Genomic DNA, 72,089 nt, shown 5'->3' on the forward strand with positions numbered 1-72,089 from the left:
TGCTTTGGTCACTAATGATAGTATGTGGTGTATCAAACCGAGACAATGCATCTTCTCTAATAAATTTGATTACTTTCTTATTATTATTGCTCCTACAAGCTGTTGCTTCAACTCATTTTAACACATAATCTACTATCATAATAACATATCGGTATCCAAAAGAAGGAGGGAACGGTCCCATGAAATCAATACCCTAGCAATAAAAAATTTCAATAACTAAGATTGGGTTTAAGGGCATCATATTACAACAGGACAAAACTCATAACTTTTGACACCTTTCGCATGACTGACAATTGATGTTTGCATTCTTAAATAAGGTGGGCCAATAAAATCCACACTGTAAAATTTTCATCGCGGTTTTTTTCATTGAAAAATGACCTTCACAAACTTGGGTATGACAAAATTTTAAGACGCTAGCAATCTCTCCATCAGAAATGCAACCCCTTATAATTTGGTCAGGATAATATTTGAAAATAAAAAGTTAATCCCAATAGAAATTGTGTACCTCAGCTATGAATTTCCTCTTGTCTTGCTTGCTCAATCTGTCTGTACCTTATTTGCAGTAAAATAATTCAAAATATGAGCAAACCATTGTAAAGAGGAAATAGAAAATTAATGTTCATTTAAAAAATCATCCCTAATTGGCATGTGGTTGATGGTATTCTCAAATGTGAGTCTTAAGAGATAGTCGGCCACTACATTTTCAACTCATTTCTTATCTTTAATGGTGATGTCAAATTCTTACAAAAGTAAAATCTACCATATTAATTGCTTTTAGTATCCTTCTTTGTGATAGGAGACTTGTCCAAAACAAAAACTATAGCTAGCAACTCTTTTTCAGTAGTTGAGTAATTCATTTGAGCATTATTTAGAATTCTATTAACATAGTAAATTACATGGGGCTTCCTTTTCCTTCGCTGTCCAATGACAATACCTAGAACATAATCACTAGCATTGTATATAATCTCAAAAAATAAAACTCAATCAGGTGGTTGCACTATGAGTGTTGAAGTAAGCTTACGAATCAGCGTTTTAAAAGCATTTTGGCAGGCTTTTATCCACTCAAATGAGACATCTTTAACTAGGAGATTGTATATCGGTTTAGATATGATAGAAAAATTCTATATGAACCTCCTATAAAAACCCACATGGTCTATAAATGATCTAACATCTTTTACTATCTTAGGTGTGAATAATTTAGAAATTAATTCAATCTTAGATTGATCAACCTCTATCCCCTTAAAAAAAATAATATGCCCTAAGACAATACTTAAAAGTACCTTAAAGTGGCATTTTCCCCAATTTAAAACTAGTTCCCTTTCTCACAGTGGGTCAACACTCTCTTTAAATTTAGCAAGCATGCATAAAAGAAAGTTCCAAAAATAGTTAAGTTATCCATACAAATTTCCATTCAATTTTCAGCCATATTACTAAAAGTTTTCATCATGCATAGTTGAATAGTAGTAAGTGCATTACACACTCCAAATGACATTTTATGGAAAGTCTAAGTACCAAAAGAGCAAGTGAAAATGATTTTATCCTAATCTTCTAATGCAATTTCAATTTGATAGTAACTAGAATAACTATCTAAAAAACACAAAATGGGTGGCAGCATTCAATTTTCTGCTCAAGGATTATCCAATAAAAAGGAGGAGAAAATGGTCTATTTAGGTGACAGCATTCAATTTTCTGTAAGTAATGCACATCCGCCACCTAATCACAAGTTTTGTAGGTATTAATGCTCTCAATTCATTCTTCACTATAGTAACACCTGACTTCTTGGGAACAACCTGCATAAAACTAACCCATTTACTATCAGCAATAGGATATATAATTCCTGCATCTAACATTTTTAATACTTTATTTTTTACCACTTCTTTCATGGTAGGATTAAGGCTGTATTGAGGGTCTCTATGAGGGCTAGTTCTTTCATCTAAATTAATTTTATGAGAACAGAATAAAGGGCTAACACTGTTGATATATGCAATCCTCTAACCTAAGGTTGACTTGTGCTCATTTAAGGTTTGAAGTAATTTCTTACCTTAAAATTTAGACAATTTAGACGAGATAATAATAGGAAAAGTATCACTTAGGTCAAGAAAAACATGTTTTAAATCTTTAGGCAAATGTTTCAATTCAATTCTTGGTGCTTCAATACTTGAATGAATATGTTTTTCACTTTTTTTTAGACAACTCCTAAAATTTCGATTGTCAAGCCCATGTGCTATAATCCTGAGTTTTATAAAAAAAAAAATACAAATATCAACAACTTCAGATGAATCACTAATAGTATCAAATTCAGAATTAACAAGAAAATATTCAAAAGGATCAGAATCATGAGTTGTGTGAACTCCCTTGTCTATGAGTGTGTTAATCATGTACGCTTGGTAGCACTCGTTATCCTCTTTTGGCTGTTTCCTAATATGAAAAATATTCACCTCGAGAGCCATATTTTCAAAAGTGAGTTTCATTAGACCATTCCTACAATTAATTAGAGTATTAGCAGTAGCAAGAAAATGTCTACCTAAAATTAAAGGAATTTTATAAATAGAGTCAATAATAGAACTAGTGTCAAGGATTAAGAAATCAACAGGATAATAAAACTTATCAATTTGAATCAAAACATCCTTAACCACATCCCATTATATTGACTGAATGATCAGCTAATTGCAATACCACAGTAGTTGGTTTAATTTCTCCCAACCTTAGCTACAAATAAATGGAATAAGACATCAAATTTACATTAGCTTCTAAACCTAGCAACGCTTGCCCAAACTCATGATTTTCAATATTACATGCAATGGTTGGACAATTAGGATCTCTGTACTTATGAAGAATTTACTGCTCAATTAGAGTACTAACTTGCTCTGTCAAGAATGATGTCTTCTTAACATAGTGTTTCTTTTAATTGTACAAAAATATTTGAGAACTTGTATAAGTAGAAACTTGTTTATTAACATGGAAAAGAATGAGGTTAATTTTTACCTGCTTGAGGTTCTCTAGGATTTTGTTGCTAGGATTCAAAGTCCATTTATTCAATTTTAAAACTTGAGGAAATTGTACCTTAAATTGACTTTTTATTACCTTAGCTTCCTTGGACAGCTTGGCATCCCTATTACTTTGATCGTCTTTAACATCCTCTAATTTATCAGTTGTTGGAATGTGTAAGGATTTGCTACTTCGTGTCACAATGGCATTGTCATCCTTCAAATTTCTTGTGCCAAATGTTGACCTTGGGATGTAGATTAAGATTGAGAAGGGAACTTGCCATGTTCATTCACACTCAAGGAGCTTATCATCTTGGATACATGGTTTTTTATCTCATTATTTTCTTCAACAACCTGTATAATCAATGACTCAACTTTTGATTAGATTTACCCTGTGCCTCAATAAAAACATGTAAAGTATCTTCTAAGGGGTTCTTAGAAGAAGATGATGCATGATACGGTGTAGGGTAAACTCTAGATGGTTGTGTAGGCTGCTGATTTGCATATTTCTAGCTAAATTTGGGGTGATTACGTCACCCACGATTGTAAGTATTGGAGAAAGGTGAAAAAATGTTTCTTGTACCTACCTAAAGCATTACATTGTTCCTCATACATTTATCTTATTTTAGTAAATGTGGGGCACTTTTGAGCTAGATGATCTATTTCACCACACATAAAACACAGTCCAAAGGACTCTACACCAGTAGTCATGAGTGTTGGCTTTAAATCCTTAACTTTTAACATTTATAGCTCCCTAGTAAGTATCTTAACTTTAGCGTTTAGGTTACCCTCTTTCCTAAGATGGTAAATTCTACTACAATTTAGATTTCCAGTAGGCCGTAACCTATTTGTACTCTCAGTAGCATTAGGTTCGGTCCAAGTGCGAGCTTTTTCAACAAGCTGATTGAGATATTCTATGGCTTCATCTGGATTTTTCTGCAAAAACTCACAATTACATATCATCTCTGTGAATTGACACTCTTTATGTGTAAGTCCCTCGTAGAAATAACTAACTACGCACTAATTCTTATACCCATGGTGAGGACACATACTCAATAACTTTTTAAATCTCTCCCAAACTTGATACAAAGTCTCACTATTCTTTTGTGCAAATATTGAGATCTGCCTCTTCAAAGTATTAGCCTTATGTTGAGGAAAATATTTGTTAAAGAAGACTTGCGTCATCTCATTTCATGATTCTATATATCGTGGTCTTAGAAAGTACAGCTAGTTTTTTGGTCTATTCTTCAAAGAGAAAGGAAAGAACTTAAGTCTCACAACATCATATGTAATATTATGACTATGGAAAGTTGCAACTACTTCCTCAAACTTTTGATGTGTAAATAAAGATTTTCATTCTCTAAACCATGAAAGGTGGGAAGTAACTGTATCATCTTTGTTTTAAAATCAAGCTAATGGGTGTTGGCTGAAAACTTAATGTATGATGGTGTGGTTGTGTGTGTAGGTGGAGGTAATCCTGAAGAGTTTTAATGGGTTGATTTTCGTGTTTGCTCATTTTTTCGAATTAGATGGATTGTCAACTAAAATATTTAAGAAATTTGATTATGAATCTAACACAGGCCTATGAGTAAACTTACCCAAGGCATCTTTATATCTGTGCATGCAAGATAAAAACTAAAAATTAAAAAAAAAAATACTACAAAAATAAAAAGAAAAGAAAATAATGCAACAAGTTAAAAGAAGTAACAAAGTTACTGTCTTTACACTCTGCTGGAGTAAATTATGCCTTGTATCTATTCTTGCATTGATTGGCAACGATGTCAAAATTTGATTATACCTAAACTATTACGCGGTGATATAGTATATAGTTCAGGGTATTGATCCATAGGGAGTCGGAAGAAAAGCTACAAAATGCAAATTTAAGGAAAAATACAAAATGATAATATGACAAGAATATGAAAATTATACCTAAAGCACGTAATTAAATTCGAGCATGGATAAAAAGGTAAGTATAGCTTTGGGTTTCAATAAACTATATCAAATACTCTTGACTTTTTCAATCTAAACTATATACACAATTAAGAATTATAATACCAAATTTGTAATTGGAAGATATGACGTTATGTTTATCTACTTTCTCAAATTTAATTCTATAATTTATTCCCCTCTTTACGAACCACAGTTTTCATAGATTAAATGACTATCATATCTAAAGACGACACTATATTTACAAACAATAGTACAATAAAAGATTATATTAATGACATGAAAAATAACTATTTAAGTCACAATTATATATTCATAATCCTATTGCTCACGAAAAACCACAGAAAAATTTAATATAATTGTCTCAAACTTATAAAAATTCAAAAAAAAAAAAAAATAGAGAATTCAATCATAGAGTCTTAAACAATAAAACTTAATCTATGAATTGAAATAAAGTTAAAATATTTTCACCAATCAATCTTTACCCTAAGCTTTACTCAAGATTTAGTTCTCCATTGGAGATCTCAAAAAGTAAAATGGTATTTTTTTTTTCAAATTTTCCCTTCTACGTCTAAAACTAGCCCGTTCAAAGTCTCCGCATTAAAAAACACTAGCATTCAAAAGAAAGATAAAGTGTCGTTCCATTCAAAATGAAGAAAAAGATAATCATGGGTCCCGTGTCCAAGAGCAGCTCTGTTTCATTTGCATCTCTTCCGTTCAAAATGAAAAGGCAAATATCACGATGAATCACTCTACATGAAACTCGCTCTTCTGTTTTATTTTTCAAAAAGCCAAGCTGCCCTTCTACCTCGTTCATCAAAACAGGAATCGAAATGCTTAGAAATCTGGTGGGTATTTTTAAAAGAACTAAAGTTGCTGCGTATTTTTCTCTTTTATGGACTATAAAATTAAACATAAAAATTGTGTTTAGAAATATCTCAAAATAAATAAAAACTAAATTCAGAAATATAAATTAATTCTTATGATTTCTATTCACATTTTAGCATTTTAGTCTAATTATAAAGTATTTAGAGTGCACTTTCGTATACTCATAAGTTTGATTGTAGTTTCATAACATTTTAATGATTATTTGTTGGATTATATATTATATTTGAATTTCAAGTTTACTGATTATTGTTCGAAAGGAACACATATTTATTCCAACAAGTACCCTGTTTTTATGTTTGGAATGTTGTAATTACTATCCAAACCCTATAGTGTTAACATATGATGTTCGAAAGTTTACAATGATAGTTTGAACTATAAGTCTTTACCCCATTTGAATGCATACCTTTTTTACAATGATACTCCCATTTGAATGAATACATTTTTCTATTAGAATGTAAGGATTTTGACCATAATACTGTTCAAATAGTGGCATAAATTTTTTGAACTATATAAGGTTTCAATATTTGAATAGATCGCATATATCTTCAAACACACATTTGAACGGGTATAACAAAGCATTCGAATGCTAAACATTGATATTCGAACATCATTAGTATTCCCCTATTATGATCGAATGAAAAGGTAAAACTTCCAAACTATTTATAGTCATATCATTCGAACTTTCCATTATAGTTATTCAAATGTCTTTCGAATTAGGAACTTTCTTATCTGAATAAATCGAATTACAATTTGAATGGTAACTACGGTCTCAACATTCAAATACAGACCAATTTTATTTGATTGAGCATGTTTTTAATATTTGAACAACCACCCATCCCATTCGAACGTGATTAAAATGTTTGAATACTACCCTCATATTGAAACCGTTCGAACTATACTTGATGTTTGATTTTCTTTTGCGTTTAATTGGGTTGGTCAAATTTCGTCCAAAAAGATATTTTTTTGGGAGGACACATTTTTCTTATCCTAAAATTTCTTTTGTGATATATTTTTACAAGAGAAATTTTGGAATGAGATTTTTTAGTCCCAAATTGTCTTTTGTGACAAAATTTCAATATTTCGAAATGAGAATTTTAACCTAAAAGAAGGATTATGTTGTGGTGATTGGGGTGGCCAATGAGACCTCAGACTTGAATTGGGGTAGCTACAGATACCTTAAATTCATTATAAGTTGGCAATTTGGGAGTACTACCACCCTTTTTATTGGTAGGAAATATCTTCTCTATTGACAATTTTTATTTTATTTTATTTTATTAATTAGTTACTTTTCTTCTAGTTTTTTATTTATTTATTTTACATATATATTATTTTTACTTACTACGAGATATGGATGTACACAAGTCTAAACACGACTCGTGGTGGCTAAATATGATAGGTAGCACATTATTATTTGAACGACCATGATCCATCCCATTCGATCATGACTAAAATATTTGAATACTACTCTCATATTGAAACCATTCGAACTATACTTGATGGTTGATTTTCTTTTACGTTTGATTAAGTCGGTCAAATTTCATTCAAAAAAATATTTTTTGGGAGGACATTTTTTTCTTATCCCAAAATTTATTTTGTGATAGAATTTCTTTTGTGATAGACTTTTACAAAAGAAATTTTATTGTCTTTTGGGACGAAATTATAATCTTTCGAAATGAGAAATTTTGACCTAAAAGAAGGGTTATGTTGTGGTGGTTGAAGTGGCCAATGAGACCTCAGACTTGAATTAGGGTAGCTACTGACACCCTAAATTCATTCTAGGTAGGTAATTTGGGAGTACCGCCACCATTTTTATTGGTAAGAAATATCTTTTCTATTAGCTTTTTTTATTTTATTTTATTAATTAATTACTTTTATTTTATTTTAATAATTAATTAATTATATTAATTATTTACTTGTCTTCTATTTTTTTTTATTTATTTTACATATTATTTTTATTTATTGTGACATATGGACGTACACAAGTCTAAACATAACTCGTGGTGGTTAAATATAACAAGTAGCTCATTATTATTGGCAGTGACGAGCCACGTCACAATATTTTCATTAGTGGGTTTAATAGATTTGTGACAGAAATATTAAAACAATCGAAGTTTGGGAGTTCATAGATTAAAAAAAAAAAAATCAATTTTTAAAATTTAGAGATCAGGGTAATCTATATAAAGGCCAAAACCATATATACTATTTTAATATTTATCCAAAACTTTTTAACTAATGACATTGGTTATATATCATTCCAATCATTCAAACACAAAACTTAACCCAATACTAAAAAGATATAGACTATTATTTTACAATTTTTACATAACTCTTTAATAAAATATTATTATTCGTTTTTTTTTTTAATTTTATTAAATTTAAACTAAGAGTAGCGTTACATGTACGTATTTTTACACACAATATTATACTGCGTATTGAGTATCCACTTCTTTTTATCAATTTCTTTTTTTAATTCAAATTTCAAAACTTTTACCATTTCAATGGCTTATACTATGTATGAGTATATGGTTGAAATTATAAATATAGATATCATTATCTTTTTAACTAAAATGATATTGTACCAGTTATATAAAAAATTATAAAGTAGTTGTATTCATTCAGGTACTTTAAATGCAGGAGGTGCAGCCCACATGAAACAAATAGTACAGCAAACCATGCAGAGGCAGGCCGCATGCCACAAGCAAAATTGCTTACCCACCCTAGGGAAACTAGATTTAATCCCCCGTACGTGCGTGTTTCACGCACATACTGAATTTAGCACCATGAAATATCTAAGAAAAGGACATGGTTTATATAACTGATTTGCTCATTGAAGGAGACATTTTTTCGGAATTTTGCAAGCAGGATTAGTACTTGTGTTTCTTTCTTAAATATGCAGGGACATAAAGCAATGAAATCGATAGCCGCGTTCTATATATGCCATTTAAGCATCAATCCATTGCTCTATCCGGCATAAAGTGTTTGCTTTTAGGAATTACTTCCCACTTGTTTGAACTTGGGAATTAGAGTTTTCACTGCAAAGTGTTCAAAACAGCGAAAACACTTATCATTTTCTGAATCCAAATTACCAACTTCATGAACACTAGATGCTAAAAATGTCTAGGCTGTTCATGAGAGGCAGCGTCACTCCATCTCAAAAGTAGGTTGTGTCGCACTCCTACAAGTACTATACTGTAGCCGCCATGGCTACATGGCATTTTTCTCACGCAATTCATGGTTTGAGCTGTTTTTCTCTTGACGATGACGGCCCCCCCCCCCCTCCTTCCCCCCCTTTAAGTTTATTTTTTAACTGATGTCAACCATATCTCCAATATCACATTGAATAAAGTCACAAAAAGTTTCATAAATTGTCTTGACAATTTTCCTTTAGGATTACGAAGAGGCATGAGAAAAGATCATCATCATCAAACAAGATGAGCATCCTGCATCGCCTCAACTAGCTTTAGCTTTAGCATGGAACCAAATTACAGTAGTTGAACTTATCTTTCAAGCACCCATCAGTAAGCTGTGTGGACCTGATCTCATGCATATCATGAAAAGGATCCTGCCATTACTGTCGCCCTTTTGCTACTTTAACAACGTTGTGCGATCACGATGAAGCCACGTGGCATGTTCGTCCACTCTTTTATGCATGGCCATAAAGGGCATGAAAGTTCCCCATTGCTTACTTTAGATGGTCCCTTTTAGAATTATAAGATGTCCAAATGATTCTGCGATCTCCGCCATCCATTTTTTACTAAAAAGTCATCATAAGCTCACTGAAAGTGAGGGGGGAGAGAGATGAAATGGTTGAATGTAAACTTTTGTTAAGATTCTAGACTTTTCATTAAAGAAGAAAAGCGATATGCTTACTATAAAGAGATTTTTTTATGATAAGTAACTCAATTAATATAACTTTATATGATATATTAGATTCATTTTATTATAAAAATAAATTTATAATTTAATGTAACACATCAATCTACGTTAATTATAAATATATTTATGGGTTCACTTTTATATGACCCATTTGTGACAAATATATATTTTTTTGTAAGGTATCTGAAATTATTTGTATTAATTAATTTCTTAGACACGTATAATACTTTTATCCTGCATTCATTCATCGATGATGCAATAACAAAGAAAACTATGTAATGAACTGTTTGACGGAAATAATTTTTTTTTAATAGTTAAGTGTAGAGAGAAAAAAAAAAGAGTCAACTAAAAACAAAACAACATAAGGGAGAAAATTAAGCAATAATATATATTGGCATAAAATAATAATAAAAAAAAAGAGTCAGTGTAAGTTAAGAAATGTTTTCAACAGAGGCATCATGGATCGACCAAAGTATATGCTTTAATTAATGTTGATGGGGGTATTACTGATATTTAAGTGCCGTATGGATTTGGTGTTGATTGGTAATGTTGAATTTACAAAATTGAATAAATTCATAATTAATAAATATAAAAGGAAGAGGTATATAAATTGAAATGGCATTTGACTTTGGGAAGGGGTGTTTTTATGGGGTCTCACTTTTCGAGGGGCCTAACAGCCTTTCAACATGAGCCTCTCAGCGCACCTTCGTGTCCTTTTTCTCTTATTTTATTTTATTTTTTATTTTTATTTTTATTATCTAAAAAGGAAAATGGAAATCGAGGGTGTTTCTTTTCCATGTTTGGTCCCGAGTCAAATGGCTTGGCTTGCTCTGTTGCTTATACACTTAGCCTGTTAGCCACACTTACATATACATACACACACACACACATATATATATATATATATAGTGTACAGATTTAAAGAAATTATCTCATAAATTAACTTGATTTTAAGTGACCTGTTATATCTATTTTATAATAAAATTAATTTTATAATTTGACAAAACATATCAAATAACTTAAATTTATAAAATTATTTTTGTGTAATCATTTTGCGGTTAAAATATTTTGATTTTTACTTTGAATTATTTTTTATTTTATTATTTTCTAATGAAGCTTAAAAAGGTATTTTAGTGAAGCTTCTACGATTATAAAGAACTAAAGGTGGGAGGGTGGTGTCCTCTTTTTGGCAACCAAAAACAAAAAAGAAACCAACCTTTGTTTTGTAAAGTATCAAAATGCCTCATGATCTGATTTGAGGTGGCATGTTAGTTTTTCATGTTGTCACATGTTTGAATAAGCACTTATGCATCATGGTAATTAAATTATGTGTTGCAACAATATAACTACTTTATTAACCAATATATAAAATATATATATAAAAAAATCTCCTTGAGAAAATGAAAGGGTGTGTTGTAAATAATACATGGTATGACCATTGGGATACAACTCGACATGTAACCAATTGAATTATTCAATTACAATTTTAAAACAATTTAAAAGCAAAAGCAAATGTCATGATTGATGAAATCTTAATTATTGCAAAGAACGTGAATTAAGTAAGATGTAGCATGTCAAATTCTAATAAAATAAATTATATATTAATTATTATAAATTGTAACCATGGCTATAAATAATGGAAATTATTTTATTTCATTGATTTTTTTGACAGAAGAACAAAGTTGCAAGCCACTTTTAGAGGGAGAAGAAAAAACATGCAACTATTTGAGTTATTATTATATAGGAAATAAATACTTTAGTTATAAAGGGACTACATATAAATAAATTCATAAATTGATGTGATTTGATATAATATATCAGATTATAAAATTATTTTTATTGTAAAGTAGATATAATGAGTTATATAAAATTAAGTCAATTTATAAATTTATTTGTATGTGCTCTTTTTATATATGGTACTTTCCTAAATGAGAAATACAGAGAAACCTGTTTATGTATTAGGGAGAAAGAACAAGACAGCAAACCTCTTTTAAAACAAGGTTTGGACACTTTGGAATAAAAGCCAAGCGGCTTGAAACATAGAGGCTCTCTCTCTCTCTCTCTCTCTCTCTCTCTCTCTCTCTCTCAGCTAGCTAGGCTTTTAATTGGTTTGTTATTTTGGAGGGTTGTCATTTATTAGTGGTTGATGAGGGTATCGTCCGCATGCGCGAACGAAACGCCTCTGTGGTTGCCACAACACAACACCCACCTTCCTTTCTTTTCCTTTACTTTCTTCTAATTAAAAGAGGACCCCACACACCTTCCCTTCTTCGTCTATGAGCCAACGATAGAGCCCTTTCCTGGGACCCCCCCAATCCCCTCAAAACATATAAACCCAATTCATTATTGGGGTGGGGGAATGGGGCATGGGGCATGGTCCTTACTTTAGTGGCCCCAGCTCACCTCACCTCACCTCACCTCCTCAGGCATCTCGTGCTCCACGCCACGTCATTCAATTTTACCTCCCCAAGTTGACATTCCCAATTCATAATGCTACCCTTTCAATTTTCTTCCTAAATTTTTATTAATTGGTTAAATTGAAAAAATCATTTCAATTTCTCCTAAGAAATATGAGAAACTTTAATAAATGAAAGCCAAATCCACGTGAATTGAATTTTATAATATTTATTATTTATTTAATATTATCCAATATAATTATACTGCGTGTAATATTGTATCTTTTTATTTAAAGGCCGTCGAATCCGGACACTTTGATCCAGTTAAATATTCAATCGAATTCGTATGTATAAAATGTTACGATGATAACGTCGGTAAGTTCGTCGCTTCTAACCGACCATTGTTCATTGTAATAATAATATGTCCTTTTATAAAGAAATGATTTTTAAAATATGTTGGATTTGACCTATTATGGGTATTATTCATATATGTTAGGCGTGTTGTATAAGGTGGAAAAAAATTAAATTTGCACACCAAAGAACTTATAGCAAAATTATAAATATTGCTAAAAAAATCAAGTGAACATTGAAGTTACGAGCTGTATTATATGCATATTCATACTCCTCAAGATACATAAGCCATGTGCATGTTTACAGCATTAGTTCATCATGTCAATTTTGAAATTCTAAACATAAGCTCACACTACATATTATATATTTTTTAATTTATTTCTTTTATCAAATGTTTGATATATAAAATAATGAGTAAAAAAATTTAATTAGTTTAAGAAGAATAAACTCAAAAGTTTTTTGAAAAAAATAAAAAAATAAAAAAATATGTAATATGTGGTGTGTAGATTTATGTATAACAATACTCTATAAGGAAAACTAATTTTTATTTCCATTTAATTTCTAACTATTTAAATTAATTTATTTAAGAAATATGGAGCTACCAAAAAATTTTGAGGATTTAAGACACGATTAATTAAAAATAAATCATATTTATTTATTTATTGTCTAGTACCAATTTAGAGGCAGTGACAGATAAGTAGTTAAAATGATACAAAAATCTTGACAATTTGGGTGGAAAGGAGGCAGTTTTGGTAATTTAACTACCTTTCCTTTTAAACAAAAAAAAAAAACAAAGAAGCTACCTCTCCCTTAAACTGCTCGTCTTCCTTCCTGCCCCTTTTACTATCCGTCTCTTCCAAGCAGCCAGCCAACCAAGATTACCGACCCTCATCTCCGTCCTGCCACCTCACCAACCTCCACAAAATGCCACGTGGTCACTCGACCCCACTTGTACTGAAAAGCCGACCCCAGCAGGGCATATATAAACCCCCACCTCCAGAAGCCCCCCCCTTCGAGTCGTGCGTGAAGCATTTCCTCTCTCTCTGTCTCTCGTCCGATAATATACACTGAACAGAACCCGGCACAGCATCCGAAAAATTCCGATATATCGGAGCATTCGAGCCAAGAGGAACTATTGAAAATATTATTGGTTTCGGATCGGACGTACTCTTATAATATGCAAATCGAGGCTGGGCCCGCGTCACCGACCGATCGAGCTGTTCCGCCTCCGGTGGCTCCACCCACGATGATCCCGATACAGAACCCGATGATGATATCGGATGAATTCGCCAGGGACGCCATTCTCGCCTGGTACCGCGGCGAGTTCGCGGCGGCGAACGCGATCATCGACGCGCTGTGCGCGCACCTGGCCCAGCTCGGTGGAGCGAGGTCAGAGTACGACGCCGTCTTCGCTGCCATACACCGCCGGAGGCTCAACTGGATCCCAGTGCTGCAGATGCAGAAGTACCACTCCATCGCCGACGTGGCGGTGGAGCTGCGGCGTGTTGGGGAGAAGAAGAAGATGGACATGAATAAGGAGGACGCCGAGGCCGAGACGAAGAATAGCGCGGAGTTGAAGGTGGCAAAATTCGACGAGAAAGATAAACTTGACGAGAAATTGACTCAAAGTGACGCAAATGGCGAAGGTGAGTTTGGTGAAGAGCAGGATTCATCACCGGAGAGTGATATCACTGATTCAGGTAAGTATATTTTTCGAAATTTCCTTCTCTGAGCTCAAATTCTTACTCCTTTTCATGTTATTTGGATGGTTTCTGTAGCAAAATGTTACTCGGTGAGTAGGATCGGTGATGTTACTACAAAGTTCTGCATTAAAATCATCTCTGTCTGTTTTTCTTTATCTAAAAATTAGCTATTGAATTAAAAAATTGCTCCTTTTTTAGTTATTTAATTTTTCTGAATGCGACAAGAGACGAAGCTCGGTTCTGTCTTAAATTTTCAGCCGTAATAGTAATTAGGTCCCGTTTCGCCGTCGAGAAAGGGTAGCTAGCCAGCTAGAACTTGGGAGAGGAAAAGAAAGGTGCTTTGAATCTAATAAGTGTTTGGTAGTGGAGAAAATTCTAAACCACCGTGGCTGACTTGAGGTTGTACCAGTCGAGCAGCTTATTGATTTATTATTGTTATTATTAGTTTTTTCCGAAATTTGAAGTCTTTATAGAATTAGAATAGTCATCGTATGTCCTCCATTTTCTGAGGACCCAAACGGGAAACACGTATTTCCTGCACGGGATTCTAGATTCAAATCCCTTTACGACCATTCAACCACTTTGAATTCAAGATAGAAGTCGTTTTACAGTTTTGATACGGCTGATATTTTACCAGTCTTCATTTTTCATGATTTTTCCCCCAAAAGAAAAAAATAATAAGAATAATAAACGGAAAAATGCGGTCGATATTGTCGGTTTAAGTAGGGGAAGGGGGAGTCGTTATTTATCTAAAAAAAAATTTAATTGTAAACATAATTATGCATCAATATGTAAATTAATATAATATAATTAATTAAAAATAAATTTTATAAAAGACTGTTAATTTAAATTTTAAATATAAAAAATTAATATTAATATAAGCAATTATGTAGCAAAATTTTTATTTATAACATCGAGGTGGCTAACATATTTGGGCTGCAATCTGATGTTACAGTTGGTTTCTGGCTTTGGTGCAATGCATCGAGATGCGCGGATGGATTTATTTATATATTTATTTTCAATAATAGGCGGCGTGCGTCCTCAGCCGTCTGATCTATTATGTTGTTTACGTCACCAATTGGGGAACGGGGTTGTTGGGTCTTTGACAAAGCTTGCGGTGGTAAACCCTATGTTAATTGTAATGAATCGGCGTGTGACCGGGACTCGTTTTGTCTGGGACCGAGTTGGCTTTCAACTCAGTTGTTTGGTTGGTCATTACTCATTAGATATTCGGGGAGAGAGAGAGAGCAAAAGTGCGGGTGTTGGTGTTTTTGTTTGTAGCGATGTCCTACTTTTTTGGCACTTGGTGGGGGCACGATGGACAGGAACAGTGGGACACATCCTTTGGCTTTGGTTGCGAAATGGTGGCGAATGTTTCACATGTGGAGTTGTACAATGCTGATGCTCCCAATGGTCAATAGCCATCGTGAAATCAAAGGGCAACATTGAGGAGAGAGTGCCGACACAGTAATGAGACAAAAGCTGCGATACAATCATTCCTGCCGTGACAAACTAAATACCATAAAAAGAATCATATATATTGGTAATTTTTTTTACGAATAAAAAAAGTTTTCCTTAACTGTTGATGTCAATCCTAGTTTGTGCGGTTACTTTTTGTTAGTTGGAAAACTGCTCGAACTTGCATCAACTTCCGTAGGTGGTCGGTCATCAAAGACGTTCACGAAAGTATTTTTTTCCATGGTTGTTTCTATGAACCTGACTTTTTCAAAGTACATAAGCTTTTTCCCTTGACACAAAAAGTTACCCCCAAGTAAACATTGAAATAACATCAATTGTTTTGTTTTTATTTATATTTTTGAACAACTTTCCTCCTTTTACTGTGTGGCTCTATTTTTTTCTACAGTAATTGTTAACATGTTAGTGATTCGTTGTTGCTTCTACTTCTTGGGATGCAGGGTCTCAAGAAGTGCAGCCTGCTGAATTAAACATGAACATATGTTCTAATCATCTAGACTGTGAAGCACGGCCCGGCCAGATCAAGTTAACAAAAGGTTTCTCTGCCAAGGAGCCAGTGAAAGGGCACATGGCGAGTTCTTTCTTAACAATTTCAATCGCATCCTTTCCCATTGAAAAACATGGAATCAAAAGAATTGATATCCTTTAGTATATCCAATAGAAAGAAAAGCAGCTGGCTATTACTGATTGATAGATGATTGAAACTGGCAGGTCAATGTTGTGAAAGGATTAAAGTTATATGAAGACGTATTCACTGATGCAGAGCTCTGTAAGTTGAATGACTTTGTTAATGAACTCCAGGCAGCTGGGCAGAGTGGAGAGCTCTCAGGTAAGTTAAACCTTTATCCTTGATTTTTATAGTTGATTTTCAATTGTATTTATGTGTGTTAAAAATCTTCTTAAAGATCAAGATTTGAGATATTAAAATTACCTTTTGAAGATCCAATTCGGAAGATGGTTTTGATACCTAGTTGAGTTGCATTGAGTAGAACTAAGGCGATGCTAGTGACAAAGAAAGAGTTTGAAGCTTAATATAAAACCCATGCAGTATTTTCTTATTGATAAATTTTAGTTAGATATGGGTTTCCTAAACTGTCCAAATTTTAAAGGTGTCTTTCATCTTATTCGATCATGATAACAGTCTTTTCATTTTTTCTGTTCTGTAGTTATGCATGCTAATGCTTGCCTGTCTTGATATGTTTAATGTTTGATAATTCCTTTGAGGGCGTGCGTGCAAATTTTGCTTGTAGATTGAGAGGAATCGAAAGCACTGTGAATTTCAGTTTCTTTCTAAACTTCTTTCCAACTTTCCGTTACAAGCATTATTTTGTGAGATTGCTTGTATTCTTTTCTTCCCCGCCTTCTTTAACATGATGGTTTGTGCGGAGAAGCTTGTCCTGCAAACAGACAATCACCTGAAATTTATTATGCACAAAATCTTAACTTTCTCAATCTACAGGTGAGACCTTTATTTTATTCAATAAACAGATGAAGGGAAACAAGAGAGAGCTGATTCAGTTTGGAATTCCAATTTTTGGACAAATAAAAGAGGATGCTGCAAGTAACAATCAAACTGGTAAGATTTCTACAAGCTGGTAGATATATTTTGCTTTGTCCAACCTGTTCCATGATCCTCATTATCTACTCAACATGCTCCACTCTAAATGCTGATGAAAGTTTGCTATTTGTCTCCTATGTTCACAGGCAATATAGAGCCAATTCCAGCTCTTCTCCAAGGTGTCATCGATCACCTTTTGCAGTGGCAACTGATTCCAGAGTATAAAAAACCAAATGGTTGCATCATTAACTTCTTTGAGGAGGTATTCTATGTCTAGCAGCACTATCATGTTCACTCCTGTGTTATTTTCTATAGATCTTAGCTGCAAAGAGGGTACTTCATGGCATTTGGTCTGTGTTGCAAGCCTTGTTTTTTTTTTTTCTTTCAATTCCTTCTAAAAGAGCAAGAACTAAAATTAATAATTTTTATTGTGCAGGGGGAATATACACAGCCATTCCTGAAACCACCCCATTTGGACCAACCTATCTCCACACTTCTCCTTTCTGAATCAACAATGGCTTTTGGGCGTACTCTTGTGAGTGATAATGAAGGGAACTACAAAGGGCCGCTCAATCTCTCCCTGAAGCAAGGGTATGTACTCAAAATTCTTTGAAATTGCTTTACAATCTGAAATTCATGGCTAATAGAGCATGGTCAACTCAAAGTGGGCTATCATTTAGGAAAAAAGGGGTACTGATGGTGCATCCACATAATTATATGAAAGGTTAACTTTGGAAAATGTAAAAAGAATCATAATTAGTGCTAGCAGTGGGATTTGGATAGAGGCCTACACTTTGATAATTGCATTTGTCATTACAAAATTATAGATGTAAATTGTCAATGATTTTCTTCCTGAACATCTTCATGCATATTTGTAATGTCTTTATTCTAAAAGAAAGCATATCCAAATGACGTAGAGAGGTTGGCACCTTCCCCATCGTAGTCCAATGAACAGAATGTATCTTATCCAATTTGGCAATGTCACATTCATCTCCTTTAGCATTTATTTATTATCAGCATCTTATGTCCCTTTGTACAACTGATTCTCACTGACTATATATGCTCCCGATAATGACAAAAAATTCTAACTAACTTGCGCAGCTCTCTTCTAGTCATGAGGGGAAACAGTGCTGACATGGCCAGACACGTCATGTGTCCATCTCCTAACAAAAGGGTCAGCATCACACTCTTCAGAGTCCGGCCAGAGTCCAACCAATTCCAGTCCCCAACAAGTCCTCCCATGACAGCAGGTGCCATGACTCTATGGCAACCAGGTGTTCCAAGCACATATGCAGTGCCAAATGGAGCACTCAATGGCTACAAGGCAATGGACACTATGTCTGGATGGGGAGTCATGCGAGGCCCGGTTGTCATGTTGGCCCCAGTGCGCCCTATGGTGTTGAGCCCCCAAGGACTTCCTCAAGGTGGCACTGGAGTTTTCTTGCCATGGACCATGGGATCCCATAGGAAACATGCAAAGCATCTCCCTCCACGTGCCCAGAAAGGACGGCTTCTGGCCTTACCTTCCCCAGTCGAAACACAAGTGGTGGAGTCCACTTCTGAAGCTGGCATCACTGTTTGAGTAATATTGCTGTGAAGCAAGTCTATGGCAGCCCTGTGGTCCTAAGCAATATGATTCAGCAAAGGTAGAAATCATGTTTGCTTCGTTTTTCTTGTTATAGTAAAAAAAAAAAAGGGTGGGGGTCCAGGTGCTTTGCTGTTAGAGGAGCTTGTTTCTTCATTCCTTTGTTTTTCCAAAGTAAGCTTAGGCTCTCACAAATACTCTCTTGAATGTCAATCATGGTAAAGATCAGTTTTAGTGGTAGTTGAGCTTGAAGTTTGAGAAGTGTGAATTAGCTCCAAGTAGAGGCGGAATTTTGTAGTAATTATTGCCTTGTATTTTCCCTCTTCGGCTCTTTCACAGACTATAATCAAATCACTTTCTGGTTGCATTGTTTAGATTTTCCTACTTCTTTCTTGGATGAGTAAACTTAGCCTTTATATGAATGTTTCCTTGATTTTCTGATGAATCCAAAACCAGCAAAGTAGTTGTGCACGTGATTCAGGAGTTGTGGTAGATTATGTTGGTCTTCGTTAGTTTGGAAGGGTAGTTTCAGTTATTTGTTTGTTTCAGAAGATTTGCTTCTTAGTATTTTAACGAAATGATCAGAAGGTAGTCTGCAAGAAAGAAAAAAAATGGCAAAGCAATGCATTGAAGCCCACAACCAATTAATCAAGATATTCTGAAACAAACCAAAAAGAGATAAAAGCATAAAATAAACAACACTATCTAAACTCTAAGCTTAAGTGATGTAGATTGTGTTTGACACATTTATCTGCTTGAAAATATAATAACTCTAAGATGTTATTTAGATAATGAAATGATATGATATGGTTTTAAATGAAAATTAAATAAAATATTGTTAAAATATTTTCTTTAATATTATTATTATTTTAAGATTTAAAAAAGTTTAATTATTTATTATATTTTATGTAAGAATTTAAAAAAATTGTAATGATGAGATGAGATAAGATGAAAGACTTTCACTGTCCAAACAGGACCTAATATCTTGATAGTATAATAATATGTTCATTCCACGATTACATTGTAGCATGCATTGGTCCAGAATAAAAGTTCCTCAAGCAAGCAAATTAAAGTAAAATTCCAGATTCTCTTTGCACTAGTGTACGTGGTATCGAACGAATTTTCCTGTAATATTCTCGCAACTTGCTTCTTAAGTTCTTTTGCTTTGTACTATTTTGTGCCTTTTGGGTTCTTTTGCTTTGTACTACAAAAAGGTTACGTACTCCTTTTGTCTTATGGTTTAAAAAGAGAAAAGGAATGCTTCCATCAACATCAGGTATTCGTTCAATCAGAATTATCTCCCAATTCTTTGAGTATTAAAGCCATTGTCGCTCTTTCCATCTTACCATTTCAGATACAGGTGAAGAACAAGAAACCATTCCCTGCGTCTTGGCATTTTTCACGAAAGTTACTCCATTAGATACTTGGTCCATATTATTTGAAGGAAAACATGGGGCATGCATTCTCAAGGATTGTCATCTGGAAAACACTCTTATTTTTTTAAATGAATAAAATACAAAACAATTTACAATAATTTCATTTTCAAAAAATAAAAATAAAAATAGGAAAAAAAGGAGCCTAGCTGACATCGGTCCTCTCCTTTCCCTATCAAGTACCAAGACTTGGCCACCACCTGGTGGTCCTCCTTAATTTAGAAGCCGCCGGGTGGCCAACTAGTTGTGGCAAGAAATATATTTGAATGGAAGAATCTTGTATGGATAATGAGTTGATCTCAACTCATTTAATTTAATCATTATAATTTTTTCAAATTTTCTTATAAGATAGAATAAATAATTTAATTTCTCTCAAATCTTAAAATAAAAATAATATTATAACAATATATTATTCAACTTTTAATTCTCATATTATTTTATTTCAATTCAACTTACTATCTAAACTTATTTTAACAATAGTTCAAGTTAGAGTCTCATAATCCATTTTTTCTTTGGAGAATTATATTCAGCCATTATTGTCAAAGAAAACTTCTAAATATATATTTTAATTTCTTTCAATAATTGATAATTACAACAATGAAATCCAGTTGTTCCTAGTTCTTGCCATGAGTGAAAAGTGATAAATAACTATTAATAATATTTATCATCTATTATATTCTAAAGCAGGGCTTGTCACTTACACAATTAATAGATCAACACAAACCAATCAACCACTTCCAAATTTGTGGCCAATAGCCAATAGCCCAATGGAACACAAAACATACATGTACATTGGAGAAAGAGGAGTTGCCAAAGGAGGAGGAGAGTCATAGACTCATAATTAATTTTAAGAGATTACTTTTAATATTTTACAGAAAATGATATCCAGCCCTATTAAGACAAAAATCCTAATTTTATCTCAGGTTCAGTTATAAAAGGCTACACCTGGACCAAGGTGCATGCAATCATTACATGCATGCCACCATATATATCAAGGTCGTCTAAGATGTTAGAATTATTATAAGAGTTAACCCATAGACCAGTCAGACTCATTTTAGGGAGATAACATCCCACTAATAAATTTGTGACACATAGGCATTCTATTACAATAATTGCCTGGATGCACTACATTAGATTTGAAATCACTTTCCCACTCCGTACTTGAGAAATCCGTCCCGTTTCGCACCCCTCTTTGGTTTTCCTCTCGTAGCCTGGACCCCCCTGGTTTTCCTCTCATAGCCTTGACCCCTCCTCTCACAGCCTCGACCCCTCTTCTCTGGTTTTCCTCTCACAGCCTCGACCTCCCCCTTGCTTTTTCCTCTTGTAGCCTTGATCCCCCTCTCGCCTCCTTCGCGCATTCCCTTTCACAACCTCAAACCCCCTCTCGCCATATCGCACGCCCTTCGAAGTTTCACACCAATTCTCCCACGCCTCTCTCATGACACAGTCACCCACTTCGTCTATTTCCAAGCATTCACGAAGACAGTTGACCCTCTCTTCTCTCTTATGCCCTACCCTAAACTCATTTATTGAATGTGGTGCTTGTAAAACGGTTAGTGAGCTGCTCTACATGTGGTGAAAGTAAAAAATAAGACCTTGTCCCCAATTATTGAACTTGTTGTATTATTTGATAGCATATAATCAAAAAGGGGCTAGCTGAAAAACATGGCATGCTTACAAAAGATGAAATGGGTTCATCCTTTTAAATCAAATGTATATATTATGAATGATTAATTCATGGGATAAAACACTGAATTACTACTTGTATGTTACAAAAGTGCTTAGGATATAGCCATAAGCTGCCAATATGCACCACTTAATGTTTTAGATATCTGGTTTTTTTTTTTTGTTTTTGTTTTTAAATGACTGTATAATCTATACATGTTTTATTTATTTATTTATTTTTTGTGGTTGTAGAATCTTTTTTTTGGCACCATCTTCTGTTAGCATTATTAAAATTGATGGCTTTTCAATATGATGACAGCAAATGAGAAGTTCGGTTTCTCATTCTGGTTCAAGTTCTTAGACTGCAAGAGGGGAAGACAAAGCTAGTTTGGAGAGACCATTTTGCTATTGTGGCTATCAAGCGAAACTACGGATTTCTGAAAAATCTAATAGTTTTGGAAGAAGACTTTACAATTGTCCAAACTATAAAATGAATAAACAATGTGAATTTTTTGAGTGGATTGATCCTCAAAGTAAACAAAACAATTGCTGTAAGATGAGATTGGAGTTAGCTAAACAGAAGAATGACATGGTACTTCATGAGCGGCTATGCATCAAAGAATCCAAATTTAAAGCAATGGAGAAGAAGTACAATAGAGTCTTGAAAGTGTTAATCTTGTCATGGTTATTTTTTATAATAGTTTGTGGTGTAATTTTTATGTATCCAAAAAATTACAATGTATCTCGATCAGTGCTATGACTCCTGTAACCCGTTGTACTTTTTTTAACACTTTAATGTAATGACTACTTTTTTCTATGATAGTTTGTGGTATAATTTTTGAATGTATTGAAGATGTGTTTTGAATGTTTTATTTAGGCAGATTTATTTACACAAATTTATGGATTAAACCTTCAGGTAGATTCGTAGAGGCAATCGGTAGAACCATATTTAGGCTATTTTACTTCATATGCCAATTTCCATGCATGTCATCAATCAGCTACCTTGATCTTTGCACATCACAATATGTTTACTTATCTTGTTGTGGGGTTGCTTTGGCATCAATATGTCCTAACAGTTGAATATTGCACATCACCATAATTTACTTGTCATCAAGTATTCATTTCCTAGTTCATTTTCACTATAATTTGACTACCAATGAAATACAAGATGGTTCCAATAGAAATACAATATATCTGGAAAAAATTGGCCATATGGTTCAAAGGCTAAAAAAGTTCCATTTGCACAACCTGATAACAATATGGTTCTAATCATTGAGAGGGAATAACAATTACTCTCCTAAAAGTGAGTTGCTCTACAATTAAATAATATGGTTACAATTAATAATATGGTTCCAATAGCTTTCTTCACCTGACTCGAATACCTTCCTCAGCTTCTCCTTGTCTAACTCAAAACTGTTAGCTTCTCCTCATTGTTCTAAAAAACCTTCCTGGCTTGTTTTAGCTCATCATTTAAAGCAATGCAACTCTATACAACAGTTAAGTTTTGGCATGTCAGGCCGCATCAAAGAGTAAGATTGGTATTTGTATGCTATCAAATTAATATTTTCATAAATAAAAATTTCCTTTGGCCTTGTTTATTTTTCATAGTTTCATAAATTTTAGCTAGCTGGACAATACCCTGGCGAACTGGACAATGCTTAACAAATTGACTCTTTCAAACATTTTGTCAAACACCAGTAGTGTCTTGGCATATAATGTAAAAGAGGAGAAATACTTGAGCAACACCAAGACCATTGGAGTTAAGTTGGTGATGAACGATGGTGGGCGACAGACCAGTGGCGGTGGAACTGTGCTTGCGTAGTGGGCGATGAGCGCTTAGGGAGAAATAGGGAGAAATCGGCCAAGGAGGGCAATGAATACTCGCTGGACTGGTGGTGGTGGACTGGTGGCGGTGGATGCTGGTGGTGAGGTCGCTCGACGTTTGATTTGGAATTACGATCGGGCTAAGTGAAGTGTTCGACAATTCTCCTTAGTTGAAGTCTTGCTATTGCCATCCCATGCGCATGAGTCTAGCGTGAGTTTAGTGTGATCTCTGAGGTGGTAGCTTCTAAGTGGAGAGTTGTTATTACTGCAATATTAGACCGACTACTTAAAAGCAGTTATGTTATTATAAATAGTCTAGTCAACTTAAGTAAATGATTTGGTTGTACTTGAATCAATCAGATGTTGTCTCATTGTATATATAAACCCATATTCATCCTGTGTAATTCACTTACTTACAGAATATTTCAAGAATTCTTTTGCATACACAATTCTTTTTGGTTTTTGGTATTACTTTCTTACTAAACATAATTCTTGTTGTTTTTTTTTTTCTTTGTTGAATCTTGTGTCAATCAGGACCTTTGCTTGTGAGGACCATTGGGCTGGGGAGAATGAAGCATGGACTAAATTTTCTGCTACAAGATTCTCATATGCCTAATAAAAGTAGTCATGTATCTCCGTCTAAAACTTGTACTTTTTACTCGGTTTTTTTGCTCCTTTTGATCCTTTGGCACTACAGACTTGGACATATTTTAAATGCTGGAGAATGACCACTTGAAAAACTTGTGCCTTGTATGAAACTGTCAAATACTTTAGATTGTGAAATCCAACCTATGGCAAAACTTCATTGTTTACCTTTTCAATAAAATAGTTCGACTACTCATTTCCAATTGATTCATTGTGACATATGGGGACCATATCTGGTTGCAGCTTTAGATGGTTCTCATTTTTTTTAACCATTGTGGATGATTTCACTTGCTGCACTTGGGTGTTCTTAATGAAGCACAAATCCGATACTAGATCAATCTTACAATCATTCTTCACTCATTAAAACTCAATTCAATACTAAAATCAAAACTTTGTGATTTGACAATGGTGCTAAGTTTTTCATGCATGATTTCTATAATGCCAAGAGGGCATCCATCAACTTTCCTATACAGCTAGGCTAGCTAACCACTCCCCAACAAAATGGCATTATTAAAAGAAAACACCAACACCTCTTAAATATGGCTTGAGCCTTATGTTTTCAATCTAATCTTACACTAGTATTTTGGGGAGATTGCATACTCACTGCTGCTTATTTGATAAGTAGAATCCCAACACCATTACTCTTTTCCAAAACACCATTTGAAATGCTATTCTAGCTTCTCTTTCTTACCCTCATTTGTGTGTCAATGGGTGTCTATGTTATGCCTCCACTCTTTCTCACAATCGTTCTAACTTTTCATCTAGAGCTCGTTGATGTATCTTTCTTTATCCTTTTGGTGTCAAAGGATATAAGCTCTATGACCTTGATGCTAAAACTACCTTTTTATCTCGTGATGTTATTTTCTATGAAATATGTATTTTCCTATAAATCCACTGCTGCTCAATCTATTTCCTCTACTGATGATCCTTTTTTGGTTTTCCCCAATCCTATTGTAAATGACTCTTTTGAATATATTCTGATTGCCTCATAAGGTACTAACGATACTCTAGATCTTGAAAATCTCTCCCATTGTTCCATGGAGATCTACTAGATTCAGACATGCTCCTTCGTACTTGTAGTCTTAGCATTGTCAATTAGCTTCTTCTGGTACATGCCAGTCACCTTCTACAAGTGATGCTCCTGTTGACACAGATAATCCTCATTCTCTTCACCATTTCCTTTTTTATGACAAATTATTGTTCCTCATCGAACCTTTTCTTTGGCTTTTTCCTCCACCTTTGAGCCTAAATACCATCAAGCTATTAAATTTTCTTATTGGCGTTAGGCTATGGAAAATGAGATTGCAGCTCTTGAACCCAATAAAACGTGGTTACTCACTAATTTGCCTACGGATAAGAGACCTATTGGTTGCCAATGAGTGTACAAAGTGAAATATAATTCTAACAGGACCATAGAAAGAAACAAAGTGAGGTTGGCAACCAAGGGCTACACCCAACAAGAAGGTTTTGATTATATAGACACTTTTTCTCTTGTAGCTAAACTTACAACTGTCAGATTACTACTTGCTTTAGCATCTGTACACAAGTGGCATCTTTACTAACTTGATGTCAATAATGCATTTTTTGCATGGAGATTTACAAGATTCTTTCTTGGTTGTTTTAGTTTATATTGATGACATAATTGTTGCTAACAGTTTTCTACAGGCTGTAACAGATTTTAAGAGATCTTTGAATGATAAATTTAAGATAAAAGATCTTGATTTACTTAAATATTTTTTAGTCTTGAGGTTGCAAGGTCTACCAAAGGTATTTTCTTATGTAAGAGACACTATACTTTGGAGATTTTGAGTGACTTTGGTCCATTGGGTTCAAAAGCCATTAATTTTCCCATGGATCCTAATCTGAAGCTTAATTAGCAGGATAAATACTGAGTTGTTGTCTGATCATACTACCTATAGGAGGTTAGTTTGAGTTGTTGTCTGATCATACTACCTATAGGAGGTTAGTTGGTAGTCTCCTTTATCTCACCGTTACCAGACCTGACTTGGCAAGCTTAGTACAAGTCTTAAGTCAATTTATGGAGAAGCCTACACAATCTTATATGACAGTTACACAACGAGTTTTGAGGTACTTGAAGTTGACTCCAGGACAAGTTCTACTTCTATCAGCTTCGTCTGGTCGTTGTCTTAAAGCATTTATTAGGCATCATGTGTGGATACTCGAAGCTTAGTCATAGGATTTTGTGTCTTTCTCGGGGATACCATCACAAACATACCACTATATCTTGTTCCTTAGCTAAAGCAACATACTTAGCTTCATCCTCATGTGAGATTACATGCCTTATTTCAGTCCTTAAAGATTGACATTCAACAACCAACTAGCTCTTGTTTTTTGTGACTGTCAAGCTACATTGTACATTGCAACCAATCCTATGTTTTAAGAAAGAACAAAGTACATAGAAATCGACTGCCACTAAGTTCGTGACAAAGTCCTCCCTGGAGTAATTAAAACACCGCATATTTCCTATGTAAATCAGCTAGCAGATCTCTTAAATAAAGCTCTTCCTTGTACACAATTCAGCCCACTTCTTTCCAAGATGCATGAGGTGTGTTGAATATACACAATCCTTCTTGAGGGAGAGGGTTAGAATTATTATAAATAGTCTAGTCAACATAAGTCAATGATTTGGTTATACTTGATCGAACCAATCAGATGTTATCTCATTGTATATATAAACCCACACTCATACTGCGTAATTCACTTACAGAATATCAAGAATTTCAATTATTCTTCTGCGCACACAGTTCTTTTGATCTTCCGTATTGCTTTCTTGTTTCCTCTGTTTTCTGATAAAAGAAATTAAGAGCAAGTTCAATAAATCCATTGCAATCACATTTGCATTTATTTTAATATTAATTCAAAAATTTTTCTTCACAGACCAGCATGATCATCAAAATATACGTGTACTTTGTAAACAGGATCCATATTTGCTCAGACAAAAGATCGAGAATCATGCTAAAATATTACAATATTATTAATATTGCTTGCTTGAGCTCAGGCCCGCAGGTACTATATATATATCTAGTGATCGGGACTCTCGGGAGTACTGTATATACTGGTCACGATTCGAAATAAATGCATTAATGCCTAGATATTATTCCTTTGTTTTTTTTTTAACCACTTTTTCCTGAAAAAAATAGCTACAAAAACATGTACATACGTATACACTCAACGTACCTACACACGAAAAAACATACAATACTTTAGAGTTTTCATTATCAGTTTTGCTTAAAAACTCTTCACAAGTAAACAAATACCCACCTAAAAAATCTGACCTCCTCTTCACCTGCAGCTAATAAGGAGGCAAAAGACATGCAAAGTATAATATATATCTAGAATTTGGAGGACAGCCAGCAATGCTATGTACAATATTTTGGGAACTGCAATGCAGATTTAGATAATTTTATATTTTAAACTTTTTAAAATTACAAAAATATCATTCTTAAAATGATACTTTTTTTCATTTAATAAAAGACTTATACATGCAATCCTTACTGAAGAACATCAAATAGAATCTCTCATTTTTCTAACCCATCTTAAAAAACAAGTGTTGATACAGCTGGTGAGCATGTGAAAAGCACGTGTTCTTTTGAAGTTTTATGCCATTAATATCCCATGATCATGAGGATCAGCATGTAAGAAACATATTCTTTTAATATCACTAGCTAAATGTGTGTGTATATATATGTATATATATATAAAAGCTTCTCACGTGCTTAAGTGATAGGAAACAATTCCAGCTAGCTCGTTATAAAATTATTTTCCGAGGAATCTTCTCCCCCTCACAATCTCACCAACTTCCATCCTTCCCTTTGAATTTATTTATTTTTAATAAAATGAGAACAAATTATTTCTAACCTCTCCCTAAATCTTCTCTTAACCGAATTGCTTAACAATGGCTGTCACTAACACAAACACCGCTTTGCCAACCCCTCCTCCTGCTCCCTGATTATATCCCACCACCTTTCCTATCATTAATGGCAGGATGGCCTTTAGGAATCCTTCTCTCTCTTCACTACTAATAGGCCTCCTGTCCCTCCTTCTCCCTCTCCAATACTCTAGCACCACTGCCGCCGTTGGTATCCGTCTCGGTGTTATCCGAAAGCCCTCCCCCGATGTCCCTCTCTTCCGGGAAGCCCCCGCCTTCCGGAATGGAGACGCCTGTGCCTCTGATAAAATCCACATTTCCATGACATTAGATTCTAACTACCTCAGGGGCACCATGGCCGCCGTGCTTTCCATTTTGCAGCACTCAACGTGCCCGGAAAACCTCGAATTCCACTTCCTATGGGCACGCTTCGAGCCCGATGTCTTCTCCAGCATCAAGTCCACCTTCCCTTACCTCAACTTCAATGCATACCACTTCGACTCCAATCGGGTACGTGGAAAAATATCCAAATCAATACGGCAAGCACTAGACCAACCCTTGAACTACGCACGCATATATCTTGGCGACATTATCCCTGCTGAGGTGAAACGCCTTATTTACCTAGACTCCGATCTCGTAGTTGTGGATGACGTCGCAAAGCTCTGGGATGTGGAGTTGGAAAACAAGGTTTTGGCTGCACCAGAATATTGCCATGCAAATTTCACAAATTACTTCACGGACGTGTTTTGGTCTGACCCAACAATGGCTGAGACTTTTAAGGGTCGAAGACCTTGTTATTTCAACACGGGAGTGATGGTGGTGGACGTGGAAAAATGGAGGGAAGGAAGTTATACTTCGAAGATGGAGGAATGGATGGTAGTGCAAAAACAGAAGAGGATTTACCACCTGGGATCTTTGCCGCCATTTTTGATAGTTTTGGCTGGGGATATTAAGGGTGTGGATCATAGGTGGAACCAACACGGGCTTGGCGGAGACAATCTTGAAGGGAAATGCAGGAGTTTGCATCCGGGGCCTGTTAGTCTGCTTCATTGGAGTGGTAAAGGGAAGCCATGGCTAAGGTTGGACTCAAGGAAGCCATGCATTGTGGATCATCTTTGGGCTCCATATGATCTCTACCATTCATCGACTCACTCTTTGGAAGAATATTGAGAAAAAGGAATTCTTGATTGGGGATTCAACTTTTTGGCGGATTCATGGGATTAATGGAAAGAGAAATGCTATTTGTTGTAGCACTTCGATCTCTAATGAAAATTATAAAGGCCAGGTGTGATCAATTAGTAGAAGAGCAATAACCATCACGTGATCATAATTAATGGGTATGTACTGCAAATTTTCCTTTTCTCTTTCTTTATTTCTTCTTCTATATAACAAAATCAATTATATCCAAAACATATCCTTCACGGAAAAAGGAAAGAGATTTGGAAATTAGTAACCTAATCTGGCTTGATGGTGTAATGGTAGTACTTGATATAATTTAACCTTTTTTTTCTGCAAATTAAGGAGAGAGTTATGAATTGTTCTTATTGTACATATTGACCATTTTGTACTAAAGAAAACTTTTTTGGTGTAATATTCATGTTGTGTATAATTTATATATATATATATATATATATTTATATATATGCACTTTACATGCAAGTCTACGTAACAATATAGATGGGCATTTGTTGAAATCAATTCAAAGTATTGGGGTTCTTTTTTTAGGCAAAAAAAGTAAGAGGAAACAACTGGCGGAGCTAGCTTATCTACCTGGCTGTCACGGCCATAATAGCACGCTACTCACTTTGAACTAGACAAGAGGAACTTCAACATTGGGAAGCCACAGGCGCTCCCTTAGGTGGGTTAGAACCATAGTTTAGACTCAAAAACCATTAGGGATATCAATGAATCCTTAATTAGTAGCTAATACTAATAGTATAATTAAGGTGAGTCCATATTCAAATTCTAACCCAAAATCTAGCACATGCTAACAATGGACATTATTAGAGTTGTTCATTTGGGTTTTGGACCGGGTATCCCCAGTCCGGAACCCGGGTTATGATCATTCGGTCCGAAACCCGGATTAATCCAGATTTTTACAACTCGGAAATCCAGGTTTTTTTTAATTATTTTTAAATATAACTGAAATCATTCTGTTACTAATTTTTTTATGTTGAAAAAATGTTTATCAAAATTCCAATGTTTATTGCAATCTTTTCAAGAAATATTGTTGAAATGCAAAACTTTTTTTGTTATATAAAAGCTTATATTTTTTTTTATATCATTGTCCATGATGATAAAAATATCAACTAATTATAATTAACATATACATATCAGCTAACGCTATAAACAACTAATTAACCTAAAAAGAAAAAAAAAATTCACTACATATTACATTGTTTAAACAGATTTGCTTAGAATATTACAAAATACATACATTGCTTTAATTAAATAAATAGAGAAATTACACCATTGGCACCAATACCTAAAGATCAGCATCACAAGCACTTAGAAAGGCAAAAATTTATCAGCAGCCATTAAACTTGCATCCATCCTGGTATCTTGATCATAAAGAGACCCCATTGGTGTATCCAGAATTGCCATTTGGGACTTCACCCATGGTAGATTGTACCTGCCTTCGACCCACAGAGCTTTTCCAGCATCTTTGTGCTTAAAATTTGGATATTTTGGATTTTTCTGTCAACAAAAGAAAATCTCAATAATATGCTTTGGAAGCAAACATGAACAAGAAATTAGTTCAATGATGCTAAAATTTCAGGTCCACATAGAATACGTCCAGGAATTTTCCAATATTGATATTTAGTAGAACGAACTATGTCATTATAATATGGTTCAAAGAATTATATTTAACATAACATTTGAATCAAGTTTCATAATTGCTGAAGAATTATCAAGCCAGTACATAGCCGAAAAAATATATATCCACACTTTTCAAGCCAAGAAAAACAACCAATTGTTTATGCTATTTATTGATCCATTATGCTTTCTATCTTATAATATTCACCCATTATATTTTCTCATTATAAAAACACTTGTTGTATTTTCATTTGGCCATGTAAATTTTGTGCAGATTACATCAAAGCATATCTATTATTCTCCTCATTACATCTTAGGGTATAAGCACATGAACATGTATAAAAGATCCAATCTCCTAATAGAGAAAATTTAAATGGATTTAAATTTAGTACCTTGTTCTTCCTATTATCCCACCAATCCACTGGATTAGCAAAAAAGGCTTGCCATAATTCTTCAACAGAACCAACATTGCTTGTAGCATTATTTCCAAGCTTTTTCCCTGCGAAAATAGAGGAAACATGTAACAGGAACATTCAAACACAAACAAAACTCTTCTCAAATAAAGAATATTTCTTGCCTGCCATCACAGAATTAGTAAAACCATAATTATATTTTTTCTAATTTTTTATAAGATCAGGAAGCCTACTTGAAAAAATATGAATCCCAAGTTCACATGCTGTTTACTTAACATTATAAATACTTCCTTCGTCTTCACCATCAAACATATTCCAATTTGCCATCTCCCTTATGGAGTTCACAAAAATAAGTCCCATGAAAGCTCAAGAAAATGTCCAAACCCCTTACATTTTCTTCCCAAACAGCCAAAATAGTATGGTTTTTTCAAACAATTTGTTCAGCTTCTAGTTAAAAGTTTTCTTACAACGCCTCCTCAGATGTGTACAAACTCCTAATCATTTGTTTCTTTAAATTCTTCATCACTGTAATCAAAATCAAGGACTGGATTTTTCTTTGCGTTTCCTAAGATCTATCAAACTAACAACATATACTTTATACCCATGTTTAACAAAATAACAAAAAAAACCCAGATCTAGCACAGAATGTCGTAGCACAAATCTTACCTGAACAAAAGCTACACAAGCTGTAGCATTTCATTATCGTCATTCCAAGGTATCTGACAACGTGAGATAGAGAGGGTGAGAAGAGAGAGAGATCAAGGGTGAGAAGAAACATCAGCGAATAACATTTTCTTATCGTAATAAAACAAACCCAAATTAGAATAAAAGGGACCCAAATCGCAGAGAACAAACCTTGGGTCACGAGGATGAGGCGATTTTGCATGAAAGAGAGGCCCGAGCAGAGAGTGCTATGGGTCTTTGTCAGGACTCTGCTAGCCTGAGGAACCCATTTGAAGAGAGCTACCTTGTCATCTTCTACGGACTGCGGACTCCATTTGAAAGAGATACAAAGATCGAAAACTATGGACTGCGGAATTGTAGGGTTTTTTCGAAGGGAGAATAACGAGTAGAGTGCTATCATAGATTGGGTTAAGTGCTATCACAGAGAGAGAGAGAGAGAGAGAGAGAGAGAGAGAGAGAGAGAGAGAGAGAGAGAGAGAGAGAGAGAGAGAGAGAGAGAGAGAGGGCACAAACCCTAGTATTGAGAAGATGAATGTGATGACCCGCTTTTTAGTGTATTTTCGCTGAAATAGTTGTTTTTATTTTAATTAATATATTAGTTATTATTTTAATTTATTTGCGTTTTAAAATTGTTAGTTTTTAATTTAATTGATGTTGTGTTTTATTTCTTTTAGTTGTTTACAATTTTTAATATCTTCGCGGCGGTTTAGTGTTGTTTTTCCCAGACTGATGATTAGACCTCGTCTTTTCCCTACATCTCTTTTCCTTTTTCCTTTTTCTCTTTTTCCTTCTTTCTTTTTTTCCTTTTTTTTTTTCTTTTTTTTTCTTTCTTTTCTTTTTCCCTCACTCTCCCCGCGTCGACCCCCCCGGCCTCTCTCTCTCTTCTCTCTCCCTCACGCCGGAAGCCTCTCACCCCCGATCTACCGCCGTCCGGCCACCGTGCGGCTCACCGCCGGCACCGTTCGGTTCGTCTCCCTCCGGCGCACCTCCCCACCGAAGCTCACCCCCATCCGGCCGGCCGTTTGGCCGGAAAACCTCTTTAAAGCCCGCACGGCTTTGGCTCCGATCCGCCGCCGTCGCTCCACCTCCGGCCACCATTTCTTCACCACTTCATCACCGGTCCCTTGCCGTCCTAACCCACCTATTTCCGGCCTCCAACGACCACCGGAACAGCTCCTACGAGCTAGCTTTCCTTTTTGAGAAATCCGGCCTCCCACCGCCGTTTTCGCCGCCACCCACGGCCAACCACCACTTCCAATAGCTTCACAATCATCCCTAGACCATTCCCTATCAATCCCAAGCCCTAGTTTGTCCCCGTTCAAAAGTGAGTTTTTCACAACCCACGGCCACAGTGAATTTTCACTGTGACGTTGCTTTTTCTCCACCGTTTGCAACGCCACGTGTTTTCTAAAATTGCCATATAGCGCTGTAAGTATTTTCCAAACCCTATTTTCAGATTTAAATATATATTGCTCATTCTATCTGCTGGTTGGTTGATTCGGGACTGAGTCCGAGGAGTTCGGGGGTCGGATGGATGGAGGACGGAGTTGCCTGTTTATTTGATTTATGTTGTTGGATTATCTTATTATGCATTGTTATGGCATTGCATGGTGCATGCACGTGTGTTTGTGAAATAGTGTGAAAAGCCTGTGTATTGGCGTAAGTGGTCTTACGGGTGCGTGTGTATCACGACCCCAAGCCGGGATGGGGTATTATCTCGGTGGAGCTCCTCTGGTCACTCGGGAGCGGAATAAACTGAGTGATGTCCCCTGGGTTGTCGCAGGGCGACGACGGGAGCGGGGGCTAGGGGTTGCTTGGCTACGAACGCGCCAGGCGCGGAACCGGGCATCGCTCTACGCATCGACTCCGTGGCCCTTCGCTGGTGAGGGCTAGAGGATGCTTGGCTACGAACACGCGGGGCGTGGAACTGGGTATCACTCGTTAGGTGTCACATGCGTGGTGGTACTCTGCGGTGTGGCACTGGAGCCAGGGTATGCGGATGACCCCTAGGGGAGGTCATGGTGCATACAGATAACATGGATTCTGGATTGAGTCGGATAAAGGCCAAATGTGACTTTTGGCGTGTTTTTCGGAAAGGATGTGTTTTTGGGCCAAATGGGTTTTTTTGGCGTGTGTGGAAAAATCGTGTTTTATGGGCTTTGTGCATTGGGCATGTTTCATGCATATTGTTTGAGTTCTATGTGTTTTTATTTGGTAGTGTTTGGGTTTTACTTACCTGCGGTACTATTTTTGGTTCCGTAGCTTTTGGTGCAGAGTTTGAGGACGAAGAGGAGGAGGCTGAGCCCGAGGATGCGGCTCCGCCTGGTTGCTGATGCTATGCTTTATATTTGGTTTAAAACTGTATTTGTGTTTTTGTAATATTTTATTTATGTATGTTTTAAATAGCTTGTATTACGTTAAGAAAAATTCTGGTACTAAGTTAATGACTTTCGTTATTCGCTGCGTGTTTCTTTGTGCACATATGTTGCCTTGCACACACTTGGCACCCGTTGATAGGATGGTGACCCGGGTTGTCACCATCCGGACGTCTCGATTTTCCCGTGTTCGGGCGTGGGGATTTGGGGGCGTCACAATGAAGACAGCACAAACTCCATTTGAAGCGTTTTTTTTTTCAACATATATAAACCCGGGTACCGGATTGTAAATCCGAAACCCAGTTTACTTACCTGCAACTGGACCGTATAGGTCCTCAGGCTGAAACCCATAACCGGAACCTGGTTATCCGGGTTTCGGACCTGGCTGGGAAAAAATTTGGCTCAGATGAATAGTCGTAGACGTTATGACTAAGGGGCCATGCCCCCCCCCCCCCCCCCCCCCCCCCCCCCCCCCAACAAATTTTTTAAAAAAAAGTCAAAATATACCTTATATTTTATTTATAATACTATAAATATAGCAAATGGCCCCCCTAAAAAAATTTACAATCCTCATATGTTCTCTAAAATTTCAATATATCTAGAAATGTGATCTTTCTCCAATTTCTTTCCTATAGCTCCGAAATCTGGTATAATTTCTATATATTTATTTATTTTCAAGGATGTGGCCTCACCAAAATTAAATTAAAACCAAGTTTGGGAAAAATAATAAACTTATTAATATGGATCTTAAATTTTTTTGTTATACAATATTAGACTTATTAATATAAAGTAAAAAGTGGTGAAAATACAAAATAATAATAATAATAATAATAATAATAATAATAATAATAATAATAATAATAATAATAATAATAATAATAATAATAATAATTTAAGGTTGATGATTTATATGAAAAATTATTGAGAGGTTTTATCCTCTAGACTTCATTGAGTAAAAAAATGAATTATTTAAGGTCTTAATTATAGTATTATATGCTCAATATGACACGAAAATATCTAGATTTTACATGAAACTTAATAAACTAGCATACATACTAGAATGAAAGATAAAGATCACTTGATTATTTCTATGAATAAAATAAATTCTAAATATTTCATTACAAAAATAATAATGGATTAATATTATTCCATGAAACATTATTGTCAGAAATTTGAAACATATATTAAATTGTGTTTTTTAGAATTTTATTTCTATATATATATAACAAATTATTGAGATATAATTTTATATATAGTTATATTTTTATAATTTTATAATTTCTTTTTATTTTATATAAACGTGTCACATAATATAACAGTAAGCTTCATGTAAAAGTTAATTTTGTATGTTTGGATGTGGTTTGTATGATTAGAGTTTTTGTAAGTAAGTTATGTTGGATTTGAGAAATATTTTGGTATTCATTAATTCGTAGGGTAGAAACATGTATAAGGTTTTATGTTTAAATGCCTTGGTTATGGTTTGAATTGGGTAATGTGTTGGTATGAATTTTTAAGTAAAGTGATACTTCCTTTTGTAGGAGGTTTAAATTTAGATTCCACGTAACTTAAAAAAAGAAAAAAAGAAAAGAAAAGAAAAACTCCCTTGATTTTTTAATTGACCACGACTAGTTGTAAAAAAAGAATATAACACCAACCCCACGCTTAGACACTATAATTGCCTTAGGAGATTTAAATTTAGATTTAATGCAACTTAAAAAAAGACAAAGAAAAAGAAAAAGAAACTTGCATTGTTTTTTAATTAACCATGACTAGTTGTAGAAAAAAGAAAAAGAAAAAGAAAAAAAACAACAACCCCCACATCTAGCTAGGCAATATAATTGTCTTAGGAGGTTTAAATTTATATTCAATGCAACTTAAAAAAAAACCTTTCATTTTTTTAATTAACCATGACTATTTGTAGAAAAAGAAAATAATAACAAGCCCCACATTTATGATGAAGATCATGTTACGGTTTGGTTTTTCGCCTCAGTTTTGTGACTTGATATATTTTTGCATATCTAGTCCCTGGTATTCAGTTATGATGAATGGGACAACTAAAGGTTTCTTTCCAGGAGGCCGTGGCATAAGACAAGGTGATCCTTTATCTCCTTATCTGTTTATTATTCAACAAGAGATCCTTACTCGGATGATTCATCGTAGCGTGGCTGAGCATAGATTTGGGCAATTTCAGCAGGGTAGAGGTACGCCTATTATTTCTCATTTGATGTATGCTAATGATGTGGTTATTTTCTCTAATGGGAGCCAAAGATCGGTTCGGGAGGTTCTAAGTATTCTAGGACAATATGAGAGATGGTCGGGACAAGCCATCAATAAACATAAATCTGCTATGTTTTGTTCTAGTAAAATTTCCCATTCACGGAAGAGACGTCTTCTTCGCACCACTGGTTTTGTAGAGGGCCATTTTCCTCTCAAATATCTTGGAGTGCCCATTATCCTGGGTCGTCTTAAGCAAGTACATTTTGAAGATATGCTGAATAAAATAAGGAAGAAACTAAGTGGCTAGAAAATGTGCCTTCTTTCTTCTGGAGGGAAACTGATTCTATTACGTCATGTTATTTCTAGCATGGCTCTTCATCTTTTTACTGTTTTGCAAATTCCTCAAGTCGTCATAAATAAGATTCATCAAATGATGAGTTCGTTCTTTTGGGGCGAGTTGATTGGAAGGATAAGAAGAAATGGGTAGCCTGGAAACATATGGAGATGCCTGTGGCAGAAGGCAGTATTGGGGTGAGGCTTCTCCATGAGGTTCAGACAGCTTTGCACATGAGGTTTGCCTGGAATCTTCTACGAGGTAATTCTCTATGGGCAAATTTCTTCAAAACTAAATATGTGGGATCGAAACCTTGGTTATTAATTGATGATGCTAAAGGTTCAAGATTCTGGAGAATGACTGCTCGCTGTATTCCTTTGGTTTTGAATAGTTCTAAATGGAGAGTTAAAGAAGGAGATATTTATTTTTGGTATGATAAATGGCGGGATAATGGTCCTTTGATAAATGAATTGCCTCTTGTGGGTCAACCTTTGATGAAAATCAAAGAATGCCGTTTGTCTGATGGATCGGATGTGAACTTGCTTGAAAATTTAGTAGGATTAGAGAATGTTGATGATATCCTTGTCTCATTATCTGGTCCTAATTCGGGTAAGGATGTTCTTGTCTGGACCCACTCAGAGGAAGGGTTGTTTTCAGTTCAGTCTGCATGGCAGTGTATTAGAGTTAGAGGCAATTCGTTTGAATGGCATTCTCGGATTTGGCATAATAGTCTTCCGATGAAAATGTCTATTCTTTTCTGGAAGGCTTGGCACAGGGCTTTGAGTGTGGATGATAGGCTGCGTCGTGTTGGTATTCCTATTGTCTCCAAATGTGATTGTTGCTGTGTTGGTCACTATGAAGACATAAATCATGTTCACTTTGAGGGCGATTTTCCAAGAAAAATTTGGCAAACATTCTCTAATCTTTTTGGGTTACCAATGGGTAGAAATTGGGAACATCATGTTTCCTCTTGGTTCCGGCGTGCTAAATCATCTTCTCAGGTGGGAGTTATTGTGGGCCTCATGCCTGTCATTATTACCTGGAGACTTTGGAGGCGAAGATGTCTAGCAAGAATGGAGGGTTCTCTAGAATCCTTTGATATGGTATTTAAGTCAATATCTTTTTGGGTTCGATCGATTGGTCTTATGGGTGATAAGTATCATACTTTATCTCGTTTTGATAGCATGATCCTGGAGGCTTTACGCATTAGACCAATTCCTTTAAAAGAAAGGGCTTGTAAAGTGGTGCAGTGGCATAAACCTCCATCAGGATGGTTTAAATTGAACACAGATGGAAGTAGTCTTGGGAACCTGGGTTCTTGTGGTACGGGTGGTGTTATTTGCAATGCTATTGGATAGCTAGTGAAAGCCTTTGCCTCTCCTAGTGGTATGGGTTCTAATAATAAAGCAGAACTCCTTGCTCTTTTATATGGCCTGCGGGTATGTATTTCTCTCCATCTTTCTAATGTAATTGTAGAGGTTGACTCAATGGCGATTATTTCGTGGTGGCATAGAAGTCGTTGTAGGGTTTGGTATTTGGAGGATTATTGGGATGAAATTGTCGTTTTAGCCCATTCCATGAATTGTAAATTCCAGCATGTCCTACGGGAAGGTAACAAAGTAGCGGATTGGTTGGCTAAAGCTGGCGCGGCTGGTGCTTCTTCAGATTATTCTCATACGTCTTCCATGCCTCGGGTTCTCCATTAGGGATTCCTTCTATACGTTGTTGTTAAGGTTCGTAGTTTCTTTTTTCTGGTTAATGTTTCTTTTTTGTTTTGTTTGAAAGTGTTTTTTTGTTACCAAGGTTTTCCTCCGCCATAAGTGAGGGTTTTATTAATAAACTTGGGCGGGCATCACTATTGGACATGTGATTGCTCACTCTTCTTAAAAAAAAAAAAAAAAAACCAAGCGCCACATTTTGATACTATAATTGCCTTAGCTTGGAGGTTTAAAATTAGATTAAATTCCTCTTATAAAAATCGAAACTCCTTTCATTTTTTAATTAACCATGACTACTATAAAAAATAATAATACCAACCCTACACCATACACCAATAAGTGAATTATCATTTTTGTCATTCTATTTAAATATATACACATCAATATGTGTGTGTTTAAATAGAATGTCAAGAATAACAAATTATATATTGGTGTATGGTATAGAGGATAATAAGTAGAATTTTTCATATAATATACTTGTCACTAATTGTATGATTATATTGAGTTGTGTGTTTAATTACTTAGTAAGTTCGGTGTGAAATTACAAGATAGCCTTAGATCCTTTTAGGAATTAGTGGACACGTCTTTGGGTCTCCATTAACTCTTGAATTGTTTAGTGTGGATAGTTTGAGATTATATTATCTATATTGTATATTGTTGAAATTCTTGGTTTCCATGTATAGTGATGAAAACTTTGTAGTGTCTCTCATTTGTTCTTCAGGTAATGTTAGAGATAATATCAAATTAATATTCTTAATTTGATAACAACTTGATATGATTAGTAATCTTTTCAAATAAAGATTGATTAGAATACTTCTTATATTAAGTTGATGTATATTATTCTGATTAGAATACTTTTTTTTTTTTTTATTTCACTTGGCTTATTTCCTTATAAGGAGGGGTCTATGCATTGTATTCATTAACAATTGATAATAGCAAAAATGTAACCGTCAAATTCTCTCTCCCTCATCCTTCTTCTTCATCTTATTTTCTACATGGTATCATAACCATAGGTTCCTTGTGGACTCTTTCCGTAATTTTTCAAGCATTTTTTTCTAGCAAGTGGATTGCCGAGCATGTTGCTGCTAGGGTATTTGTTGGCAATTTTTTTTTTTTCAAGCCAGTTACCGCTTGATGCTTTCCAACCTTCGTCCCTGCTCGTTCTAAAACCTAATTTTAGAATCAATTCAACAAGGTACAGACCATCCGATTTGTGACAGACCTAATCCCATATGCCATCACAGGTGCCTCTACAGCCTAATGGCCTTTAACACCATAGTCATAGCCTAATGGCCTTTAACACCATAGTCAGTCATCAATGTTTTCTTTTTCAGATTTTCAACCACAAATTCTAATAGAATAGCCATTGGCAAGTTCAACAAGACAAAGACCAACTCCCACTACAAGAGAATAGTGTAATGGTTAATAGAATAGTCCTTTTGGTTGTAAAAATTTTAGTTCCAAAAATTTATTTTTCTTGTAGTGTCTATACGACAATTGCACGAGACCACATGTGCAGTGAAGGTATTTTGTCTTACCATCCACGCTTAGGCCCAATTCCCCACTCGCAGGCCCAAATGAGGGGCATCCTTATCCCACCCCCGCAGGGGGGTGGGGGAGCTGTAGGGGTTGGGGAGAGGAGGTTTTGGCCATTGAGCCCTGGCCCTTGTGGGTCGGGCACCTTGTCCAACAACTAGGGGCAAATTGGACTGCTAGTATGTTTGGCCCCCCGGCTAGGCCAATTGGGCCTAGAACATGTATCTAGGCCCAAAAATGGCTAATAACATGTTTATGGGCTTTTTTGGGTGCATAATCCATTTTTTTTTGGTCTAATTTCAACAAAAAGAAATTTGGAAAACAATTAAATATGTAAAACACAAAATCAAACTTAAATGAATAAAACATAAAGTTAAATGATATCTAATAAAGGTACTAAGTTCAAAGTTCAAGGACTAACTAATAATTCTAAATTATTACATGTAGTATAGAATATTACACATTAATCTAAAACTATTACAAGTTAATCTAAAAATATGACAAATTGTTAAATAAATTGAATGAAATACATTTTAAAAAAGCAAATAAAACTTCAAAAGTAAGTTGTAACAACATGAACATATTATAAACCTAAACATGTAGTTGACTAAGAGCATTTACAATGAATGTTATAAAATATAGTTTTCTTTAAAACATAAATAAATTTGCTCAAAAGTACCTTCCAATGGACCTTGTATTTGATCTTTATTTTTCACTTTGCTACAATACCCTCGCTTGATGTAGAGGATACTATTCATAACTCTAAATATTTTAAATTAATTCCTCTTTCCTCTAAGCTAATTTTCTCCTGTCTCGAAAGTACTTGTTTTCATTTCAGCCACTCTCTTTGGTTCCTATATTTTCCTTTGTGTTTGGCACTATCTTCCTCCGACTTCATTGTTGCTCGTCGACTCCATCACCATTCATGGTCGTTCTCCTGCTTCAAGCTCCTCTTTACGATTAAGCATTCTTGGAAACCCATGGCTAAGGTAAACATTTTGAAATATTTTCTTCGCTCCTCCGATTCTGAGTAATCTATGGTCAAAAGCATTGTCCCTTGTTAAAACTCTCTCTCTCTCTCTCTCTCTCTCTCTCTCTCTCTCTCTCCCTCCAAAATGCATGAAAGCATTGGCTTTATTCTTCTTCTTTGTCTTTCCTTTGCTCTGTCCCCTAGTCTGAAGAAGATAAAATTTTATGGATTTGTTTTATTTGATGAATATGGGTCTAGGAGTTTGTGCTTCATTTCATTCATCAAGTTCTTCATCTCTTCTTTGATTTCCTTAACGTGTATGTACATATATACACACAACATAAGCCACATTCAATTTAGTTACTACAATTGTATCATGCCAATACCTTTTTTGGGTTTTTGATGTTTTTTTTCTTTGGTATTTGAATTTTGGACCACTAACTTCAATTGTGGTGCCTTTTGATTTCTTGATTTCCGTGTATCAATAATTTGGATTTTTTATGATCTATGAAATTTAGGTCCTGGAAACTGTCTCGGAGGGGCTATGTGTAGATTTGAATTGGATTGAACGTGTTTGTGAATATATCAAAAACAAGAAGAGGAAAAGAAGAAGCAATTCCAATTGGGATTAACAGCCATGTATGAATGTTGTGGAATTACCTATATTTTAGTGTGATTGTGGAAGTGCAATATTTTTAATGCTCACACATGCACATTTATAGTGTTTCTTTCCCTTGGAGGATGATCTGCTTTTGTGCGCTTTTTGCTCTTTTATGGAAATGGAAGTGATTGGTTCAAAGCAAAGCATAAATTTGGAGAGATATTGCAAATATATATATATATATATAAAAGCATAAATTTGGATTAATCTAAAATATGACATAAATTATATGACACAGTACTAAGAGATAATGAACTTCGAAATGGATCCATATGTGTCCCTAGTGTTAAAGGTAGACTAGTACGATAGAAATAAGAATGACCAAAATACTGCAGGCTACCTCTTCAATGATTGTATATTTGATGGCATTGACCTTTCAATAAGCTAAGATATCAAACTGCACCATATACGGATGTATCTCCATCATCAAGTCTCTATTCAAGGTTTTTATTTTCTTACTTTTATTTTTATTTTTAAGAAGAGCTAGGGCCACATGTCCAAGAGTGACTCCTCCCCAAGTTTATTAATAAAAACCTCACTTGTGGCGGAGGAATACCATGGTTACAATATTAGCAACTGAAGGTTTATGAACAAATCCTGAATGCAAACAAAAAGGACCAAAAAAAAAAAAAACCCAATAAAAACCGTGTGACACTACAATTGAAAAACCTGAATCAAAAATCATCTGTGAGCCTTTCTTATGTAAGGTAAACCCATTCGATCCGTTCTGAGAATCTTCTTGAGTAATAAAGGAAGCTCATCCTGCGCCAGCCATACTCGATTGCAACCATTACTTCCCAGTCTAGCAAGGTAATCCGCTACCATATTTCCTTCCCGATATATGTGCTTTGTTTGATAACTCATCGACAAAAACAGTCGATGTAAATCATCCCAAAAATCTTCCAAATACCATAAACTACATTTTCCTCCCCTTAACTAGTTTACCACCAACAACGAGTTCATTTCTAAAATGATATTATTAAAACCCATTTCCTTGCAGTGTTTAAAACCCATTAAAAGAGCCATTAATTCAGCTTGATTATTAGTGCCTGTACTCGTACTAGCGGCAAATGCAAACTTCAAATTGCCTTGTTCATTCCACAACACTCCACCCACGCCCAATTCCCCTGGATTTAGTATATTGCTTCCATCAATGTTTAGTTTCAATCAACCTGTACACGGTTTAGTCCAGGACACTACAATTAATTTTTCTTGCTTAATGGATGTCGGCAACTTCAGGAGTTTTAGAATCGCCATATCCCTGCTTTCCAACCTAGAAGATTCCTTTAATTTCACTCCCACCCATCTTATCCAATGTTTCATCGAACTCCATAGAGCTGCAATGGACTCCTTCCTACCTTCCATCCTTGTTGAACATCTCCTGATCCACAAACTCCAAATGATGATACTGGGAATTAATCCCACCAAGTTACCCACCTGCGATGATCTTTTAGTGCGTCTGAACTACACCTCCACTGCTTCTCGCCAAGTATGATTAGCAACGTAAGGAATTTCCACCATATTTGAGCAGAACTTCCATATAACTGCAGCTATTCGCCCCCCATAAAGCACATGGTTTAAATCTTCAAAAGCTCCTTCATCACAGCACCCACACTTAGAGACCAACGGGATGCCAATTCTTCGAACACGATCATCTACACTGCCTCGTTTGTTTTCGGGACAGAAAACCAAAACTTTGAAAACTTCTCAAAGTTTTCATGCCGTCAGAAGTTTTACAAAAACAAACACACATTTTGATCTACAAGTTTTCATCTCAAAAGATCTTAAATTTCTTCTCAAGTTTTCATCTTAAAAAAAATTGCACCATTGGTAAATAAATAAACAAAGGAAGTAGGAAAAAAAAACCAAATGGTTAAAAAAAAAAAAAGGAAGCGGCCAAAAAAAAAAAAAAAAAGACCCAATGGTTAAAAAAAAAGGAAGCAGCAAAAAAAAAAAAAATGCACCATTGGTAAATAAATAAACAAAGGAAGTAACAAATAAAAAAAAAAAGACCAAATGGTTTTTTTTAAAAAAAGGAAGCAGCAAAAATAGAAAAAAAAGACCAAATGGTAAAAAAAAAAAAAGGAAACAGCAAAAAAAAAAAAACCAGTAAATAAATAAACAAAGGAAGCAACAAAAAAAAAAGACCAAATGGTTAAAAGAAGGAAGCATAAAAAAAATTATACCATTGGTAAATAAATAAACAAAGGAAGCAGCAAAAACAAAAAACAAAAAAAAAAGAAGCAGAAAAATAAAATAAAAATTGTAGCATTGGTAAATAAATAAGTAAATAAAATATTATAAAAAGTACTATAAGTACTTGTGGGTCCCATCATATTACTAATTATAACAAAGTCAAACTAATCTCATCTCATTTCTAAAAACAAACATATATTTCATCTAATCTCATCTTATCTCTCATTTCAACATATCTCAAAAGATTTTATCTCATCTCATCTCTGAAAACAAACGAGGCCGGCTTTGATGCATGGCTTTCCACATTAGAACCGAGAACTTCCTTGGCAACGCAACATGCCATACCCACTTCGACTGCTGGATTTTTGGGGCTGTAACTCTAATAAAATTCCATGCACTCTTAGATGTAAAACCTTCATTCAAGTTTCCCAACCAAGCCAAAAGATCAGACCCTTCTCTTATGCCGCCAACCTTCGATATAATTCTGTCTGTCATCTCTTGATCCACTAGCTGTACAAACATATCCACAATCCAGCTATTATTCACCATGCAATATTTAACCGTCAAATTTGGTTGATTTACAATGCTCTGTTGAGCACATTGGACCCGAATCCAACCATTTATCCCTCCAAAATGAGACATTGCCATCTTTCACAAGCCACTTAGAATTCTGAAGCACCACAGGAACTGCCCTCATGACCATCTTCCAAAAACGAGTGCCTTTAATAGGGTTAACTATCGAAATGTGCTGGTTCTAAACATACTTGGACAGAAAAAACTGTGTCCACAAGGAGTTAGTAGTCAACAACTTCCAAGCAAATTTGAGATGCATAGCATTTTGAACATCAATCAAATTCCGCAATCCTACTCCCCCCTCCTCAATCAGCTTGCAAATTCTGTCCCGGGCTATCCATTTTCTTTTTAACTTGTCGTTCGTCGACCCCTAAAAAAATGAACTAAACAATCTATGCAAAGAAAGCAACATTGTTTTGGGAACATGCAAGACCGACATCAAATGAACGAGCATACTAGTAAGAACATATTTTAATAGAAGAAGCCGAGCATCAGAGGATAAGAGCTTAGCCTTCCATCCTTCTAGCTTTTGTTGTACACGCAGAACCCCTAAATATTTGAATGGAAACTAACCTTCAAAAAAACCAGTGATCAAGAATAGCTCACGACGTCGAGAAGAAGAGATTCCCTGAGAGAAAAAAATTGAAGACTTCCCTTCATTCGCCCTCTGTTTCGACCACTGGGCATAAAGACCAAGGGTGAGTTTGATCTCCCTGGTCGATTGTTTACTACCATTTGCATAGATCACCATATCATTTGCATAAAGAAGATGTGAAATGCAAGGGCCTCTGTGCGGATGACAAAAGAACCCAATCTTGCCGGCCTGAAACTTTTGTTTAATAAGTCCAGAAAAAATCTCCTCCACAAGAATGAATAAATAAGGTGACAGGGGATCCCCTTGGCGAAGACCCTTGCCCCCTTTAAAAAATCCTTTGGCCGTCCCATTCATAACAACAAAGTACCAAGGAGTAGTCACACACTGAGACAAGAAAGAACAAACTTTAGCCGAAAACCCAAATCCTTTCAACACATGAAATAAAAAATTCCAATAGATAGTGTCATAGGCCTTGGCTATGTCAACTTTCACCATGACATTTCACCCTCTAACTAGCTTATTTAAATGATGGACTAGCTCTTGAGTAAGACTTATATTGTCAAAAATACTTCACCCAGGTAAGAAAGCTCCTTGCTCCAAAGAAACAATACGATTCAAAACTAGAGTCAAATGAGCCACCAAAATTTTCGAGCAAATCTTGTAAACCATGGAACAAAGATTGATCAGCCTAAACTTGTCGAAAGAAGTGGGATTCAAAACTTTTGGGATTAGGACAATAAAGGAAGATGTATAAAACATGGGCAAAGAGCCACTAAAAAAAATCTCGGACCGCCTCGATCAAATCAGCCTTGACCAAAATCCAACAGTGTTGAAAAAAACCATATCTAAAACTGTCTGGACCTGGACTGCTATCCATTGGAATAGAGAATAGAGCTGCCTTAATCTCTTGCTCAGTCGAAACACAACACAGAAGATGATTTTCCTCCTCCTCCACCTTCCGTTGAATTAAAGTTGGCAAATCAGGGAGGGGGCTACAAGGGCGGCCTTGAAGGAAATCTTGAAAATATACCACTGCAGCATCATGTATTTCTTCCGGAGAAGATAAAGCACTACCATCACTCAGCTGCATTTCCAACATTGATTTCACATTCCTAACCTACAAAGCTTTGAAAAAAGAAGAGTTTACCTGCCTATGCTCAATCTACTCATTTTTCACTTACTGTTAAAAGTGAAGTTCTCCCATTTTAACCACTCCAAAAGCTCAATTCTAGACGCCATAACATCATTTTCCACCTCTTCCGAAAACTCTTCTTGAAGTCTTGCTTCCCCTTCCTCCACACGAGCCTTCAGACTTTTAATATGCTCCCCTGTCCACCCAAACACGTCCTCATTCCAATTGTGCAACACAATTTTGAGGCGTTTTAATTTTGAAGCAAGTTTTCAGAGATCCGAATTCCCTATAGCCTCTTGCCAAATAGAAGACACACCTCCAAAAATCTTCATGTAAAGTCCACATTTGTTGGAACTTAAAAGAGCTCGGTCCATGCCTCAAAATAGAATTTTCCAATCCAAGAAGCATTGGGGCATGGTTAGAAGAACAACGAGCCAAATACTTAAGGGAAACCGAAGGAAATTACTCCAAATAATGCAAACTACAAAGAGCTCTGTCTAACCTTGCCCAACTCCTTGCCATCCCATTCTGTCCATTACACCATGATAACTTGTTTCCACTAAAAGGGACCTCAACCAGACCTCCTACATCTATGAAATTACAAAAGTCCTCCATTGCACATTGCATTCGAGGACAACCTCCTCGTTGCTCACCATCTTCACGAATCACATTAAAATCATTGATGATGAACCATGGGGAGCTCAGAGAATTGAATTGAAAAAGCTTAGACCAAAGGTTTCGTCTCTCCGAGTACCTAAACTTGGCATATACAACCGACACAATAACTGAAGATTTTAAAAACATCGTAATTTGCTGATTAGAGACCCCCAACACATCCACATGTATCTCCACATCCTAGAAAACCCATAATTTGCCTGCTTGGGGTTCGAAGTGTTTTGAAGCTTGAGGTTCTCGCCATAACTCTCACCCCACCTGCGTTTTTTCAGCATCCCGACTTCTGGAGAAGGTGATGCAGTAAGTGCAAATGCTGGAATATTAATATCCCTTAATGCAGCAAACTCATCATACAAACTACTAATAGTGTCTTTAACCCTTGGCACATGTTGATATATCCATGCCTTCCTATTAGTGCTTTCTGAGCGAAATGCCTTGGCATCAATTTTGTTTTGTGGGTTAAGAGTAATAACTGCATATAGGAAAATGTATATCCTAGTCAAAGCTCCCAAATACTTCTCATGCTTGAGGCTCATGCCCATTTTCATAATCTACAAAGTATGATTAGCACTGAACCACAATTCATTCAATTGCTCTTTCACTTGAAAAGTTTGTTGACAATATTCATTGGATGTGACATACAAAAACTCAAAAATGGTGCATGTCACATCATAGAAAAGCCTAAAAAGTTCTACAAAAACTTGCAAATGATTCCCATCGTCCTCCAAGTGGTTAAAATATTGTATATCCTTGTCACCCCTGAGGTCAAAGGCCTTTTTGTATTGTTGGACTGTCTCCAACATAAAAAAGGGTTGAATTCCATCTTGTAAAAACATCAAGACACAACATCTTCTTGCATTCAATACCCACAACACAAACAAACACATTGAATTTCTCAAGCCTAGCCAATGAAGATCTCACAAATCTCACCACACTTCTAACTCTTGCAACTAACTTATAAACATCTTTCAAACTGTTGGTGACAATAAGATCAAGGATATGTGCAGCACATAAAATATGCAAAATATCACCACTTAATATTGACTTATTGTCCTTTCTAACCATATTCTTAAGATACTCATGTGCAGTATTGTTAGATGAGGCATTGTCAACTGTTATTGCCACAATCTTCTCCAAACCACGCTTCTTTATTACAGCCTTCAAAGCCTTCCCAATGGTTTCACCTTTGTGATTGAAACTTAAACAAAACTTGAGATTCTTTTTATTTAATTGCCAATCAAAATCTATAAAATGGTAGCCAAAGACATATAGTTCAAGTTTTGGATCAATGCCCATGTATCAATGATGAAACTCTGACTCTTCAATTGGTTTCTCAACAAATCTTTTTATAGACCGTACAATTTAATAAGATCCTTCACCATCATATGGTGAGAAGGGATGTTTACACCCTTTCGGATCTTACTTAGTAAACCCCTTCAATGTCACCCCACTACTTCCCTATCTATCATTTTTATTAAGTTCAATCTCTAATCTTAATTGACTCTTTTCAACTAATGAACACCTTATTGAACTCTTCTTGCATTGTTCTTCTAAATGGATCTACAATTGGGATGTACCATGTTTATAGTGACATCCATAAATCTTACAACAAAGGTTACACTTTGGCTCATTATGGTCACCACCCTCTAACTTGGTAAAGTGTTCCCACACAATGAAAATAGATTTTTTCTTTGTTGGGCCCATGGGTGTAAGAGTCAGGGTTGGTGTAGGGATAGGGGTAGTGGTAGAGGTAGGGGAGGAAGCACCAGTGCTAGCATTTGAACTTGACCCACTATCCATGGAGTCACAAACTCACAAATACATAACTTGATGCAAAAATCACATTACAATTAAAATAATATAAATTAAAGTTGATTGGAGTTTTAGTTTTGAAACCCCAAAAATAGTTTGGGATTTCAAAAGTGAAAACTCAAAATTACTTGAAGTTTCAAAATTGAAACCTCAAAATAGTTTTGGATTGAAACCCCACTATTTTGAAGTTTCATATTGATACTTACAGAGATGGAGATAGAATGAGTTTCAGGGCTGGACAGTGATGGCGATGGAGTGAGAGAGGGGCCGAGAATAGAGTGAGCCTTGAGAGATAGGTTGGTGAGAGTGAGAGGAGTGAGCCCTTAAATGCAAGGATGTAGTTTTATCCAAAACGACTTTGTTTCATTATAAATCTAATTATATATATATATATATATATAATATCTTTATGGTCCAAATGAGGGATATCCCGAACGGGTCCATTCCTCATCCTCGCATGGTGAAACAGATGCCCCTCAACCCATGCCTACTCGCTTGGACATCATATGTGACACATGTATGCATTATAACATGTCACATATTCCTAATGCTACATCAGCAATGGTTCCTACATTAGCGCTACGTCAGCCGTGCAATGTTAACCTTGGCTGTTAATCGTGATCGTTGAACATTGACTTTGACCGAGTAGCGAGTAGCAGAGGTACTGAGTTATCTAATTTTTTTAGGATGTGGAAAGATATCAAGTGTGAGTTTTATCCTCAATATAGAAATGACAACAAACTATCATTTGTTGTGTGGCTACTTCATATTAAGTTTTTTGTATTGGGTAGGGCTGTAATCAAGCCGAGCCGAGCCCCTTTTTGGCTTGCCAAGCTTGGCTCGATTCAAAATACTTGAGCTTGAGATTTTTTTAAATTCTTTGTTCGAGCTTGACTTGATAAGTTAAAATCTCAACTCGAGCTCGAGCTCAAACTTGTCCCACAAACGAGTTCGAGTCGAGCCGAGCTCGAGCTCGAGCTCAAATTATTATTTTGTTTTTGCAATAAGATTTAATAATTAATAAATTAAATAAATAAAAAAAGAACTAATATTGAATTTATACAACTAACAAGTAGAACCTCTATTAAATTATAAAATTTTAAAAAATTTATAAATAATTAATATCTAACTAGTTGATATTTATCCAAAATAACAATATATTATATGCCTACATATATTATTAATACATACACTTAATATAATAGCATATATCTATTTCATATATGGTTTTCATCTACTAGTATATGAAATTATTAAATTTTATCAACTAATTATTATACAAATTATAAAATATACCTATGAAGTATATTTACTATATAGACATAAGTAATTAGAATACATATTATATATTTAATTATAAAAATGGTATGCTTATATTATTAGCTAATACATATATACATGCAAAACATCGACTAAGGGTCCTTCTCTTTTCTCTCTAGAGAAAGAGTAAGGTGAGAGTACCTTGCCTGTGCAAGGGTGTTAGTCTCTTCTAGGAAGAGTTATAGTGAGAGGTCGTGGTGCTCATGAAGATGGAAGAAGAGGAACTATCTCGTCGTTGGGAGAATTTCTCACTATCAAAAGAGGAAAATACAGTATTTGTGGTTTCTCCTGATGAAGCTATGAAGGAATGCATGCATGGAAAACTATGCATAGTAGGAGGTGTCTTGACTGAGAAGGGATTCAACACTGAAGCTTTCAGAATGACAATGTCTCAAATATGGAGACTTGAGGGATGGGTGAAGTTCAAGGACTTGGGAGACTTCCGTTTCTTAATAGAATTCTGGTTTCTTGTAGATAAGGAACGTGTCTTGGGTGGTCGTCCATGGTTCTTCGACAGGAACCTAGTCTTCCTTCAAGAACTAGAAGAATCTACCCCACTCAATGCGGTGCAATTTCAATTTGAACCTTTCTGGGTCCAACTGCATGGCCTGACTCTGGCTGTTATGAATGCAGACTTTGGGAGCAAGTTTGCTTCATCGATTGGTCATGTGATCCGTGTGGAAGCTGACTCGGAAGGAAGAGCATGGGGCAAGTGCCTAAGGGTCCGTGTAGCAGTGGACTTGAACAAACCTCTGCTTCGAGGAAAATGGTTGCAGCTTGATAATCAGAAGCACTGGGTTTACATGAAGTATGAGAGATTATAGTCTTTCTGCTTTCATTGTGGAATCCTATATCATAAGACAAAGGGGTGTCAAGCTCAGTGAGGGGCATATCAGGGAGGTGAGGCCAAACCTTCCCAGTTTGGCCCATGCTTGAGAGCTCAACCGATGAACTCTAGGATTTTTGAAGTCAGGAAGTATGGTGGAGATACGGGGGACTCTCACCAACCACAACAGCTGCATACGGTGGTTCATGGAGGGACCTGGAATGAGGCACCTAACCATGGAAAGGTGCCTGCTCAGGAGTTCTCCACAAACTTCCCAAAGAAGGAGGAGGCAGAAACTAAGGAACCAAAAGCTCAACCTACATGCTCCACTTTTGGAAATATCCAAAAGGGGGAGGACCCGACAGCACCTTTAGAGAAGATGGCTTGTCAGATTATGAGATGTTTTCAGGTTTTCATGCTAATATACCTGATGGGAGGGCAGAGATAGTGGACCAGCATTAGAGGAAACATGATCCTGGGATATCGACCTCGGTTAGTACCCCAAAACATTTCATTTTCCCCCTAAAGTCTCCACCAAAAGAGCAACATGTGTGTGCTAGCTTTGAGATGGTAAAGGAAAGGCCTGATGAGCCCCTAAAGACAAGGGCCACGTGGAAAAGAAGGGCCAGGGAGGCTCACCAAGAGGAGCCCATTATGTTGGGCATGATAACTAGAAACAGAAGAAAAAGAGGCCCAACAAGCCAGGTTGATGAAGTGACACCCGACAAGAAGAAGAGAGCCAATCTTGGCCTTGGTACAAAAGGCTTTAATCCAAAGTTAGTGGAGGTTGCTGTGCAGCCCCACCAACAACAATGATAGGCCTTAGTTGGAACTGTAGGGGGCTTGGGAACCCCCGTATAGTTCGAGAACTTCACTTACTAGTGAAGACTAAGTGGCCCAAGTTTGTTTTCTTGATGGAAACAAAGTGTGGTAGGAGAAGGGTCAAGGAAGTGAGGAATAAGTTGGGATTTGATTCTAGTTTTGTAGTGGATAGTAAAGGCTTAAGTGGGGGCCTTGCTTTTCTGTGGAATGGCACATCTGAGTTCAATCTAGAGTCCTACTCACACCACCATATTTCGATGGTCTTGACACAGGAAGCCTCTGGCAAAGAGGTGCTGTTTTCTGGTTTTTATGGTTCTTCTTTGACTGCTAACAGAGCAGATAGTTGGAAGCTTTTGAGGTTGCTACAACCAAAGCATGAACAGGCGTGGTTTTGCTTTGGAGATTTCAATGAAGTTCTACATCAACATGAAAAACATGGGGCTGCCTGTAGACCTTATCACCAGATGGAACAGTTTAGACAAGCTGTGGAGTGCTGTGGCTTAAGTGACTTAGGCTTTGTAGGGCCTAAGTTTACTTGGAGTAACAACCGTGAAGGAAGTCAGTTCACCAAGGAAAGGCTTGACCGTGTATTTGGTAATCTGTCAGGAATGGAGTTATTTGCTCAGTGCAGAATCCAAGGCCTTGCAGCCCAAACCTCAGACCACAGACCCATCCTGATTCATTGGCAGAATGGGTGGAGGGGTTTGGCTAGTGAGGAAAGGAGTAGAAGGAATGGTGTCAGGTTTGAAGCCAGCTGGAACCTGCATGAGGAATGTAGGACTATCCTCCAGTCCAGGTGGCTTTCTGAGCCTACTCAGCAGAGGTCTCGTTTGAATTCAGTCTAGGAAAACTTAGGCAAGTGCAGAGAGTCTCTTAAACAGTGGAGCCAAAAATCTTTTCATAAATCCAGGAAGGACACTCAGTCTAAGCTGAACCAACTATCCTCTCTACAGAACTCAAACATTGGCTCAAACACCATGGAGATTAAGAACCTTCAGAGGGACATTGACAGGCTATTGGAAGAGTAAAGCCTCAAATGGTAGCAAAGAGCAAAACAGAAATCGTTGAGAGATGGGAACAGGAATTCTAAGTTTTTCCACAGATGTGCTAATCAAAGAAAACTTAATAATGAGATTACTAAGCTAGCACTGGAGGATGGAAGAATCATTAAAGATAGGGATGGTATAGCTGAGGCTTTCAATCAGCACTACAAAAACCTCTTCACTTCCTCTAACCCCTCGGGTAGTGAGGGATGCTTAAGTCATCTCCTACCTAGAGTTACAGAGGAAATGAACAGGGACCTCACTAGGCCTTTTACTCCTGAGGAAGTCAAGCAAGCTCTATTTCAGATGAACCCTCTGGGCTCTCCTGGCCCAGATGGTTTTCCAGCTATCTTCTACCAATCCCATTGGGATGTGGTAGGTGGAGAAGTCACAAAGGCTGTCCTGGAGGTCCTGAATTAGGGAGGGGACCTAAAGCTAATCAATGACACATATGTGGTTTTAATCCCCAAACTGAAGAACTCCCAAACTGTACTGGACTTTAGGCCCATCTCTCTATGTAATGTACTCTATAAGATTGTTTCAAAAGTGCTATCTAATAGGTTTAAGTCCATCCTTCCCCACATCATCTCTCCCACACAAAATGCCTTTGTGCCTGGTAGAATGATCATGGACAATGTTATGGTTGCCTTTGAGACCTTGCATTCTATGAAAATTAAAGGAAAGGGGCAGCAAGGTTACATGGCTGTCAAGTTGGATATGAGCAAGACATATGATAGGGTGGAATGGGCTTTCTTGAAGCAGGCCATGGAGAAGATGGGCTTCCACCAAAGCTGGATCTCTTTGATTATGAAGTGTATATCCTCAGTATCATACTCTATACTTATTAATGGAGTCCCTCAAGAAAGCTTTCTTCCTCATAGGGGTATTAGACAGGGGGATCCCCTCTCTCCACACATTTTTATCCTGGTTTCTGAAGTGCTCAGTAGCTTGCTATTTCAGCCTGAATCTGTTAAGGACATACATGGCTTCCCCATCTCACGTGGCAAACTAAGCATTAACCACCTATTTTTTTGCAGATGATAGTCTTCTTTTTTGCAGGGCCAATGCTAAGGAGTGGACAGCCCTTAATAAAATCATTGGCATCTATGAACATGCCTCTGGACAGCAACCCAACAAAGCCAAGACCTCTATATTCTTTAGTGCCAATACCAGAAAAGCCACCAAAGATTACATTCTGACCTTGGCTGGTACTCGTTCCACCTCTTCCTATGAGAAGTACCTTGGACTTCCTGCACTCATAGGAAGATCAAGACAAGCTGCTTTCAAGGGAATTCTAGACAGGATGAGGAGTAGGATCAGCAACTGGAAAACTAAATTCTTATCACAAGCAGGGAAGGAAATCCTATTAAAAGCTGTCATTCAAGCCTTGCCAACATACTGCATGGGTGTATTCAAATTGCCCAAGTCATTGCTAAATGAATTTAATTGAGTTATGCATCACTTCTGGTGGGGCCATATGAACCAGGAAAAAAAGGTGCACTGGGTCTCTTGGAATCAAATGGGAAAGGCAAAGGGAGCAGGAGGCTTGGGCTTAAGAGATTTTGAAAGTTTCAATCTAGCCTTGTTAGCAAAGCAAGGCTGGAGACTCATCCAATATCCCAACTCCCTGGCTGCCAATGTTTTCAAAACTAAGTACTACTCAAAGTCTGATTTCTTTCAAGCCAAAATAGGGGCAAGACCTTCTTTTATCTGGAGAAGCGTTTGTGTAGCAAGGGGTCTCCTCGAAAAAGGGTCAATATGGAGGATAGGAAATGGTCAAGATACCAAAATTTGGAATTGTAGGTGGCTGCCTTGACCTTCCAGCTTCATGGTCCAGTCCCCAGTCCAAGTTTTGAGTGCAGATGCTCGAGTTGCTAAACTTATAGATGGGGACACTAAACAATGGAACCATGCTTTGGTTCATGCTACTCTTGGTCTTGAAATAGCTGAAATAGTACTTAAAATCCCTATTAGTGTGACTGGTGCCAGAGACAAGCTGATATGGACAGATACTAAAGATGGGCAGTTCTCAGTAAGGAGTGCTTACTATAAGCAGAAAGGGATTGTGGATTCATAGAAGGGGCAATCCTCACATCAGGCACCTTGCACCAAGAACTGGACCTGCTGTTGGAAAAGTTACATTCCAAATGCCACAAAAGTTTTCATTTGGAGAGCTTGCCTAGAATCACTCCCTACTAGGTTGAACTTATTTAAGAAGAATATTGTGGACTCCCCACTGTGTCCTTTATGTGATAGGGAGGTAGAGTCAACCACCCATGCTTTGTGGAGCTGTCCCTCAGCTATGGATGTGTGGAATCAAGGCCCTACAGTGTTCCAAAAAAGCTCTAATAATGCAGGTGATTTCAAAAGCTTGGTGGAGAAGTTTAGTGCCTCTTCCTGCCAGGATTCGTTGGCATTACTCTCTGTGATAGCTAAAGGTATATGGCAGAGAAGGAATCGTATGCTATTTGAAAATGCCTTCACACATCCCTCCCAGGTAGCTAGGCAGGCAGTCGATTTGTTGGAATCTTTTAAAGCTGCATAGGGCCAGCCTAAGAACAGGACCCAACACTCCCAAGATCTTTTCTCCATATGGACTCCTCCTCCTATGAATACCATCAAAATAAATTGGGATGCAGCATTGAGTGCAACAAAAAACAGGACTGGTTTTGGTCTGGTGGCTAGGAATCATCAGGGCTCCATTGTGTCCACAAAGAAGCTCTCCTCAGGTGGTGTGTTAGAACCCCTCCTAGCTGAAGCTCTTGGGGGCCTTCATGCAGTGGCATGGGCAAAGGAAGAAGGTTGGCAATCAATTGTAGTGGAAGGTGACTCTCAGACTGTAATCCATAGCCTTCAAAAACACACCGAAAGATGGGATGGTGTAGGTATGATATTACAGGACATTAGAGTTTTATTGGCTGAGTTTGATAGTTGCACGGTGAGTTTTGTAAGAAGAAGTGGCAACAATGTTGCTCACTGTCTAGCCAAGGAATCCCTTGAGCTGGCTGAGGATGTGGTTTGAATTGGGCGTTTAGTCCAGTTTTGTAATCTTGTTTTCCTCCTTTGTTATCTTATATCAATAGAGTATTGATCTTTTCAAAAAAAAAAAAAAACATATATACATGCATATGTGTATGTATATATTTATCAATATATGAATGAGTTTTAATCGAGTCGACTCGAGTTTAAACGAGCCTTAGCCGAGTCGAGTTTTGTCGAGTATGTGTTATTTACAAATCGAGCGAGTATCTGTTTTAACGAACGAGCTCTTTTTTTTTTCATTAGTCGAGTTTGATTCAAGTTTAACTGTGCGAGTAACGAGCTAGCTATCAAACAGACTGGTTCATTTACAGCCCTAGTATCGGGTGTCAACAAAAGCATTCAATATGGTATTAGACTATCCAAAGAGGTGCTTCCTGAGGATTCAGCAACTCACAAGAATTTCTATGAAGCTAAACAATTGAGAAAATGTCTTGGGTTTGAGTAGAAGTTGACTCATGCTTGTAAAAATGATTGTGTATTATTTTGGAATGAGCATAAGTATAAACAACAACGTCTTGAATGTGGAGAGTCTAGGTGGAAGGGTAAGCACACAATTTTGGTGAAAATTTTGCATTATTTCCTGTTGAAGTCCATTGTATTTGACAAATGAAAAAGAAGAAACTTTTATTTGAATTTTTTGAAAAGTTAATGATATTGTCTTTAACATGTGAATCTTTTTAAATTTGAATATGAAATCTCATATGCCTATAAATAGATAATTTGAGAGCTTCAAATTTATAACACCAAAAGCTTACAATATTCATTCAAAGTTTTCATTCTCTCTTCTCTAAGTATTGAGGTTGAAACCTTATTCATTTTGAGAGAGATATAGTTTGCATTGTATTGTTCTTATTTCACTCATTGATGAATGTTCTCTAATAACCTAACCACTATCAGCTCTTGTATCAGTAAATGGGTGTATATAACCCTTGTATGTGTAGAAAATGCTCTACACAGGGAATAGTTGAATCATCATGTGTAAGGTGATTTCAAGTGTAGAGAGTGTTCTACATGAATCCTTTGTAGAGGTGTTGTTCAGAGGTGTAATAGGTTTCTATCTCCACTTGAAGGAGGTTGAATAATGAATTTGGGAATTTTCAAGGGGTAGCTTGAGGTGAGGACGTAGGCAGTAGGGCCTAACCTCGTTAACATACTGAGTTTGCTTCTCTCTTACCCTTACTTTTTATATTTATTGCTGTTTTGTATTTTGTTTATATTTTATATTGTGTACTTGATTTATAATTGTTAATTTTTAAATACAACTCAATTCACCCTCCTCCTGTGTTAGTCATCTGGGCAACAATAACCATTGATGGTTTGCTATCGAGTCTTGTAATGTACATCTTGGCCTTGCAACCAATGGAGACAATCTATTTGGTAATATGAGCAAAAATTACAGTACTTGGCCTATTGTGCTGATATCCTATAATTTACTCCCATGGAAGTGCATGAAAGAGCCAAATGTTCTAGCAATGATATAGATGTGTTTATGTAACTGCTAATTTAAGAGTTGAAAGAGCTATAGGAACATGGTGTTCATACATTTGATATGTCAACCTCAACATCTATTCAACTGCACGCTGCAATATTATGGATGATTAATGATTTTTCAACTTATGGCATTATCTCAAGTTAGAGTACCCAAGATAAGTTGGCATGCCCTACTTGAAATAAGGAAATTTCAAATGAGTGGTTAAAGTTATCACATAAGTTGTGTTTGATGGGCCATCAAAGGTATTTATCTCGAAGTCATGAATGGCGATTGTATAGTAATGGTTTCGATGATGAAGTAGGTGTTAGAACTTCTCCAAATGAATTGTCTGAGGATGAGATCATGTAAAGGTTGATGAAACTTGGGGATAACAAATTTGACAATGGACAAGGAAATAATAATAGAAAATGTGATGCAACAAAATTAACTTGGACAAAGTGGAGTATTTGTTTTTTTAATGAACATAATGGTCATTGTGAAAGTTGCATCATATATAGCTGGTATGTCATATATATACTAAGAAAAAATTTTGTAAGAATATGTTGGGGATACTGATTATCATTAATAATAATAAAAAAATGGCACAGTGAAGGCGAGGAAATATCTCGCAAGAATGGAAAGTCAATAGGGTTGTTATGCCACTTGCATGTTTTACAATGATAAAGGATAAGAGGATGCAATATTGTAAATGGTTGCAAAGTGTGAATTTTCCAGATGGCTTAATTATAATAATGCTAGATGTGTGAACACTGATGAGTGGAAAATAAGTAGGATGAAAAGCAAGGATTGTCACACCTTTTTACAAAGGTTGCTATTGATTGGCATTCACATGAAGTGGGCATCTAATGTTCACGTAGCATTAACTTATGCATGTTCTTCAAAGACTTGTGATCACGTGTATTAGATTTGGATATGTTGAGGAAGATGTAAAAGGATGTTGTAATAATACTATGTAAATTTGAGCAAATCTTCCCACCTGTTTTATTTGATGTAATGGTTCACTTAGTAGTGCATTTTCCTCAAGGGATTTTGCTTGGCGGACCAGTGCAGTTTGGTTCGATATATCTAGTTGAAAGATTTTTACATAGGCTAAAATAGATAGTTGGAAATCAAGCCCGAGTAGAAGAGATAATAGTAGAGGCTTATGTAAATGATGAATGGTTGACATTTTGCTCATTCTCTCATGGTTGAGACTCTTTTCAACTAATAAGAGTGAAATGTTGATTTGGTAGCCAAGCATTCTACTTTTAAGCTCTTTATATTCTCCCAAAATGTATGCTCATTGGGTGCACAATTGGGTTATAACTTAATTGGTGGAGAATTTTATAAAACTTAGTAGTACATGTTGAATAATTGTCGTGAAATTATGCATATCTTAGGTATATACTCTTGTAGCTTAATTCTTAATTCACTTGTTCAAATAACTCAGTTAAAAAAACACTCCCATTATTGTATACTTCTTTTTTCAATTAGTGAGTACATAAATGAACTTACAAAACAAGGCATAGAGGATGTAAAGGCTAAGTATGAACAAGAATTCTTCAAATGGTTTGAACAACATGTATGTATTTAACTTATCAAGTAAATTCATTTAAGTTATTAGTTATTTTACTTCATATTAAAAATAATTAGATTTTCTATTACACATTTTAGATTTGACAGCTATGTGACCACAATCTAGAACTAGTATCTTCTAAGTGTTATGCATTGGCATGTGGTCCGTCAAGAAAAGTCGCTTAATACACTGGTTGCATAGTTTGAGGTAATTAGTTTCATACTGTTGAGCGTGAACGTAATTGAAAGACTCAAAATTGTGGTGTGTTAAATTAGGATAGTCATGCAATAGAGGATATTAACTACAATTGTGTCATATGTGACATTATTGCATTGAAACATAGAGGAAATGTAAATGTAGTGGTGGTAGGTTATCAATACATAAAGATAACCACTTCATGAGTGTGAACACTACATATAAGTGGTATGAAGATGCTTGATTCATATTAGCATGCCAAGTGACCTAATTGTATTACTTGGTTATCTAATGAAAGAGCCTAATGAAGATAGTAGAAACATAAGTTGGCAAGTGATACAGAAGTTTACCCCTTGGAATATTTATGATACCTCAACAGTAGTTGATGATTATAGTGATGTTGAAGATTACTCTTTGAGTATAGAGGCTTACCAAGATACTGAATAGAGTTTGATTTATTTCTTGACTTTGGTGTTCACGAACTAGTCTCATTATGTAGAGATCATGTTTCATTCGAACATCTTGATGTATCTCGATATTAAGTGATGTGCCAAATGAAGACGTTGCGAACTCAAAAGCAAAACAAGAGGATGAGGAAGAAGATCAATAGAAAGAATATGATGATAATGAAGACCTTGATGAACGTGAAAAAAGGTGCAAATGATGTATTCAAGAAAATTTTGGAACACGCATGGATATATAATATGTTATGGGATGATGAAGAATAAATCTAGTTTTTTTTTTTTTTTTTTTTTTTTTCTGGTCAAGTTTATGTATATATTTTTTATAATCATTTATATGCCACCAAAAAGGTAACAAACAAATGTGCCTTCGCTGCCCAGTCTTGAACTTGAGGACTCACCAACAAAGGAGGATGTGCCTCTTGATACTCTTAAGGATTGATGACTGTGAAATCACCACACTTCCCAAAAAGTTAAACTAGTGGGAAGATGTAGACTTAATTATCTATATTATATTCTTAACACTTCTCTTCAGTAAGTGGGCCCAACAAGTAGAATATTTAATAAAAAGGGTAGAGTGTAGAGTCAAATTTTGAACTTAAGACTTTTGCTCTAATACCATGTGAAATAACTATTTATCTAAAAAGCTTAAACTAATGAAAATATAAAGATTAAATTATTTGTATTATATTCTTAAGAATGACTAGGAATGTTTGTAAAAGTTTTTCATTCCATCACATCTAATCTCATCTTATCTCATTCCATCTGATCTCCTTCTCAAAGATCAATAAAATACAAATATTTTTCAACTAATTATTACAAATTTTCCAAAAATTTAAATAAAAGAAAAAAATATATTCAACTTTTACAAATTCTAAAACAAAAATATTATTAAAAATTTATATTTTAACAATATTTTAATTTTATAATTGTTTAGTCAAAATTTTTTCTAATTTTTCAAAATCCAATAAATATTTAACTCAATCTAACTCACTACTTAGGGTCAAAAATCGACATTATCGATATTGGTTGGTAGGGACAAAGAGAACCGGATGGAATCTTATGGTTGGTACCGATTGGCTATATGATTGGTCCATCGGTTGCTAACACATCCCCAAACTTACATCATAAATTCAAAACCAACCAAAACTTAAACAAATTAAAAGATTCACAACAAAATCACAAATTCATAACAAAAACTCAAGAGAATAGGTGAACGGCAAAGATGAGAGGAGAATGAGAGAGGTGATGGATGTTTCAGAAAGCTTGGCCTCAGAGAGAATTTTTAGAGAGGAGAGAGCTTGGAGTGGTGAGGGACAAGCCAAGGATGAGAGATCTCAGAGATATGAGGGATAGGCCAAGTGCCGAGTGGCATGGAGAAGGGGGAAGGGAGAGATGCGGCTCTGCACTATGGGGTGAGAGAGGAGAGTGAAGAAATAAAGAGGTTTATCGGGATGAAGAAGAGGAAGGGAAGGGGAGGGATTATTAAATCCTATATCTAAACGACATCATTTGGTGTATTAAACCGAATAGCGTCATTTCACTTATATATTGTTTTCTATACATTTAGTGTAAAATGATGCCATTTAAATCACTTAAGTGAAATAGCATTGTTTTACTTAAGATATATATATATATATAATATTATAATGATAGGTTCAAGCAGACTAAACTAGCTGACGTTGATTTATTATATTTTCTACCGTCGATCGATTGGTTCTCCATCGGTTCTTGTCGGTGACGGTTAGTCCCGGTAGTTCCAGTACACCCTTATCACTATTTTTCACAAACTATTTTACTACTATTTACAAAATTTTCATCTCGTCTCATTCCCCATGCATCCCCTAAGTACTTTGTTTCATATTATTGACTATTTCTATCATATTTAGGAAGAATTACATGTTTTGATACATTTGAAGTTATTAGCCAATTTACATGTCATACGCGTGGCATTAGACGTGGAGTAGGGTGGGAAAAGGTGTGGTAGAACAGAAAAAATAAGGTCAATATCTCCAACAACTGCATAGGCAGTGTAGATGAGACTGGTGTATGACCTTCTTCCCATGTCGGGATAATAATTAGAACCTACGCACCCTTTTATGTGAGTTCTTGGTGTGAGGTTCCAAATGAGGATAAAGACCACTTTCGAAGTCAAGTTCTAGCGAGTTTATATACTTGCCAGTTCTTAATTAGAATTTATTAGTCTTTTGCAGCTTGATGTTATTGTTTTGAATGATATCTTAATTATTCAATTTTAGGATGAATTCAAACTCAATTTTGGTTGTAAGGATGATGTATGAATTGTGAATGAGTTGATGTCTATATTATTGCGGTGTCACAAGGGTAGGTGTCATGAACACCTTAAGAAACTTAAAATGTTTAAGGAGGCGATCCAAACACCTTTTCGAGAAATGAATTTAGACGATTGGAAGAAGTACTATAAAATTCTCTCAAGCCCTGATTATCAAGTATTTTTTTTAAATTTTTTTTATCCTTCTAAATCCTTACATTTATGCAATGATTTCATAGGGTATAACTTGACTTCATTAATTCTTCATATAGCACTTGAGTTCTATCAATGCATAGAATATATCAAATTTGATGATCCAACATTGGGCACGTTCGAGGTCATTGCAATGTCTTGCATCAAAAATGTTAATTCCTTATTATATATTTTTTTAGGTTAGTTTATAAATTAAGTGCTAATATGTTTTTGCTAACGTGGTTTAATTAGAAACATGAGAATCCACATAATTTCTCCCTCAATCGTGTGTATACTACAATCACACTAATGGCAACTGCAAGTGGGATCTGTATTACGCAAGTCAAATTTGGTTTTCAAAAAGTTAGGCTGATTTCTAATCACTTTATTCTTTTATTTTATAATTACTCTTAAAATTCTTGTAGGAGAAAATGATTTAGTTGCAGTTTGCTTCTAAAAGATTACCTCCCAGTGACATCGACATATTTATCTAGGTCATCGTAACCAAGTCTAGTTATGTGAGAGGACTGGGACGTTCTTCCAAGCGTTTGGGTTCTATGTCCATGAGGTTCTGTAGTGAATAATCTTATTAAAGAATTAAATGTTGTGTGCCAAGAGATTGGACAAATGAAGATAAGACAACAAGAGTTGGAGTATCTACTATCTAGACAATATGAGCTAGAAAGTCCTTTATGGTAGCAACAAAAGAAGCAGGAGGAGAAAATATATATTGAAGTGTTAGAAAGATTCAGAGAGAGATGATGGTCCGGATGGAATTAATGCGTAATATCACTGCAATTGGATCACAACACTAGGAAGAACAAAAACAAATGATGATTAATGTTTTTATTTTCTTCCCTAAGTTTTGAAAAAAGAATTAATTGTTGTTTATGTATTTATAATACAATTTAGACTATTTCAAATATATAATATATTTTATGTATTCCTAAACTCATATTAATATTACGTTCATATATAAAACTACAATGTTCAAACTTAACATTTATGTTCAATTTGACATTCGAACAGGAATTAGTTAAGATGTGTGATGGCAAACGTTTGAATGTACCAATGTTCAAACAAACAAGACAAGGTCCAAAGATGTGGCGTACAACATGCAAACGTAGGTTTGTACATCTGAACGTTACTAACTTAATGTTCAAACAAATTACAAACTAGCGAGCAGTCAAACTAATTAAAATGTAACGTTAATGTTACCCATGCACCATTTGAATGAAGATTATGTTTGAACTACATTTTACTTATTGTTCACATAATTATTGTGACACCCCCAACTCCCACGTACAAGATAATGACAACATGGGTCACGCATTCTAACAACAAGTGCTAAGTGTGTGCGCATGCAACACGTGTAAGACAAAAGACATAGTGGATAAGTTAAAGTCAATCAACTAAGTACCAGAATTGTTAAATACAAATTTACATAAATACAAGTATTTCAAAAGATATTACAATTATCCGATGAAAACATATATAAACCAAAATATAATTACCAAAAGCGGGACATAAATCCCATCCCACCAGAAAGTGATACCTGATCACTCCTCCAGTGGAGCCACATCCTCAAGCTCTGCATCCTCATCTACATCAAAATCTACAGTACCATGAAATAGTACTGCAGGTAAGTAATAGACCAAACAGCCCAAGAGATAAAAATACATTTATGAACAACAAATATGCGTGCATATGATGAAATATGCATGAGACCCCAAAAGCTCATTTTTTCAGAAAATGATTATTTTCCAATGCCCGCCAAAAATCCCATTTGGCCCAAAACCAAGTTCATTAAAATAACCTCCACCATTTTCCTAGAAAATGGCTTAGTATCAAAATCCACAATTTTACCAGAAAATGGTTAACATAAATCCATTTATCCAAACCTCACAATTTTCCTAAAAAATGGCCCAAATATCTAATTAATACTGTAGGCGGGAATCTCTGGGGGGACTCTACCACCATCTCTATTGCATGCATTGTAGGCGGGAATCACAGGCGAGACTACCACCATCCTTATAGCTCTCACTATAGGTGGGAATCTCAGGCAGGACCACCACCATCCCTACTTACCACCATCCCTACCGCGTGCACTATAGGCGGGAATCACAGGCGAGACTCTATCATTGTCCCTACTTACCACTATCCCTATAGTTCCTTTTACCTCTCTTTCAATCTATTAGGGCATTGTAAGTGGGAATCATAGGAGGGACTCTACCACCGTCCCTATCACGTGTATTGTAGGCGAGAATCACAGGTGAGACTCTACCACCGTCCTTACTTACCACCATCCCTATCGCGTGCACCATAGGCATGAATCACAGGTAGGACTCTACAACCATCCATACAGTACTTCTCTCTCAAACCATTCATTTCAAACATACCCAAAATCATTTCTCACATGAAAATGCAGTTTTCAAATATACACATGAAAATATATGCAATTATGGGAAAACCCAGTTTTCATTTATAAACATGAACATGCATGAAATTATGTAATGAATATGACACGACACAAATATTCAATAGCCAACAAATCCTAGCAAAATCCAATCACACAAACAACTCCATCATCCAATCCAACCGACCTCCAAACTCCTCGGACTCAATGTCCAACACAACTAACACAAAAGATTTGTTAGTATAAAATATATTTAAATCTCAAAATGTTCTTTGGAACTACTTATAGCAATATAATATAATTGTCAAAGAATCAAGGAGGTGCAAGAGGCGGTAACAAAGCAATGTAATAGTGCAAAATGAACAAGGGCCATGGGTCTCAAAAACCAAACTTTTGAATGGAGACAAACAAAGGCTTGGGATGGCTAGGGAAGTGCTTAGGTGTGTTGTTGAACCTAATGGTAGTGGTGGTTTGCCGTGGGTGGCAGTCGAAAGCCAAAAAAGCCCAAATCGGAGATGGAGCTCAAGGGGCTTCAATGGTGGTAGATCGGGACTGGTGAAAGGTGGTTTAGGAGGCTAAAGGGTCAGTGGTGAAGAGGTGGTGGCCAATGGTGGCATGACGGCGGTGCTGGGATGAAAGTTGGCCGTGGCTTGGGAGGGCTGTGGGGGAAGGTGGCATCGAGGCAGGGGCTAGGATCGGAGGGGAGTGGTCGCCGGCGTGAGGGGGAGTCAGCAAGGTGGGCAGTGATGCCAGAAGGTGGTGCATAGCGATGGGCTAGGGGAAAGAGATGCACATAGAGAAACAAGGGGGGGGGGTCGTGCAATGGCTGGGAGGCAGTGGAAAAAAAAGAGAAAAAGAAAGAAGAAAAAAGGAGAAGTAAAAAGAAAAGGGAAAAAGAAAAAAGAAAGAGAAAGAAACGAGGTCCAGCCCTTCAATTTGAGTCACAAAACTGATCCAACGAAAATTATTTTCAAAACAACAAGTTAAATAAAATAATTTAAACATAGTGAGTAAATAAAATAACATAATAAAATCCAACATCACAATAATTTTAAAGCCCAAAAATAATTTAAATCAAAGAATAATTTAAGTGCAAAACAATAATTAATATTAAGAAAGCACATCAAAAATAAATTTCACAACTTAAAAATCATAAAATAAATCCAACGAGAAACACATTAAATTTAAAACAAGAGAGCCAATATTTAAATTAAATAAAATAATCATTCAATTAAAATACACTAAAATACAGGGTATCACAATTATAATCAAACTTTACAACATTATGTTCAAACGTACATCTGCCACAATAGGAGCCAATAATGTCTGAATGTTTTAGTCATACATTCATATGTTATTTGGGGGACAAAAATGACTAGTCACAAATTAGGTATCAAGTTTGAATGATAAATTGAACGGAAGAAATAGAACCATTTCAAAAAAATATTTTTATGGCAGTTAAATAATAAACCGACACAAAATGTATTTAGTATAACAGTTGTTTTGTGTCGGTTAGGTGACGATTTTTTTTCCGTCATATAAAAGACTTATTGTTATTTTTTGTGTGATGGTTTCGTTTGCCACAAAGGTACCTTCTGCTGTAGTGAACTGCCCTCTTTAGATTCTGTTAATGATGGTAGAATATAAACTTTCTAGTATATTTGAAAAATATTATTCATTCATCTTGAATTTTGGCATCTATAGTCACGTTAGTTTATTTGCATTTTTGTCTAACAAATTTCATTCATTTATTGAAAATGAGATTACAAACATTTGTCAACCTAGTGGATGTGAGAAATTACATCTGAAAAAGACTCCCACCATAAGCTAATATTATCATCCACATTCCAAGCATATTTTGTTAGTCTATGTGCAGCTTCTTTGCTAACCTGAGCAACATGTTTAACCTTACAATTCCAAAATCACTCTCCACTATTAGATAGTGAATGCCCATATGCAAACATAATTGTAGACCTCTAAACATTGTAAAGAGCTCAATCTCCTCTTGACCCGATACTTCCTTTTCTATTTTACTTGTAGCCATAAGCACACTTCCACCAACACTTACTATTTTTTGGTCACTAAAGATGGTGTCATCAACATTCAGCTTTAGAACTTCCTGTGGAGGTGGCTTCCAACAACATAATGAATATTTAGGCTTCAAACAACTAGACCTCAAATATTTGTGAACATTAAGAAATGCAAGAGCATGCTCTTTTGCATAATATGGTGCTATATTTTTATTCTCATTTATCATTTGATTTCTTCTGCACTAGAAACCCCATGCTATTATCATTAGGAATTTTTCCAACCCCTCTTTCCCATCTCTCTCTCTCTCTCTCTCTCTCTCTCTCTCTCTCTCTCTCTCTCTCTCTCTCTCATATATTGAGCCATCTCAATGAAAACTTAATTTTGCCAGCATCATATAGAATTGATAAGTGTTTTCTCTAGCACTCTTCTAAAATAGGGCAGGAATATAACTTATGCTTAGTGTCTTCAACTACTCCCTTGCAGCAATTACATGAATCATCTGTGATCAATCTTCTTTTCAACAAATTATACTTTCTTGGCAATCCATTCTTACAAGCTCTCCAAGCAAATACTTTGATTTATGGGGAATCTGTAAATACCATATGGTCTTATATGCAATAATGTAAGTGATCAATCAACATAAGAAATTACTTTAAAATGTGTTAGCCACCTAATGACATTATATTAGCTTCCTAAAGATTCATTGACTAATCCAATGACCATTGAGCCACCCCTTTTGTGGTGAATCATCTTATCTAAAGTAATCTCTTAACACATGGATCATTTACCTTGACTATTGGTATAATTAGCTGCCTTAAGATTCATTAATTAATTTCCTAGAGAGGCTAAGGGATAAGTTATGGCTAAAATCCAATTCAAGGGATACTTGTGATCGATTCTCGACTACCTATGTCTCTTCAATTTGATTCTCAACATGTATGGCGGTATTATGATTATGTTCAAGTAGGGAAACAACCTCTTACACTTTTTATTTAGCAACAAAAAGAAATTGGTGTTTATTGTTATAAAACTAAAAGAAAAATGATATTGTAAGAGAAAACGTTGTTATTCATTACTAAAAACTTATACTTCGTACAACATACAATGCTCATATATATAGGAGCATATAGGTGGTGAAAAGTGAGGCAGTCATCCACTAACCAACATTCACTAAGTTAGTTTACAACACTCCCCCTTGGATGACTACTCATAAAGAATATGCCTCATTAAAATCTTGCCAAAGAAAAACCCAGTGTGAAAAAAACCAATGGCGAAAGAAAATGAGTACAGTATTTATGTGTACCGCCAAGTACTTTTGGATTGCCTCATTAAAACCTTACAAAGGAAAACCCAATGGGATAAAACTTTAGCGAAGGAAAAAGAGTACAATTAGCACAAGTCTTCAAGACATTTACTCCCCTTGAGAAGTGCGTGATGATAGGTATTTAAGTCTCTGCATTCTAATATTTTGCATGATCTTCTTAAATGTTATAGTTGGTAATGCCTTAGTGAATAAATCTGCCAAATTATACTTGACCGTATCTACTTGACATCAATTTCAGATTTCTCTTGAAGTTCATGAGTATAAAAGAATTTAGATGAAATATGTTTAGTTCTATCACTTTTGATATATCTTCCTCTAATTTGAGTAGTACAAGTAGCATTATCTTCGTATAAAATTGTTGGGCTATCATTAATCATAGGAAGACCACATTTTTCTTGAATATGTTGAATCACTTATCTTAGCCAAATACATTCTCGACTTACCTCATGAATTGTAATGATCTCTGAGTGATTTGAAGAGGTAGCAGATAGTGTTTGCTTAACAGATCTCTATGATATAGCAGAATTTCTATAAGTAAATACATATCCAATTTGAGATCTACTTCTGTGTGGATCTGAAAGATAACCTGCATCCGCAAATCCAACTAATTGTAGACTTGATCCATGTTGATAAAATAATCTCATATCAACCGTATCTCGGATGTAACGAAGGACATATTTAATACCATTCTAATGTCTTCGAGTTTGTGCTGAACTATATCTTGCAAGTAAATTAAATGAAAATGCAATATCAGGCCGAGTGCAATTTGCAAGATACATCAAGGTTCCAATTGCACTGAGATAAGGTACTTCAAGACCTATAATTTCTTCATCGTCTTCACAAGAGCGAAATGGATCTTTTTGCACATTAAGTGATCAAACAATCATTGGAGTACTTAGAGGATGGGTTTTGTCCATATAAAAGTGCTTCAAGACTTGCTTTGTATAAGTTGACTAATGAATGAGAATTCCATTTTTCAAATGCTTGAGCTGCAAACCGAGATAAAATTTTGTTTTGTCAAGATCTTTCATTTCAAATTCATTCTTTAAATATGTAGCGGTTCTTGTGATCTCTTCAGGAGTTCCAACAAGATTTAGATAATCAACATAAATCATAATACTAACAAATCCAGAGTTTGATTTCTTAATAAAAACACATGGACATATTGGATTATTCTCAAATCCTTCTTCCAATAGATATTCATTGAGGCGTTTATACCACATGCATCTGGATTTCTTTAGCTCATATAAATATCTTTGAAATTTAATAGAATATATATTTCTGGATGTACTCAAATTAGAAGTTTCGAGCATTTTATATTCTTCAGGGATTTTCATATATATGTCATAATCCAATAATCCATATAAATTGCAATGACTACATCCATCAACTGCATATCCAATTTTTTGTAACTGTTAAACTAATAAAAAATTTGAATGTGATTGCATCCATAACAGGAAAGTATGTTTCCTCATAATCAATCCCTAGTTTTTGTAGGAAACTTTGTACAATAAGTCATGCTTTGTATCATACAATTTCATTGCTCTCATTATGCTTACGTATAAATACTCATTTATATCCAACTGCCATTACATCCTTTAGTGTTTATACAATAGTTCCAAAGACCTCTCGCTTTGCCAGCGAGTTTAATTCAATTTCAATAACTTATTTCTATTTTGACCAACCATTTCTATATTTACATTCTTCAATAGTTCTTGGCTCAATTTTTTCATTACTTTTAGTAATGTCAAAGGCCATTTTATATAAGAATATGTTGTCGCAAACAGTTTTATTTCTATCTAAAATTTCTCCAGTACTCATGAAATATATCAAGATATTGTTATTTTTAGGTGCATGTCCCTTTTCAAGGGATGACATTTCTTGAAATACCTCTTCAGGAGGTTTCTTGTCAGCAGAGTTAGTCTCTTCAAGAGCATCAATTGCTTTTGTGGCTTCTGTTGTGGGTATGGGCTCTTCAGGAGTACCAAATTCATTTTATATTTTTCTCTTTCGAGGAATTTTGTCCTTTGCACCAATAGGCCATCCACGCTTCAGGCATGTCTTAGACTCACCTATTGCTATTTTGGCGACTTGTCCTTCAGGGACTGCAATCTTTGCTGGAATATTAACAGTAGAAATATATGATTTTACCACACCTTTAGTGTCAGTAAATACATTCGGTAATTGATTTGCAACATTTTGCAAAGGAATAATCTTTTGAACCTCTAGTTTACATTCATTTGTACGAGGGTCAAATTGAAAAAGGGTTTTATTTTTCTAAGTAATTTCCTATCGTGTTTCAGGCACCAACTTGTCATTACTCAATGTTGGAAAAATAAATTCGTCAAAATGACAATCCTAAAAACATGCTTTAAACATATCCCCTATAAGAGGCTCAAGATCTCTAATAATAGATGAAGAATCAAACCTAACACATATCCTAAGTCTACGTTGAGGATCCACCTTTATACGTTGTGGAGGTGCAATTGGAACATATACCGTACATCCAAAAATACAAAGATGAGAAATATTTAGTTATTGACCAAATGTAAGCTGTAATGGAAATATTTGTGATATGTTGATGGTCTAACCTGAATCAGCGATGCTGCATGAAGTATAGTATGTCCCCAGGCAGAAATATGAAATTTTGATTTCATAAGTAAAGATCTAGCAATTAGCTGAAGCCTTTTGATTAATGATTCAACTAAACCATTTTGAGTGTGTGTGTGGGAAAATGGATATTCAACATCTATTCCTATTGACATGCAATAGTTATCAAAAGCTTGAGATGTAAATTCACCTGCATTATCCAATCGAATCGTTTTAATTGGATAGTTAGAGAATTGTACTCGTAGTTTAATTATTTGGGTAAGAAGTTTAGCAAATGCAATATTTCTAGTGGAAAGTAGACAAACATGTGATCATCAACTTGATGTATCAATTAAAACCATAAAGTATCTAAACGGTCCACTTAATAGTTGAATAGACCCACATATATCCCCATGAATCCTTTATAAAAATGACGGAGATTCAAAAACAACCTTTGAGAGAGATGGTTTTATAGTCAATTTACCTTGAGAACATGCAGAGCATGGATATTCATTGGGTAAGATAATCTTCTGATTCTTTAGGAGATGCCCATACGAATTATCAATTATTCGTCTATCTCGGATGTCCAAGGCGGTCATCCCAAGTCATAAATACTTTGGGGTCAATGCACTTCTGGTGTATTACCATATGTGGTTCAATTATTCTTATTTTTGTATAATACAATTCAGATGAGAGAGAAGACAGTTTTTATAATACGAGCTTCTGGCTCAAAATTATTTTAATAATGAGAATGTGTTCTTTATTGTCTTCGTTGGTGGTTTCAATATGACAACCATTACGACGTATATCCTTAAAACTCAATAAATTTCTTCTAAATCGTGAAGAAAATAGAGCATCATCAATACACAATTTGGTGCCATTAGGCAACACAATATAAACTCTTTCGGAGCCATCAATTAGATTCGATAAACCATATATGGTATGGACGTAGGCTTTACTCAATGTTAGATTTTGAAAATATTTTTTATCTTTAACAATTGTGTGAGTTGTAGCATTGTCAGCCAGATATACATTTCTATTATTCTTCTCAGAGATAAAAAGTTCATCAGTAAGACTCATGATTCTTCAAAATATATAAAACTTTCATTACTACAAAACATTGCAAAATATTAAAAATTTTTACTATAAGATAAAGAAAATATATTAATTAAAAAGGAATACTTCCATCACCAATCAAATAATCAACTCTACCACTAGGATCCTCAAAGAAATCAGAAATATCAAGGTGGGTAATATCTTATCAATCTATAGAAACTAAAGCATCTGTTGGTTCAACAAAATTTGTTTTAAACTTTTTTATTCTCTTTTATAGAAGTTTGGTATAAGTCAACTAAATGCTTAGTTGTACGACAGATACGAGACCAATGTCCAGTCATACCACATCTATGGCATCCATCTTCGTCTTTCTTTGAGAATTTGTTTTGAGGGCCTTTACCCTTCTCTGAGTTGAACCACTTCTGGTGGTATGGTGTATATCTATTATTATCCCTTTTAGTATGATCACTTCTAGGATCCTCACTTCTGTAATTTTTCCTACCA

At 35.6% G+C, this 72,089-nt stretch overlaps 4 protein-coding genes and 1 non-coding gene across 5 annotated transcripts; 4 read left to right on the forward strand and 1 right to left on the reverse strand.

The window, feature by feature from the left end:
* Positions 1 to 4,016: 4,016 nt before the first annotated feature.
* Positions 4,017 to 4,126, forward strand: LOC122317619. Its single transcript, XR_006244546.1, has one exon. It is a non-coding gene; the product is annotated as a small nucleolar RNA R71 (small nucleolar RNA).
* A 9,312-nt stretch (positions 4,127 to 13,438) lies between these two features.
* LOC122316716 (RNA demethylase ALKBH10B) lies at positions 13,439 to 19,141 on the forward strand. Its single transcript, XM_043133456.1, has 7 exons — positions 13,439 to 14,145; positions 16,065 to 16,195; positions 16,336 to 16,453; positions 17,084 to 17,200; positions 17,329 to 17,444; positions 17,619 to 17,773; positions 18,284 to 19,141. The coding sequence occupies exons 1-7, from the start codon at positions 13,623 to 13,625 to the stop codon at positions 18,762 to 18,764; spliced, it is 1,641 nt and encodes a 546-aa protein (XP_042989390.1). The 5' UTR covers positions 13,439 to 13,622; the 3' UTR covers positions 18,765 to 19,141.
* Positions 19,142 to 28,251: 9,110 nt separating this feature from the next.
* On the forward strand, positions 28,252 to 29,814 carry LOC122317122 (probable galacturonosyltransferase-like 4). Its single transcript, XM_043134052.1, has one exon. It carries the CDS (start codon positions 28,341 to 28,343, stop codon positions 29,391 to 29,393), a length of 1,053 nt encoding a protein of 350 aa, XP_042989986.1. The 5' UTR covers positions 28,252 to 28,340; the 3' UTR covers positions 29,394 to 29,814.
* Positions 29,815 to 30,731: 917 nt separating this feature from the next.
* Positions 30,732 to 34,863, reverse strand: LOC122316278. The gene is made up of 4 exons (XM_043132809.1): positions 34,825 to 34,863; positions 32,309 to 32,438; positions 31,433 to 31,539; positions 30,732 to 30,920 (listed from the first exon to the last, which is right to left on the reverse strand). Exons 1-4 carry the CDS (start codon positions 34,861 to 34,863, stop codon positions 30,732 to 30,734), a joined length of 465 nt encoding a protein of 154 aa, XP_042988743.1.
* A 15,597-nt stretch (positions 34,864 to 50,460) lies between these two features.
* Positions 50,461 to 51,075, forward strand: LOC122316279. The gene has a single exon (XM_043132811.1). The coding sequence runs from the start codon at positions 50,461 to 50,463 to the stop codon at positions 51,073 to 51,075; it is 615 nt and encodes a 204-aa protein (XP_042988745.1).
* The last annotated feature ends 21,014 nt before the right edge of the window (positions 51,076 to 72,089 follow it).

The sequence above is a fragment of the Carya illinoinensis genome, chromosome 7 (genome assembly GCF_018687715.1).
Source record: "Carya illinoinensis cultivar Pawnee chromosome 7, C.illinoinensisPawnee_v1, whole genome shotgun sequence".
In the NCBI taxonomy this organism is placed as follows: domain Eukaryota; kingdom Viridiplantae; phylum Streptophyta; class Magnoliopsida; order Fagales; family Juglandaceae; genus Carya; species Carya illinoinensis.

Excerpts from the sequence above, each read along its gene's own strand:
- LOC122316716 (XM_043133456.1), top strand. The coding sequence starts at position 13,623 with ATGCAAATCGAGGCTGGGCCCGCGTCACCGACCGATCGAGCTGTTCCG. Across the intron at positions 16,196-16,335 it reads AGCCAGTGAAAGGGCACATG|GTCAATGTTGTGAAAGGATT; the intron begins GCGAGTTCTTTC and ends TGAAACTGGCAG. Across the intron at positions 16,454-17,083 it reads GCAGAGTGGAGAGCTCTCAG|GTGAGACCTTTATTTTATTC; the intron begins GTAAGTTAAACC and ends CTCAATCTACAG.
- LOC122317122 (XM_043134052.1), top strand. The coding sequence starts at position 28,341 with ATGGCCTTTAGGAATCCTTCTCTCTCTTCACTACTAATAGGCCTCCTG.
- LOC122316278 (XM_043132809.1), bottom strand. The coding sequence starts at position 34,863 with ATGGGTTTCAGCCTGAGGACCTATACGGTCCAGTTGCAG. Across the intron at positions 31,540-32,308 it reads CCTCATCCTCGTGACCCAAG|GGAAAAAGCTTGGAAATAAT; the intron begins GTTTGTTCTCTG and ends CTATTTTCGCAG. Across the intron at positions 30,921-31,432 it reads GGGATAATAGGAAGAACAAG|AAAAATCCAAAATATCCAAA; the intron begins GTACTAAATTTA and ends TTTTGTTGACAG.
- LOC122316279 (XM_043132811.1), top strand. The coding sequence starts at position 50,461 with ATGGAAGAAGAGGAACTATCTCGTCGTTGGGAGAATTTCTCACTATCA.